General features: G+C 37.1%; 2 protein-coding genes across 3 annotated transcripts; one reads left to right on the forward strand and one right to left on the reverse strand.

The window, feature by feature from the left end:
• Positions 1 to 39,487: 39,487 nt before the first annotated feature.
• Positions 39,488 to 44,570, reverse strand: LOC133807587 (pentatricopeptide repeat-containing protein At5g67570, chloroplastic). 2 transcript variants are annotated; one of them, XM_062245815.1, is made up of 10 exons: positions 44,364 to 44,570; positions 43,701 to 44,259; positions 43,406 to 43,597; positions 42,905 to 42,986; positions 42,629 to 42,817; positions 42,430 to 42,543; positions 42,262 to 42,355; positions 42,024 to 42,181; positions 40,870 to 41,307; positions 39,488 to 40,582 (listed from the first exon to the last, which is right to left on the reverse strand). In XM_062245815.1, the coding sequence occupies exons 1-10, from the start codon at positions 44,479 to 44,481 to the stop codon at positions 39,764 to 39,766; spliced, it is 2,763 nt and encodes a 920-aa protein (XP_062101799.1). In that variant the 5' UTR covers positions 44,482 to 44,570; the 3' UTR covers positions 39,488 to 39,763. The 2 variants fall into 2 exon arrangements, with proteins under 2 accessions (XP_062101799.1, XP_062101800.1); XM_062245816.1 differs by having other exon boundaries at positions 44,360 to 44,498.
• A 4,262-nt stretch (positions 44,571 to 48,832) lies between these two features.
• Positions 48,833 to 53,638, forward strand: LOC133778296 (uncharacterized). Its single transcript, XM_062218182.1, has 3 exons — positions 48,833 to 49,173; positions 49,460 to 50,426; positions 53,330 to 53,638. Exons 1-3 carry the CDS (start codon positions 48,833 to 48,835, stop codon positions 53,636 to 53,638), a joined length of 1,617 nt encoding a protein of 538 aa, XP_062074166.1.
• Positions 53,639 to 72,089: the final 18,451 nt, after the last annotated feature.

Consider the following 72,089-nt stretch of genomic DNA (forward strand, 5'->3'; position numbering starts at 1 on the left):
GTTGAAACGCCCTAAACTCCAGGGACCATTACGGTGTGCATTTTAAACAGTGTTAAACTCGCTAATCGAGTCATTTGGCCATAATCGTGTAACTAAGTATCATTAGCGATTTAGGGTTAAAATTTTTGGTTAAGATATAACGTTTCACTAAAACGTTTACTGTATACATTAGGATCCCAAAATATATAATTTAAAGGTTAATTACAACAAATATTTACAACCAGCCGACCTAAGCGGCAAAATAGGGTTTAACCCTAGTTCCTCTTTCAACCCTCGACCGTGGCGGTCGAGCAGCCGCATATGTACACCTCGTCACCTAAGCTCTCCAACTCAAGGATGATCCAGCTTTCTTTTTCCTTTACCTGCACCACATAGCACCCGTGAGCCGAAGCCCAGCAAGAAAACTCAATATGCTCATGAATAGTAATAACATGTCATCAAATCATAATGTGCATGCCTAGCAATAATAGCCTTAATCACACATGCAAATAAGTTCAAGTAATGATGGTTGTGGGCCCTACCCTCCTGTATGGATGACTATCAAGTCAATCCTAAACAGATGAGTGATTTATACTTGAGGTTCTGATAACCATGCTGGGGCTTATAGCCCTAATAAAAGTCACTAACATGGGATCTGCACCCTTAGATGAGTGACTGATAAGCAAGTCACTAACATGGGATCTGCACCCTTAGATGAGTGACTGATAAGCAAGTCACTAACATGAACCAAATGAGTGACCATGGAGTCACTAGTATGGGTACCGTATACAAGCGCTTTTAGTTTTCATCGAACTTGAGGTCAGTTCGGCATTAGTGCTCATGATGAGTCATTCAATGCAGATGTCGATTAGATCTAATCTTTTCGGCTCTGCGTTCATGACGCTTATGCCATTCTTGACTCATAGGTCAATAACACACGACCAGTGCTTAGTACCTCTGTCGAACTTGACTAGTAAGTCACAGCTTCACAACCAGTTCTGACACCATTGTTGATTCTGACTAGTAAGTCAGTGCCACGCATAAGTAAGCAATGCTACCAGGCATATATCATATGTCAAATATCTGAATGTAGGGCATTCAACATGCTTACTTAACAATTGCTAGCATAATTAAGATCATGGACAAGCACAAAGACTCAAGCTCTGATCAATCTCATATTCAACATTCATGGTATGCCCTAATCACATGTTTCTCGTGCATCACATACTGGGTGCAGTTTTCTTACCTGTGGTCCAAGCACAGGTTACCAATAAACGAACCACAAGCATGATCCTGATTCTGATCCCCTAGCGATAACCTAGTCACAATCATAATATAAAACCTCATCAAAATGAGTAAATAAATACTTCCAAACCCAACCCAAGCCTCTGAGACGTCGAATCCCCCTCAACTGGGTAGTAGGATCGATCCCATACCCTTAGAGTTAAGTTCCCACGACCAAAAACCAAACCTGGCAAACTTTTCCCTTAAGCGTCACGGCCCTCCAAAAACCATGCTGCGACCCGCCTCCAGACAGAGCCCGCCTCCTCCTTCTTCAAGCTTGGGTCGCAGCGCCCTAGAACAGGGCTGCGGCCCAACCACGAACCAGCCTAAAAACCTCATTTTTAACAGTTTCAAACCTTCCAAAAACCTACCCAAACATCTCCAAATTCCAAAATCAATGTCCCAAACATCCTCATGATCCAAAACCAACAAAACCCAAGCTTCAATTCAATCAAAAACTCATCCAAACACAAAATCCAATTCAAGCTTAAAAACTTAGAACTTAAAACTTGAATTACCTCTGATTATGTTATTTCTGGCTAAATCCTCCGGCTAATAAGCTTCGAATCTTCCCTAGAATCACTATGCCTCGATCCTGGCTTGAATCTGAGTCCTAGAACTCAAGTTTTCTTAAAAAATGCGATAAAAAAAGCCTATGACACGATCAAATGGGACTTTTTGGAAGAAATGATTTCTGCTTTTAATTTTCCTGACAGTTTTATATGCCTGATCATGAAGTGTGTTAGGACTCCATGATATAGTCTCATGTTTAATGGGGTTTTAAATGGCTTTTCTGAAGCAAAAAGAGGGCTTAGGCAGGGGGATCCATTGTCCCCTTTGCTGTTTGTATTGGGGATGGAATACCTCTCTAGAATCATGATGAAAGTTGGCATGAAAGAGGGATTTAAATATTATGACAGATGTGAATCACTTAAACTTAATCACCTCTGTTTTGCAGATGATGTATTGCTTTTCTGCCATGGAGATTATAAATCAATACATATCATGCTTCAGGGACTTAAGTTGTTTTCTCTAACTTCTGGACTGTATCCGAATGAGGCCAAAACAAGCATATATTGCAGCAATATGGCAGAGGCAGAGATGAAAAGGGTCATAGCAGCTTCAGGATTTACTAGTAGCAAGGTTCCATTCTGTTATCTAGGGATTCCTATATGTCCAACAAGAATTATAGCAGCTGAGTGTGATAATCTAGTGGAGAAAATGGTTCAAAGGATTAAAGTTTGGAGTACCAAGAATTTATCATATGCAGGCAGAGCTACCCTGGTGAACTCAGTACTTATAGCAATTTACTCCTATTGGGCACAGGTACTAATTCTACCTCAAAAAGTTTTAAAACAAATTGCATCAATCTGTAGGAATTTCTTATGGAAAGGACTGGCTGAGTTTAGAAGTCCAGGACAAGTATCATGGGAAGATATCTGTAAAGCTAAGAAATCAGGAGGATTGGGATTTAGAAGGATAAAAGAATGGAATATAGCAGCAATGGGAAAATATGTGTGGGCAGTGGCAATAAAGAAAGATTCTTTATGGGTTAGATGGATTCATGCAGTCTACATTAAGGATACAGTTTGGTGGGCTTATACAGCCCCAAATACGAGCAGCTGGTATTGGAAACAGCTAGTTAAAATCAAGGAGAAAGTTAAGGCTCTACAGCTGATGTAGTTATTCTCAAGAGGAGATTATAAGATAAATGAGGGGTACCAAGCACTGGTTACTACACATCAGTCGGTGAAGTGGCACAGGGAGGTCTGGAGCAGGATTACAGTACCGAAACACAGATTTATACTATGGCTTGTGGTATTGGATAGGCTGCAACTGAAAGATAGACTTTTCAGATTTCATATAGCACGGGATGAGTATTGCCTTCTGTGTGGAACAAATAAGGAAACTAGAGAACATCTATTCTTTGAGTGCCATTTGAGTTCTCAAACACTGAATCAAATCAAAGAATGGTTGGGATGGCGTACAACAGCCAACACACTTCCGAAAGTACTGAGATGGATAGATAAGGCAAGGATGGCTAGATTCAGAAAGCAAGTGTTTTCAGCTACTATTGTAGCTTTGGTTTATCAACTTTGGTGGTGTAGAAATGAGGCATTGTGGAATCACAAAGTATATAGAGTAGGCATAGTTGTAAACAAAATTCAATATAATGTAAAAAGCAGAGTTAGAAATTACATGCCTAACAAAATACAACATATAGATCGAGAATGGTTTGAACAGTTGTAATAGAGATCATAGACAGGCCAAGTATGGTGCTGAGTAGGTTGTAATTGGTATGTTTTGCAATATACAGTTCTGAATTACCAAAAAAAAAAAAAAGCGATCAGGTGTCGAAATGGAACTTTTAGGAAGAGAGAACGTTATGAATGTTCTTTTATGATTCTAATAGGTTACTTGAACCTTAAGAAGCCTCAAACAAATCCTAACTCTCGGGGTCCCGAAAATGCCCCCGGGGGTAAAATAGTCAAAACTTCCAAAATTTCCTCTGATCTTACTGTTATCCCAAAATTTGAAAATGATGATGTGGCAATAAAATTGACAAGTGGCATGGATTAGTTGGGTGATCTGGCTTAGCAGTAGCCCAATACATCAGTGAAGAGTTTGGACTGCTTGAGAGATGTCATAACCAAGCCAAATGCACCCGAGGAGAATACTTGGGCTAAGGTGCGCCCGGTCGGACCTTAGTCCGAGGGATCCAAGTGGTGTGCTCGGACCTTGATCCGAGGAGTCCAAGTGATGTGCTCAGACTTTGGTCCGAGGAAGGCATTCCAAGAGGTCCGGTCAGACCATGTCCAAGGAGAAGCCCCATGCATGTGTTCGGACCTTGATCCGAGGAGAGCCAAGGAGGGTGGCTCGGACCTTAGTCCGAGGAGAGCCAAGGAAGGTGTGGCACAGACCTTAGTCCGAGGAGAACCAAGGGAGGTGTGGCTCGGACCTTAGTCCGAGGAGAGCCAAGGAAGGTGTGGCTCGGACCTTAGTCCGAGGAGAGCCAAAGTGTGGCTCGGACCTTGGTCCGAGGAGCACCCATGAGGGTGTGGTCGGAACTTGGTCCGAGGAGACCCCAAGGCTATGGTCCGGAGGTGAGCCCAAAAGGTGACTGGTCGAACTTTGGTCCGAAGAGAGTCTAATGGGTATGGTCCGTATGCAGGTGTCCAGCATGCATATGTCTGACCAGAAAAGATCTTCATCAAACAAATGGACCAGACTACGTCAAATTCCCAGAAACGGCTTCAGCAAGAATCGGTTTGGGCATCGCGGGAATCTTTCATTCCTCACTCAAATTGAGGAATCTGTTGTATTTTGAATATTTTGTGTAATTTAAATATAATATGAGTAATAAAATATCCCGATTTTAAGGGGATATCAGTTGCTAATCCCAGGCCTATAAATAGAGGGTTAATGGGATCAGAAAAAGACTTTTTGGCAATTTGAGATTTGGTCTGAGTTCTAGAGAGAGAAAGTGCGTTTTCCTTGAGAGAGAACCCTTTTTGTATTCCTGAAAATTTACACTAAAGAAACTCAGTTGACACTGGTTCATCTGATCTTGAGTGTAGATAAAGTAATAAAATCTCTATGTGGATTAGGCTATTACCGACTAACGGGGCTGAACCACTATAAAATCTTGCGTATTATTTACTTTTCTTGATTAAACTGTCTGTGACGTTTAAATTCTCTTGAAGGTTTGTCGTTATTGACGTTCTCACGTCGTTGGCTAAAAACACAGTCAACATTTTGGTGCTTTCATTGAGAGCCTGAAGAGAAGAACAGACAGTCCCTGAAGCAATATGGCGCCTAAGAACACCACTGCCGCCTCCAAGAAGACGGGCTCCTTTAAGGAGCATGCTAGATCAGAAGGTCCCAGCGTTCAAGATCGTGAAACTGAGCCTAGAGTCGTGCTCGAGGATGTAGCTCCAGAAGTTGAAGAGCTCCAGGAGGCCATGAGCGCATTCCAGGAGGAGATGGCTCAGTTCAACGCCAGGAAAGAGGTGTTTGCTGAGGAAATGGCTAGGCAGAATGCCGCATTCGAGCAGCAGAAATGGGAGATGGATGCTAGGAGTGAGGAGATCCGTCGACAGCAGGAGGAGGCCGACAGGCGACATCGCGAAGCTGCACTCACTCTGGAGGCAGATACGCAACTGACCCGAGCCAATGCCTAGGCGGCACCTGGAGTGGTAGCCACCCCGGAGGCAAGGACCACAGAAGCTGGTCGTAAGAAAACTGATAGACCAGGCAGGGGTGGTAATAACCCACCCGGTCATGAGGAGGATGGAGTTCGGTCGCACACTACCTCAACTCAAAGGGGGAACTCCAAAACCCCCTCAAAGAGCCACCGATCAGAGACTTCCAGGTCAGGGAGTCATAAGTCAGGCAGTAAGAAAACACCTTCTGAGCAGGAGCACAATAGAGCTCCTCGTGGCAATGAAACTTCCCACTTCAAAGATGGGCATGGGCGTGATGAACCTGACAGTCATCACACCAACCATTCAAAATAGAAGAATAATAACCAACGAGGAGGAGAGGATCGACCAGCTCAGACAGGAAAGCCACCACGGCATCCCAACCAGCGCAATGGCAAGGAGCACGCTCCACCCAGCAGACCATTCGAGAAGACTCTGAGTACGGTGTTCGATTGGTTGGGAAAGCACACTACTCAGAAGGACCAGAGGGACGTCATCGATAATAGAAGGAGGACCGGCCCAGTTGAAGGGCAAGAGCCAATCCGTCCTACCAGTCGAGTAGAAATACTCGATGATGGTTTGCCGGATAGGAGTGCCCGACCAGGCGGTCCCAAAAGTGAGTCCCTAGTAGTGGCCCCAGGCATCCAAGCCCAGCTTGATGCTTTGACAGTAGCAGTCCAGAGTTTGTCAAAACAACCAGCTGCGATTGATCCGGTAGACCACAAGAGTGGTAGCCCTTTTTGTGCTCGAATTAGAGCAGCTCAACCACCAAAGAAATATAAAGCACCGGTACTGCCAGTTTATACAGAAAAGGCAGACCTGGTAAGACACGTTGGGAAGTTTGAAGATCAGATGGAGCTGCTCGGTGTGAGTGATGACTACCGCTGCAGAGTCTTCCCCACCACGTTGTCAGACACTGCCCAGGAGTGGTACTGGAAATTCAAACCAGACTCCATCACCTCTTGGGAGAGTTTTAGGAAGGAGTTTTGTAGGCAGTTTAGTACTGCCTGAACCCCTCCTGTTTATGCCAATCACTTGGTGGATATTAGGCAGGGTAAAGATGAGTCCCTCAAGAACTACATTCAAAGGTTCATGAGAGAAGCTAACCGAGCTACCGCGGTTGGAGATGAGGGGAAGATGGTGGCAATCTCTTCCGGTATTATCTATCGAAGTCCTTTGTGGGACAACATCCATCGCCATCCAATTTCAACTTTATAGCAGTTTTTAGACCGGGCAGATAAGTATATGAAGTTGGACGATGCAATTGAGAAGGGAGAAAATGGATTGAACAATCCAAGCGGGTCGAATGACCCCCCCAAGAATGGTGGGAATGATTAGAATGGCGGTAAGAAACGTGGGAATAACGGGTCTGATCGCCACAATGAGAAGAAGGCTAAGTCGAGACCAAACGACAAGCCAACGAAGTATGATCCTTGATTTACCAACTACACCACTCTATCGGCGAGCCGAGCAGACATCTATTTGGCTAGTCATCAAGAGGTCCCTTACCGGAAACCCCCACCAATCAAGAAGGAGATGAGTAAAAGAGATATGAACAAATTTTGTCGCTTCCATGGAGACTATGGTCATGACACGAATGAATGTAATCATCTCAAAGATGAGATAGAGTTCCTCCTCCGGTCGGGGAAGCTTAAAAAGTACCGAGCGGAGAAGACCCAAGGAGAGGGGAGCAACAATAATCCTGGGTTCAAGCGGCAACGGTCCCCACCTTTGAAACCCGAACCTGTGGACATCACACTAGATACTATATGTGGAGGACCATATCTTGCTGGAGACAACAACAAGGCGAGGGAGAGGTATGCTCGCACCCTTCGTCATGAGTTGGGTGCGGCATCCACCTCCGAAGTTATGACGGTGGAGGAGTGACCAACAAAGAACCCAAGATATGAAAGTGAGTTCCTCACTTTCACTGAAGAAGATGCTAAACACGGGAGGTATCTTCACAATGACCCTCTTGTTGTGACAGTCCAAATTGCTAATATGAAGGTGAAGAGGTGTCTGGTCGATACAGGGAGCTCTGTAAACATTATCTATAAGTCCTCCTTCGAGAAAATGAAGCTATCTGTCAATGACTTGAAGCCGTGCTCTCAAGTCATTTATGGTTTTACTGGAGAAGGATTGTCACCAGCTGGGACAATCAAGTTACCAGTCACGACGGGGGAGGCTCCCAAGCATGAAACCTTAATGACTGAGTTTTTGATTGTTGACTGCCTGGCCGCCTACAATGTGGTTATTGGTCGACCACTACTCACCAACTTGCATGTGGTAGTTTCAATCTGGCACCTTTCCATGAAATTCCCGACCAGTGCTGGCATAGGCTGTGTCCAAGGGGACCAATGGGAGGCTAGGGAGTGCTATAATGCCTCGGTAGCCAAGGCGAAGAAAGGGGCCAAGGAGAACAACATGGTTGTATGTGTTGAGAGAGAGGAGGTGGACAAGATGGATGTCGACCAGAGTCTTGCAGTTGTAACCGATGAAGAGATGTTAGAGGAGTTTGGCCAGGAGAGCACTCTTGGTTTAGAAGAGCAGAAGACCCCATCCGGTGATGAAGTCACCAAATAGGGCGTTGCCCAAAGCGAGGGAAGGAACTTTGATCCTCTCTTTGGGGATTATGAAAGTGATGTAGGACCGTCCGAGGAGTTAGAGGAGGTCCTTATAGATGAAAATGACCCGATGAGAGGGGTCAAAATTGGGAAAAAGTTGAAAGCAGAGGTGAGAGCACATCTAATAGAATTCTTGCGAAGAAATCAAGATGTCTTCGCCTGGTCTCACTAGGATATGGTGGGTATCTCACCAACTGTGATCAGCCACGTGCTCAACGTGGATGAAAGCTATCCAGCAGTGCAGCAGAAGATGAGGATTCTTGACAAGGATCGAGCAAAGGCTCTTAAGGAGAAGGTAGAGCGATTAAAGGAGAATGGGTTTATCAAAGAGGCATACTACCCTGCTTGGGTGTCAAACCCAGTGTTGGTGCCCAAACCCAATGGAAAGTGGAGGACTTGTGTAGATTTTACTGATCTAAACAAAGTATGCCCGAAGGATTGCTTTCCTTTACCGAGAATAGACCAGTTGTTAGATGCAACCTCTGGTCATGAAACCTTGTCCTTTATGGATGCATATTCGGGGTACAACCAGATCAGCATGCATCCTCCTGAGGAAGAGCATACCAGCTTCCGAACAGATATAGGGCTATACTGCTATAGGGTCATGCCCTTCGGACTAAAGAATGCAGGGGCTACCTATCAGCGCTTGGTGAATGGTATGTTTCGTGACTTAATCGGCAAGAGCATGGAGGTGTACGTAGACGATATGCTGGTGAAGTCAAAGAAAGCTGAAGGGCATGTGCGAGACTTAGAGGAGTGCTTTGCAATACTGAGGAAGTATAACATGAAGTTAAACCCCCTCAAGTGTTCATTTGGAGTGAGTTTTGGAGAATTTCTTGGGTTTATTGTGAACTCCCGAGGAATAGAGGCAAACCCAGAGAAGATCAAGGCCCTCGTTGAAATGAAGTCTCCAGCTAAAATAAAGGATGTGCAAAGCTTGACTGGGTGGATTGCAGCTCTAAGCAGGTTCGTTTTGAAATCAACAGACAAGTGCGTCCCGTTTTTTAACCTGCTTAAGGGAGGCAAGAAGTTTGAGTGGACTGCAGAGTGTGAACAAGCTTTCCAGGCCATAAAGGAGCATTTGGCCCAACCTCCTGTTCTTTCCAAGCCAGTTGATGGAGAAGACCTATTTCTGTACCTAGCAGTTACAGAGCATGCTGTTAGTGTTGCCTTAGTGCGTGAGGAGGATAGAGTGCAGCACCCGGTGTATTATGTTAGCAAGCGATTGATAGGAGCGGAGTCCCGGTATCCCGTGATCGAAAAGTTGGCTTACTGCTTGGTACTTGCATCACTAAAATTGCGGCCATACTTCCAAGCACATCCCATTAAGGTCCTTACTAACCAGCCTCTACGCCAAGTCCTACAGAAGCCGGAGTCTTCTGGTCGACTACTTAAATGGGTGGTTGAGCTAGGCCAATTTGAAATCAAGTACCAGCCGAGGACTGCTATTAAAGGTCAAGCTTTGGCAGATTTCCTCGCTGAATGTACCGGAATCGCTGATGTTCCCGACCGGCAAGAGAGTGTAACTGGGCAGAAAGAAGAAATTCCTACTTGGAAACTTTTTGTTGATGGGTCGTCGAATGAGCATCATTCAGGAGCTGGGATTATATTAGTCACACCAGAGAAGCACCAAATTCATTGTGCACTGATATTTGGATTTAATGCTTCTAACAATGAGGCGGAATATGAGGCCCTCCTAGCAGGCTTGCGACTGGCTAGAGATGTACGTGCCCGGTCAGTGGAAGTAAATAACGATTCCCAATTGGTGGTCTACCAAGTATTGGGGGAATACCAGGCAAGGGGCCTACGCATGGTGGCATACTTAAACAAGACCAAAGATCTACTAGCACAGTTCGAGGAGTATACCATCAAGATAGTACCACGGGAGCAGAACTCTAATGCAGATGCTCTAGCAAAGCTTGCTAGTGCAAAAGATGCCGAAACTCTGAATATAGTACCGGTAGAATACTTGGCGGAGCCGAGCATTGATAAACAAGAGGTCATGCCGATCACGATAGCCGATCACGATAGCCGACACCTGGATGACTCCCATCATTGCTTACCTTGAGCAAGGACCCTCCCAGATGACCGTAATAAAGCAAGGAAGGTTGTGAGGCAAGCTGCTAGGTACACCATGATGGATGGGGTGTTGTATAGGAGAGGGTATTCCTTACCTCTACTCAGGTGCATAACACCCGACCAGTCAAAAAATCTATTAGCTGAGGTGCATGAAGGGTTTTGTGGAGATCATGCTGGGGGGCAGAGTCTATCTAAAAAGATCTTGAGGCAAGGATTTTTCTGGCCTACCATGAACGAGGACTCTATGGAATATGTGAAGAGGTGTGACAAATGCCAAAGATTTTCTAAAGTGCCCAGAGCGCCCCCAAATGTCTTGAAGCAAATGCAAAGTCCATGGCCTTTTGCAGTGTGGGGTATTGATCTGATCAGGAAGTTGCCCAAAGGAAAAGGAGGAGTACAGTTTGCGGTGGTTGCAGTAGATTATTTCACTAGGTGGACTGAGGCCGAACCATTAGCCACGATCACTTCGAAGAAAGTATTGGACTTTGTGGTTAAGAACATAATATGTCGCTATGGTCTGCCTAAGAAAATAGTGTCTGACAACGGCACCCAATTTGATAGCGAAATATTTACCGATTTTTGCACCCGGCATGGCATCACAAAAAGTTTCTCCTTGGTAGCCCATCCGCAAGCCAATGGGCAGGTTGAAGCAGTAAACAAGACATTGAAGGACACTCTGAAAAAGCGCCTGAAGCGAGCTAAGGGTGCTTGGGCGGAAGAATTACCAGAAGTCCTTTGGTCGTAGAGGACTACTGCTCAGACAGCAACTGGACATACCCCATTTTCTTTGGCATATGGGTATGAGGCCATGATACCTGTGGAGATAGATCCCCCATCTCATAGAAGGACCATGTACAACCAAGAGGAGAATCATCAGTTACTAGCCGAATCCTTGGACTTCCTCGAGGAGAGAAGAGAGGAGGCAAACCTGAGAGTTGCTGCTCACCAGCAAAAAGTGGCGCGCTACTTCAATTCCAAAGTGCGAGATCGAAAGTTCCAAGTTGGAGATTTGGTCCTCAGAAAGGTGTTTGTCAGAGACCCAGCAGCTGGTGTGCTAGGACCAAACTGGGAAGGACCGTATCAAATTGATCAAGTCTTGCCACCCGGCACCTACAAGCTTGCTCGGTTAAATGGAGAGCTAATCAGGAACTACTGGAATGGCGAGCACTTGAGGAAATATTATCAATAAATACTACTTGCAGAGTAGTAGCTTTGTATCAAGTGCTTAACTTGTTATTTAAGTTTTTTGTTTGTGAACTGGTTATTTGCTACCCAGTCACATTATTTTGAACAATGTTATTTTGTTTGGAACTCATTGTTAGACACGTTTTGTCATTTATTATTACGAGTAACAAAAGAGATCACGCGCAGCGTGGTTGAATCTTGCTACAAATTTTGCATATGTGTTGATTATTCTTGCTTGGCAGTGTTCAACTGTCATTATGATTTAAACAAAACAGGTCTTCTAAAAACTAAGTGTAAATATATACCGGACAGTGTTCAACTGGTCGGTATCATGAGATGAATGACCAACGTTTAAATAATGTTTTTGTAGTGGTCAACTATTGAAATATGTTTGTATATTTTATGTGTTTCACAAGTAGTAACTGCTCGGACAAATTCGGTCAAGTAGCAAGTGATCAAGGATTTGTCAACCCTCAATCACTTGGGGGGCACATAGGGTATACTGGTTTGTACTTCAACACAGGCAATAAGAGCATGAGCAAAGATATCTATTTTTGGGCTGACTTGTAAATTTGGAAGTCTAAAAAGGCCATTAAGCTAACTTGTTTGACAAAGCTTAAGTAACTTAGAATTTTTAAAAATTTTAAGTTAGAAATAGATATTCGTGTAATAATATAAGTTATGCTCATAAAAAGTTAGAGCAATAAGAGCATGAGGAAGTATATTTAGTATGGACTTATGAAATGTTTAGAATTTCTAAGTTAGAAAACTAAATACTCATGTGAAATTTAAGGCATATAGGAATTTTACTATTCACAATAAAGACTTAAAAGTTTATAGCTAGTCAAAAAAGAAAAGAAAAGTGCAAGTGTCAAAATGCTCATTCTCACGAGCAAAAGTATACAAAATAAAACAAACTATGATAAAAACTAGTAAGACTACAACTAGTCATGCAGGTGTGCTATAGCAGGATGAGGAGTCACTGGCGTGCTTCTCTGGTGGGTTGATCAACCCCCTCCTCGGCCTCAGCTGCTCCTCTTGCTCGGAATGATAATGTAGAGGAGGCTGGTGTAGGGCCAGGAGGATTGGCAGCTTCCTCAGCAGCCCTTGCTTCACATCTAGCAAGCTCCTCTGCCTGAACCTCCTCAGTGAAAAAATTGAGCTTGAGAGGTTTATTCAGTTTCCAGACTTGATAAAAGCAGTCGAAGCTAGCCTCTTTGTAGCGAGTTAAATCAGACTCCTTCTCTTGTTTCAACTCTTCATTCTCGCTGATTAGTCCCTCATTCTCACGAGCTAACTCCTTATTCTCAAGGGTCAACTTCTCCAGTTGAGCGGCCAAGGACTGGTTGGTTTGAACTTGCTGCTGATCCTCATCAGATAGTCTCCTAAGAGACTCATCCCGTTCAGCCACGGTCTTCTCTGCCTGCTCCAACTTGGATTTGGAGTCTTTTTCTGAGGCATTTAGAGTCTACACTTTAGCTTGGGCCTCCACCCGTTGATCATTTAGTACCTTGATCAACTCCTTGTAATCAACTGACCGCTGCTGGGCGTGACAAAAGGGCATAAGCGTCTGCATGAAAAACAAAAAGTCACTACAAAGCATTAACGTAAGTAACAATCTATCTTATGGTGGAGTACTTACGTGTGTCAGCTGAGCAATCCCTCTATCTAGGACAGCATCGACACTAAGCCGAGGAAGAGATTTAAATCTTTGAATCGTTGATGCATCGCGGAGGGTCTGATCAGCTGACCCCCTGAGCTTGGTATCAGCAACTCGAAGTGCCTCGCTCGGGCTTGACGGGCTTGGGGGAGTTAGGCTCGCTCATGGAGGAAGTGACGAAGGAGTTAACGGTGGGAGTTTAGTCGACCCCTCGGGTTGTCTCCCTCGGCTGGCGGCACTGCCTTCAGAATCTTCCTCGGGGGCGTGGAGCCACTTCCATCGTCAGCTTTCCTCTTTGGAGCAGAAGCAATGCACTGCCTGAACATATCTGGATCTTCAATAGAGGAAAACGCAAAGTTGTTAGAGATATAAACATAATAAAATGTAGATGAGTATATTACTACTACAATTTTGTTAGTCTCGAATCACCAAGTTATTAAACGTATTCCTATGGTTACTAGACCTGAGTTGAGAATCTGGTCAATGAACTCGTCCTTGTCGTCCGAAGATGAGCTGAGTTCTCTCTCAATCTGGATGGCCTTTCCTTTCCTAGACTGAGCGGGAATAACAGATCTGCGTTGAGGCTGAGGCTCCCTAATGACAAGGTCACCGGGCCTATGAGAAAGCAGAGAGGGTCCAGGAGAAAACTGGTCAGTCACTATCTCCGTGCCCGCATTGGACTGATCAGTTGTATTGTTCTCCCCGGTGGTACTTTCCACCGCCATATCTTGGTCACACGGTATCAGGCCCACCATCTGTAGGTAGTCTACAGTGACCAATTTTTTCACATCTTTCTCCTCAGGACTCATGCTAGCCAACTTCTCTGCTCAATCAAACATCCCTTCAGTAGGCAAGGGTCGCTGGAATGGACCCGCATGTGTAAAGGCCAAGTTATTGGCCTTAATGTCCGATGTAAGGAAATATTCTTTGTAATACTTACCAGGGTTCGATTTGTGAGAGATACCACTAAGGTATGTAGTCCCCCTTTGCCTGTGGTAAAGGTGGAAGAAGCCCGTGTTGTTGTGGGTGGGATTGGTCCTGAAGTCAAATAAGTAATGCACCTCGTGAGGGGTAGGCTCGTCCCAACCATGCAGGAAGTAGAGAATGTATAAGGTAGACAATGCCTGGATCCCATTCGGTGCAATCTGGAATGGGGAGACATTGAAATAGTCCGCTATAGATCAGAAGTAGGGATGTAATGGAAGTGTCGCTCCGGCGTGGACATGATGCCTAGACCAGGCGCAATATGCTCCACCAGGCCTATTGGCTCTCTGGTGAGGGCCCGGGCATATCACGTTCGCCCCACTCAAACCCAAAGCCTCAATGTGTTTGTGGAACGACCCGGGATTAAGCTTTGAAGCTTGGGCAGTGAACCAGGAAGGTTCTTCTTCTCTCCCTTTCTGTTGCTTTTGAGTGGCCAAGTTCTGAATCACGTTGGAAAACTTCTGAGAGGGTTCTCCTGAAGGAGTTGTAGTGCGGGCGTGACTGCGCTCCACCACCTTCTGCACCGCTCTGCGGGCAACTTGTGGATCTTGGTCCTGGGGAAGTCTGTTAGATTTCTTCACCCTCATCGTCGACTGGGAAGCTTGTTGAAGAAACTGTTCCTCGTGGAGAAGGTACAAGGCTGAGTGGGGAAGGATCCGCTTGAAGCAACGAAGGAGATCCTCGGGAGTGCAACTGGTGGAAGAGTGTGATGAGGAATCGTTGTTTAGAGGAGTCTCGATTGACTGCAGGATAGAAGTGTCGGAGTCTGTATGGTTGTCACCTCCCTTATAATCAGAGCGATTCATCTACAAAAATAAATAAAAAATGAGGAGGTGAGTAACCATACAGAGAAAATTCAACAAGAACAAAATTTATTTTTTACACTTAGAAAATTTTATCTAAGTGGAAAAAGTATAGCATGCATGGAAAAAAGATTTTTTGCTTAAAGGTGCTTAAGAAATGTTTAAAAAATATAGCATGAAGAATGCCATAATTGGTCTTAAAATTGTGCCTAAGTGCGAAGGCCAGACGTGTGTGTCGGATCGGGTACCAAAGGACCGAGGAAAGGTATGCCCCAACCGCACACTTCCAGGCGTAACTCCGAGCGGTTGCACTTGGGTATCCGAATGCTGATGCCAAAGCATCCGACCAGCAGCAACTCCATGCACGCGAAGGGCCGAGGCGTCCGACCGGAGAAGCATCCGAGGGGAGGAGCGTGCCCAACGGGCCGAGCGGGGTGGCGTCCGAGCGTCCGAGCGGTTGCGTTGCCTTGCACCTCCAACAGCCCAAGATGTCCGATCGGACATGTGTGTCCGAGGAGGTGGATCCGTGTGGATCGAGGAGTACATATGTGGTCCAATCGGACCACATTCTTACCCAGAAAATTCAGTGGCCGATCGGCCACTTTCCTTAACCTATCCATTTTTCATACCCCAAATCTAACCATAAAGCCCAAACCGTAAGAGCAAAGCCCTAGATTCCCTATCATAAACACCTTTCTTCATCCATACATACAAAAACAAGATCAAAACATGGAAGTGGAAAGGTTTTTTCATGTTCTTGAAAATTTCTATGCTATCAAAAACCCCAAAACCCATACTCATGATTTATATCAAATTAACCTATTTTTCTTGAAATTCCTATGAAATTCCAAAAAACCAACACATTATACAAGCATTCATATGAAATTCATGAACAAATTCAAGAAAAAAGCTATCAAAGGGGTTTCGGCCATGGCATGGGTTTTTCATGAAATTTAAAAAAAAAAAAAATAGCAAGCATGGAGAAGAAGACTTACTCAAGGTTGGAGAACCTTTGACTTGCTTGGAGATTGCTTGAAGAGATGGAGAGCTTCCCTTGAAGTCCTTGGAGATTCGGCCAAAGAGAAGAGAAACCTTGGAGTTTCGACCAAGAGAGAAGAAAGAAGAAGGGAGGTTTTTAAAAATGTGATTTGCTTGTGTGAAGAAAAATGTGTAAAAGTGGGGTTATTTAAAAGGAAAAAAAAGGTGGGCTTATTGTTTATTTTTAGACCCTTGGCATTCCGGGGCTATTTTTTCTCCCCACGATCATGGACAGTTTTTTGCAGTGATTGTGGCCTATAAGTTGTGGTCTACTGCATGGAGGGAAGATGAACAATTATTTTTTATATAATGCCGTCAACTGTGGAGAAAAAGTTTATTATGTGAATGTATCATATAATAAACTTGGGGGGCAAATGTTATCCCAAAATTTGAAAATGATGATGTGGCAATAAAATTGACAAGTGGCATGGATTAGTTGGGTGGTCTGGCTTAGTAGTAGCCTAATACATCAATGAAGAGTTTGGACTGCTTGAGAGATGTCATAACCAAGCCAAATGCACCCGAGGAGAATAATTGGGCTAAGGTGCGCCCGGTCGGACCTTAGTCCGAGGAATCCAAGTGGTGTGCTCGGACCTTGATCCGAGGAGTCCAAGTGATGGGCTCGGACCCTAGTCCGAGGAGTGCCCTAAGAGATGGGCTCAGACCCTAGTCCGAGGAGAGGCCACAAGAGTTCCGATTGAACCTTGATTCGAGGAGGGGCATAAGCAACATGCTCGGACCTTGGTCCAAGGAAATCATTCCAAGAGGTTCGGTCGGACCATGTCCGAGGAGAAGCCCCATGCATGTGTTCGGACCTTGATCCGAGGAGAGCCAAGGAGGTTGGCTCGGACCTTGATCCGAGGAGAGCCAAGGAGGTTGGCTCGGACCTTAGTCTAAGGAGAGCCAAGGAAGGTGTGGCTCGGACCTTAGTCCGAGGAGAGCCAAAGTGTGGCTCGGACCTTGGTCCGAGGAGCACCCATGAGGGTGTGGTCGGAACTTGGTCCGAGGAGACCCCGAGGCTATGGTCCGGAAGTGAGCAAAAGGTGACTGGTCAGACTTTGGTCCGAAGAGAGTCTAAGGGGTATGGTCCGTATGTAGGTGTCCATCATGCATATGTCCGACCAGAAGACGATCTTCATCAAACAAATGGACCAGACTACGTCAAATTCCCAGAAACGGCTTCAGCAAGAATCGGTCTGGGCATCGCGGGAATCTCTCATTCCTCACTCAAATTGAGGAATCTGTTGTATTTTGAATATTTTGTGTAATTTAAATATAATATGAGTAATAAAATATCCCGATTTTAAGGGGATATCAGTTGCTAATCCCAGGCCTATAAATAGAGGGTTGATGGGATCAGAAAATGACTTTTGGAAATTTGAGATTTGGTCTGAATTCTAGAGAGAGAAAGTGCGTTTTCCTTGAGAGAGAACCCTTTTTGTATTCCTGAAAATTTACAGTGAAGAAACTCAGTTGACACTGGTTCATCTTATCTTGAGTGTAGATAAAGTAATAAAATCTCTAAGTGGATTAGGCTATTACCGACTGAACGGGGCTGAACCACTATAAAATCTTGCGTGTTATTTACTTTTCTTGATTAAACTGTCTGTGTCGTTTAAATTCTCTTGAAGGTTTTTCGTTATTGACGTTCTCACGTCGTTGGCTAAAAACACAGTCAACACTTACTAACTCCCAATTTATCATCAAATATTTATTTCCATTACCCAATATCATGGTAATGTGCTAAATACCCCTTGACTCACTCCGGGTCAAGCATAAATCCCGTTGTGATTTTTCCACTAGCTTACCTCCTAGGATCGTCTTGTGTTGGGTAACCCTAACATAATCAAATAATAATGAAGCACTACACACACATGCCACATATATGCCAATATGCCCAAAATGGCCAAAATATGAAAACCACCCAATTAATCAGAAAGAGGTTCACATGCATATTTAATACACTTAAACATGCATATAATCATTTAATAACACAATAAGTCAATTATGGCCCTCCCGGCCTCCTAATCAAGGTCCTAAACCTTATTAGGAAATTTGGGGCTTTACATCGAGGGACCGAGCGATATGAATGTTGAAAGGTTTTGACGACCTCGAGGAACCGAGCAATATAAATGCTCAAAGGTTCTGAAGACCTCTAGGAAACTACCAAACTAAATGATCCAGGTTCCGGGGACCTCTATGAACCAAGAAAAATGAATGCTCAAAGGTTCTGAAGACCTCTAGGAACCAAGCAAGATGAATGCTTAAGGTTCTGAGTACCTCGAAAGACCGAGCAATATGAATGCCCAAAGGTTCCGAGGACCTCTAGGAACCAAGCAAGATGAATGCTCAACGTTTCGAGGAATCGAGCAATATGAATGCTCAAGGTTTTGAGGACCTCGAGGAACTGAGCAATATGAATGCTCAAAGGTTTCGCAGATCTCTAGGAACCAAGCAAAGTAAACGCGTCGGATTCTGATGACCTCTAGGAACCAAGCAAAATGAATGCTCAAAGGTTCGAGGACCTCAAGGAACCAAGAAAAATGGATGCCAAAGGTTCCAAGGACCTCTAGGAACCAAGAAAAATGAATTCTCAAAGGTTTAGAGGACCTCTAGGAACCCAACAATATGAATGCTCAAAGGTTCTGAGGAACTCTAGGAACCAAGCAGACTGAATGCTCTGGGTTCCAAGGACTTTGAGGAACCAAGAAAAATGAATGCTCAAAGGCTTCGAGGGCCTCTAGAAACCAAGCAAGATGAATGCTCAAGGTTTTGAGTGTTGGAAAAACAATCAGAGTGCGCAGGGAAAACGACGTGGTGGGCCCAATGTATATAACACAAAAAATTTCCATCTCTCTCATATAAATAGTTTATATGTTCAAGAAAACAACCAAAGAGAAACGTTAATATACAATATTATTAATCATGCAACATATATTTATATATATATGGGAATTCACCTATAGGGGCTTCACTTTAAGTCCTACCGGTAGAGCTCTCAGTGTCCTCAACCCGTGATCAGTTTTCGGCGCGATTTTTTTTATGACCATGTATATTGTAGCTGTTTAGAGTATCCTGCAAATTTTCAGAAAATTCCAAATAATTTAGAGTACCGAAAACTAAGTTCAAACATGTTATTGCACACGTGACTAATTTTTTTTATGTGAGTGGAAAACAACATGTTTGAACCTAGTTTTCGGTATTGTAAACTATTCGGAATTTTTTGAAAATTTTCAGGATGCTCTAAATAGCTACAATATACACGGTCATAAAAAAAAATTGCGCCGAAAACTGTTCACGGGTCGAGAAACACTGAGAGCCCTACTGGTAGGGCTTAAAGTGATGCCCCTATAGAAGAATTGTCCTATATATATATCATATAAACATATACACATATATTCAAGAACAAAAATATTTACCTCTTGAAGCCTATCAAGTGTCCTTGAGTGTAACATCCTGGGTAGCCAAGACCGTTACACTGTGTGTTTATAAAGGTATAAGACTTGCTAATCAAGTCGTTTAGTTGAAAACGTGTCACTAAGACCATTAATGAACTAGGGTTAAAAGGTTTTGGTCATAAAAGATACATTTCATATAGATAAACGTTTCATACACGGGATCCCAAAAGAAGTAAAGTTTAAATGCCAATTTACAAAATTTCCAAAGTATATACAACTACTGGCCACTCTAAGGGCAAAATAGACATTTAAGGTCCTCCTGTTCCTGTCCAACCCTCAACCGTGGCGGCCAAGCAGCTGGCCATGTACATTCTGCCTCTAGCGCTCTCCAATTCAAGGCTTAACAAGCTTACCCTTGCCTTTACCTGCACCACGTAGCACCCGTGAGCCAAGGCCCAGCAAGAAAACCATAATATCACAACATGATCAGCAACAATAATAAGATAACTCATAAAGCATAACTATATACTCAGCAATCCATAGCATTCACATAATCAGACATTCAGCATACCAAGTTCATCAAATCAACATCAATAACCAAGTCATTTAATAATCAGGGTCGACGCCCTTAGGTCGCACCCCCTGTTTACCCCACTGACTCCGGTCCGCTTAAACTGAGCTCAGTGAATACTAAGCTGTCATCAGCTACCAGTCGCTGAGCCGCGCCCTGTGCGCCAATATAAACTCCAGCACTCTTAGGCCATTTGTTTTATATTCACATGGCATAATACCACCTTACATAATGCATACAAGAATAGGGAACCCTTAGTCCCATCATAAACGCACAACCGGGTGTAGTTTTCTTACCTTTAACTCCGGACGCTTTGAATATGAGAATTGAACCTTGAGCACGATCCCTTTCCCAAGCCCTAGCGTACACCTAGTCACAACCAAGATATGGGATTCCATCAATAATAATTAAATAAAGGTTTTCGGTCCAAGTTCTAGCCTTTGGAACATCTAATTCCACCAAACACGGTAGTGGAATCGATCCCGAGCACCCTAGGTTAGGTCCCCGCACCTAAAACCTCCTCAAAGCCAAAAATTCCCTTAAGAGCCACGACCCTAAGCCCTCTATGCTGCGGCCCACCTCCAACCAGAGGCCCAGCCTCCCCAGACAGCAGAAACGGGCCACGGCCCAACACTCCCCATGCCGCGACCAGCCCTTCTCTTCAGCTCCCACCTGTTCTAGAGGGCCGCGGCACACCAAGAACAGAGTCGTGGCCTGACCCCTTCGAACCCAGAAAAATCACCATTTCTAGCAGCCAAACCTCACTCAATCCAACCCAAAACCATCCCAATGACATAAATTAATTATCACAAACACTCTAACATATTCCCAGCAGCAAAACCCAACAAAAACCTAACTTAGAAACTCATCAAAACCACACTTTAATCTTTGAAACTTGACAGCTCAAGAACACTAAAACACAGCCAAGAAAACACATAATTTAATGACCAAGAGTGTAATTCGAGACTTACCTCAATTCTTGATTGGATCCTCTAGCTAACGCTGAGGTAATCTCCAAAGTTCCAGCTCAAATCCTTGAGTCTCTAGCTAAATCCTCCTTTGGTTTCAATGGCTTTCGTGAGAGAGAGAGAGAGAGAGAGAGAGATAGAGAGAGAGTTTAGGAGAAAGGTGAGTAAGCTATGAAGAAAAGGTGGGTCGGTTTGGCAGAGTTCTAGCTATTTCCTTGTTTTGTTTTTGTCTTACTTAATTTAATCCCAAAGCTTAGGGTACCAAAACGTCCCCGAGGGAAAAATGGTAAATTTCCCCAGTATTCCCTCCTAAGCTTTCTAACCTCAAATATATCTCCAACTATTTATTTCCATAACCCGATAACCCAAATAATTGTCTAATACCCATAATACCCCTTGACTCGCCCCGAGTAAAGTATTGGGTCTCGTTGTGACTTTCCCCCTAACTGGCTCCTTATGATCGCCTCAAGTCGCATGCTGCAAATATATCCACATAATAATGTGGTTTCCACAATTATAACATATAATCACATTTATGCCCTCAACGGGCTAAAATTACAAATATGCCCCTTTAAGCTAAACAGGGCCTACATGCATACTAATACTCTTAGACATGCATTTCATATGCCCATATAATCATATAAGCATGCTTATCATGGAATCATGCATTAAATCATTTAAATCACACATAAACCATATATGCCCTCCCGACATACTAATTAAGGCCCTTAAGCCTTATTAGTGATTTTTTGGGTCGTTACATTGAGTCTTTTCGTATATATATATCGATCTTCCTGTCCAACGCTTTGATTACTCAAACCATGATCTTCCAGAGTGTTCTCAACACCTCAAGATGTGTGTGGGCATATAGAGAACTTGTGTTTGTAATTTAGGAATCACAAGTATAACTCAACATATGAGAACTTGGATTATGCCTTGAGAATGGTTAAAATAAAAGAAGAATATGACAATTTCTTGTTTAACAAAAATTCTGAAACTTTTTTGAATTACCACTGGCTTCTCTTTTATTCTTGTTATTCTATATATAGAGATTATGTATTACCTTATTATTTCTAATAATTATAGTAATATAATAATATCATAATGATGATAGGAATTGATTTAGGTAAATATCTAGCTTACCAAATTTGAAAATATATATTTTCAAATTATTATTTAATTAAATAAATAAAATAAAAACAACACTGATACATTATCTATGGACTGTTACACGCATGTCACAGTCCCTGGACTGTGTCATGTGTGAACAACATTATTCTCTTTTCAGGGATCTTACATTTTGAATAAATAGTATTTTTACCCCTTGAACTATGACTATTGTATGATCGTGCCACTCGAATGATTCACGAAGTTAAAAATTCCCCTCAAACTATGCACGTTACTGAAATATGAGACTTCTGTTAGATTTCGTCCTAGGTGGCTAACAGAATGATGATGTAGCACTTTGTCTCTTGATGTGGCAGTGTCATGTGTAGAATAATTAGAAATTTTGCCCCCCGAACTTTGACCACTACCAAATTGTGCCCTTTTAATTAAAACTAATTAAAAAAATTCTTTTTAAAAATGATAATTAAATCCTTAAAAATTAAAAAAAAAAAACATTTTAAAAGATTAAGAAAATAAACAATACTAAAAGTTTCAAATTAATTAAATAAAATTTAAATACTCAAAAATTAAAAATCTAATTAATAGCAAATAACTTTTTTTTCTTTCACAATATAAAAATGAAAAAATAAGTCCTTAAACAAAGTTTTTTCCCCTTTGTCCTCCTCCTCTTAAATTAAAATTTTTATTTATTTATTTAAGTCTTTCGTCCACCTCTTTAATTAATTTTTTTTTCTTTGTTTTAATATTTATTTTAAATGTTCATTCTAAAATAGTTTTAATTAATATTGTAAAAGAAAAAGTAAAAAAGAGTTATTTGTTGATAATCAAAATCTTTATTTATTAAGGATTTAATTATTATTTTTAAGAAAAAAATATATTTTTTTATAAAAGGGGTATAATTTGGTAGTGGTCAAAGTTTGGGGGGAAAAATTGATAATTAAACAATACATGACACTGCCACATCAACATACAAAATGTCACGTCATCAATTTGTTAGCCACATAGGACGAAATCTAACATAAGTCCCATATTTTAGTAATGTGCATAGTTCGGGGGGAATTTTTAACATCGCGAACATTCAGGGGGCACGATCATCATTGGTCATAGTTAGGGGGGCAAAAATGCTATTTATTCTTACATTTTTATTTTATTTATTTATTTAACTAAAACCAATCCTTCCACAAAATATGATATTATCTTTTTAAGGAAAAGATCACAACCTTATTTCAAAATTTAATTTTAAATTCAAAATTCAAAAGTCAAATTGATGATCATCATTATCATCATCTTTTAAAATTCAATAAATCAAAAACTATTTTTGACTTACCAATTTTATTTTCTCCCACTCAAATAAAATAATTAATTTAAAAAATTTATTTATTCATTTATATATATTTCAAATTTATATATTTAAATTAATAAACATATTTTTGAAAATTGAATAATTAATTATTCAAATTCAATTACCATATAATTGTATACTTGACCCGAATAATAAAATTCTTCTCAAATTTCCAAATTACAGTTTTACCCTTGTATCAACTCTTACCTGGATATGATGTTGATAGAGCCACCTTGGGGACATATAGACCTATAATACCAGGCTCCAATAAATATTAGATTATTAATCAAGGCTCTTTGATTAAATAATCATATTTATTAATCTCATGATTATTCCACTATAAATATGAGATTGAACTCTTGATAATTATAGATATATATATATTTACAGAGTACTTTATTAATGAATAAATTGTCCATTGATTTAATCATAACATACAGTGTTAATCCTCTATTAATGGTTCATAATTAAAAGGGTATAAAATTACTGTTTTACCATTTTAACTATATCTTGTTCCTAGAGTACCATTGACTTTACTAGTGAAGGTTGTGTCACAATAAGTTTGCGACGTGAGTGTTCATAACCTTTTCAGTTCTAAAAGTCAACCCAATAGGGAACCATTATTCAATCTATAAGAAGGTATAGATTCCATATTTGTTAAGTTATGTCCCCAACCATATATACATTGAGTCCCCAAAACAATTTTTCTTAGCCTGATCATTCTGACAAACCTTAACGCATGAATCAAATGATCAGATGACATATATAGGAGTTCATAGTAACCTCATGATTAAGATCATCGTGTATATGATCATCATTTGAAGTGTTTGATTAATACTACGAAACAGTGTTTAAACAAGTATTAACAAATCAGATTTGGTCCAGTTCTATATATCACTATATATAGAGTTCATTCACTAAAGTGTCCTACTACACTAGTGACCCGGATCTAGGTCACTTATATTCATATTACTAGCAAACTGTACTAGCAGTAATTAATCTAAAGATTCCATAACTTTATTTTATTGTGAACTGTTTCAAGTTTATTATCTTAATCTTGATCCTCTCATACCAATATGAGATTAAGACCACATAGATAAACTTTGGAATTTTCTGATAATTACTTATTATGATCAACATAATATCGGACATAGTCTATATATATAATATTCAATTCAATTATTTATTTCATTTAAAATATTTGTCAAGTACAATTTCTTTAAGGGCACTATTACCAACACCAAGGACATCGAGGAACCGAGCAATATGAATGCTCAAAGGTTTTGAGGACCTCTAGGAACCAAGCAAGATGAATGCTCAAAGTTCCGAGGACCTCGAGGAACCGAGCAATATGAATGCCTAAAGGTTTCAAGGACCTATAGAAACCAAGCAAGATGAATGCTCAAGGTTTCGAGGACCTCGAGGAACCGAGCAATATGAATGCTCAAAGGTTTCGAGGACCTCTAGGAACCAAGCAAACTGAATGCTCCAGGTTCTGAGGACGTCTAGGAACCAAGAAAAATGGATGCTCAAAGTTCCAAGGACCTCAAGGAACCAAGAAAAATGGATGCTCAAGGTTCCGAGGACCTTGAGGAACCGAGCAATATGAATGCTCAAAGGTTTCGAGGACCTCTAGGAACCAATAAATATGAATGCTCAAAGGTTCCGAGGACCTCTAGGAACCAAGCAAAATGGATGCTCAAGATTCCGAGGACCTCGAGGAATCGAACAATATGAATGATCAAAGGTTTTGAGGACCTCAAGGAACCGAGCAATATGAATGCTCAAAGGTTTCAAGAACCTCTAGGAACCAAGACAAATGAATGCTCCAGGTTCCGAGGACCTCGAGGAACTGAGCATAATGAATGCTCCAGGTTCCGAGGACCTGAAGGAACCAATCAAGATGAATGCTCTAGGTTCCGAGGACCTCCAGGAACCGAGAAAGGCTATTTCCCCAGGGCAACTTCTTCTTTCAGTCAATCCCAAGCGATCCTAGACATGTGGTAGCTCTTGGGAGTGACATTTTGCCTTAGGTAGGTTCTAGTATGTGAGCACACTTTTAGCAATGGGTTCCCATATCCGACCTACCTCAGATGTGCATATCTGAGGTTTTTTGCCAATGTAGGGGAGCTGACGAGCCAATCTGCCATCTACTGCAGCGATATGTCTGAGATATTGACCAACAAAAATGATTTGGGAAATCTAGTAGCTGGGGTGAATTTTAGTGACACAAATTTCTCTTTCCTTGTGTTCAGCTCTCAATAAAAGCACCAAAATGTTGTCTTGTTTTTTTGTTATCTCGTCTAACACCAAAAGAATAATATTGAGAAAAATTGTGAGAGCTAAATAAAGTATAAGAGATGATTCTAGTGCCCATAAATAATGGATAGAGAGATAATTCTATAGTGGTTCAGTCCAAAAAAGATGACCTACATCCACTTAGTCACTGTCATTGATCTTGCAAGCCATGGATTACATTTGTATATTCCGTCTTTTAGCTATTCGGCTCCATTGAAGATGGATAGCTCTCTGTAAAAAGCTACTGCCCTCCTCTCTTGGTCCTTACTCCTCTTATTTATATTGAAGAGTTAGGGTTATATTTGAGTGTGGACTTAAGTTATTGGGCCTGGCCCAATAATAAGACAAAGTAACAAGTGACTGGCCTTAAGCATGATCTAGGCCGACGGGTAGTGACACTCCAAAAATGGGTACAACAAAATCATTTATTCAAATTAACTAATTATAATTTGAACCTTGATTTAATATCATTTATCTATTTGACACCAATTTGTCATAATTAATAAATTTGCCGAAAATTCACTTTTTTTTCTCTAAATTCCACAACTAGGTAAAATTGTCCAAAATTGACACAAAACAATTTTGACAATCCTAATTGATAATTAAATATATTAATCGAGACTATCTAGATGATTTAATTAAAGGCATTGTGGGGACCATGGACCCATGAATTCTAGCTCCAGTAAGTTATCGTAGAATTATTATCGAATAATTTCACTACCTTATTAATTCATTGTGACTCCACTAAAGACTCGGAATTGCACTCTTGAACTCATAGAGCTCTTTACACTTGAAGTAAATACTTTATTCATTATTACAACCATAATTTGTCATTCAATACTCTATAGATGATCTACAACTAAGGCAGGTACAAATTACTGTTTTACCCTTTATTATATTTTATTCTTAAATACCACTAAGTTCCTTGTAAATGATATTTCAGTGAACTTTAATCACAGAAATGAGTACTCAACCATTTAACTCGTCGAACCAAGCTATAAGGTGATCATCATTTCACTTCTTTCTAGAAGCTATAGATGCTCATTTCTATGATTAACACTCCCACTCAATTATACTACCAAGTCCCCAAGATGTAAGTATGGGCTAGTCCGTAGGGTAAGCTAGTAATGAACAAATCAAAGGACTTGAATAATACAATTAGTTAGAACACTAACCACTCAGAATTGAGATTGAATTGACATATGATCAACTTTATGATATGACTATATTAGATAATAACGTATATTTAATTATCTATATAAAGTCAACATCGGTCCAGTCCGATGTAACAAATACATCCGATCTTACTTTGCTAATGTCTTGGAAATAACATAACGCTACAATGTGTAAGTAGATCATATTATAGATTGGCAAATCAATGTAAATCCTGTGCATTGACTAATCTTAGGACTAACTTATTTTAAACATATAATCATATTGATATTCCACTGTGATTACGTCACTATAAATACGATTATATATATGCTTAGGATTTAATAGAAGTTTATATTAAACAAATAATCATGAAAATAAATTATGTGCGCAAAGTGATTGACCAAGTCAAAAATGATTTATATTTTTTTATTGATAATAAAATGAGATTACAAAGAAATTAAGTTTTAATTAGAGCATAACACCCTAACAAACTCCCACTTGCACTAATTGAAACTAATGCCTTAATTCTACTAATCCCATTTCCTTGATATGCTTATCAAATGTCACTTCTGGCAGTGTCTTTGTAAACAGATCCGCAAGACTGTCTTTAGATGCAATCTTCATAACCTTCACATCTCCCCTAGCCACATATTCTCGAAATATGCGATACTCCCTTTCTATATGCTTACTCCTCTTGTAACTTCGAGGTTCCTTCGAGTTGGCTATCGCTCTTGCGTTGTCACAAAACAACACAAGTAGTTTATCCATATCTGGAATAACACCAAGGTCTGAATAGAACTTCTTTAGCCAGACTATTTCTTTAGCTGCTTCAAATGCAGTTATGTACTCAGCCTCCATGGTAGAATCTAAGATTGCAGACTGCTTTACGCTTCTCCATATCACAGCTCCACCAATAAGAGTAAACACCATTCCAGAAGTAGACTTCTTGTCATCGACATCAGTCTGGAAATCTGAATCGGTGTAGTCTACAGGGTTCAGAACACCACCCTTGTAGACTAACATATAATCCCTAGTCCGTCTTAAATATTTTAGGATATGCTTAAAAGATATCCAACGTTCCAGTCCTGGGTTTGACTGATACCTGCTCGCTACTCCCACTGCATAGCAGATATCTGGTCTAGTACACGACATAGCATACATCAGACTTCCAATTGCAGATGCGTAAGAAAATTTTTTCATTGCATCTTCCTCTTCAAGAGTCTGGGGAGACTTCTTTAAAAGATGAATTCCATGGCGGGACGATAGATGTCCTTTCTTGGAATTTTTCATTGAGAAGTGTTCAAACACTTTATCAATGTAAGATGCTTGAAATAGAGCTAAGAGTTTGTTCTTTCTATCCCTAATGATCTGGATACCTAGAACTTAACTCGCTTCACCCAAATCCTTCAGCTAGAATTGAGTGCTTATTCATCACATTTGATAATTTCTTAACATTTTTTCCAATGAGTAAGATGTCATCTACATAAAGAACCAGGAATACCACTATTTGATTTTCTCTTAGTTGGTAAACACAAGGCTCATCATTATTTTGTTCAAAGCCATAGGTTTTGATTATCTTATCAAACCTAAGATTCCAGGAACGAGAAGCTTGCTTAAGTCCATAAATGGACCTATTCAACTTGCAAACTTTTCCATCTTGTCCAGCTACTTTAAATCTTTCTGGTTAATCCATATAAATGACTTCGTCAAGCTTCCCGTTAAGAAAAGTTGTCTTCAAATCCATTTGCCAGATCTCATAGTCGAGAGCGACTGTTATGGATAGGAGGATGCGAATGGACTTGAGCATGGCTACCGCACTAAAAGTTTCCTCATAGTCCACGCTTTCTCTTTGGGTATAACCCTTTGCCACTAATTGAGCTTTATAAATTTCAATCTTTCCATCAAAACCTCATTTCTTCTTGTAGATCCACTTGCACCCAATGACCCTAAAGTCCCTAGGTGCTTCCACAAGATCCCAAACAGAATTTTAGTACATGGACTCCATTTCCTGTTTCCTGGCTACGAGCCATAGTTCATTTTCAGGGCTAGCCATTGCCTATTTGAAAGACAATGGATCATCGTCACCAGTTTTACCAACAACCCTATTGGTTTCACCATCCAAAGCATAGCGAACTGGGTTCCTAAAAACCATCCCTCTATGACGAGGCTCTGTGACTGTTTGCTTAGGAACAGTGGTACTTTCTTCATTTAAATTGACTTGCATCGGTTGGACATGAAGAGTGGGAATTTCACCATCAGCTTGCATTGACGATGATGGAACATTGGTTGGAGTCAATTCTTAAACCATCTCCTCTAAAACTACTTTGCTGCGTGGTTTGAAGTTTTAGACATAGTCGTTTTTTAGAAAAGTAGCATTCGTAGAAGTAAACACTTTCGTTTCTGAATGACTATAGAAAAGTCCACCCCGAGTTCCTTTAGGATAGCCAAAAAACATGCAAAATTCAGTTTGCAGTTCTAGCTTTCTTTCCTTTTTCCTCAGGATGTGGGCAAGACACCCCCAGTATCTATAATGGTGTAAACTAGGTTCACAACCATTCCAGCATTATAAATGTGTTTTGGGGATTTATTTGGACGACACAACATTTGGAATGTTGTTCACTAGTAACTCTAGGATATAGAGTTATTTTACCATGGTTAAACTAATATTTTGAGCAAAAATTGTGTTTCTCGAGTGATTTACAATTATTTTAAATGTAATTTTTGTTAATTTGCTAATTAGAGCTATTAAATGTTAATGCTTGTAAATTGATGAAAAGAGGCTCATAAATGCTATGTTTGTTTTTGAAGTTGGGCAAGAGATCTAGTGACAACTATAGAGAAGATTTGGAGTTTGAATGGAGAAGTAAATGATCAGATTTCTGCAGCATTTTCACAGAATTTCGATCAGGCAGCATTAAGGATTTTCACATGTATTGGTCTGCCACTTCATAAATTATTGAGGCCTTTGTATTTCATTAATATATATTTTGGGCTGAAGGTTGGGCTTTTATTAATTGGTGATCCAAAAAGCTGGAGAAAGAGACAAGAGAGGGCATGCACGTGAGGGAGGAGCCCTAGCTCATGTGACTCAAGATTATCATCATCTTCCTTTTTGGGAGGAGAGAGGAGACAGAAAAAAATATAGCAGCCAACTGGTGCAAAGAAAAAAAAACCCAATTTAGAAAGAAAAAAGAAGAAGGAGAGAGGATTCTAAGGAGGAAGACAAAAAGAGAAGGGCTATTTAGGGGACACTCCACAATATTCTTGGCTTGCTTTCTTCCCCTCCTCTCTTAGATCTTAATTCTTTCTTGCATTTTATTTTGAGTTATGGATGATTATAATTTGGGTTATTTTGTGTTTGAAGCTATGAACTAAGAACTATGCTATACATCACAACTGGAAATGCTTCACGATCCAGATGCTTTCAAAATATTGTTCCAAGTAATGGTTAAAAACATGAAATGTTTATTCAAAGGACAGTAAAAAATTTTAAGGCCCAATCATTTTAAGGCAAGTCAGATCGTCAAAAAAATTCAATCGTGATGATAAGCATTTTTCATGAACTAATTCTCTTAAAGTTAGGATAATTAAGAAACTTTAATATGCAATTGTGGAACTTTGCTATTGATGCTTAATGCTAATTGAGTTTTATTCATTCAAGTAATTTTCATGCTTAATATTTACTATTGCGTGATCACCTTTAGTAAATGATTGAAATAGTTGAGATTGCTGAAAATGATTATAATTATTGGACAAAAGACTTGAATGGTGCAAGATTAATTTCTTTGATTTTAATTTTGTAAGGGTATAGACATATATCTTTGCCTTGCCTAATCTAATAGAATTGGTGCTTGATAAGAAATTCTTGAAATTAAATTGGCTTAGACATAAGTAATTTAATTAGAGAATTAAACCCATTTGATTTCGATGGAAACTTATGAACTTGATTAAAATTCTTGATTAGTAAACTGTCAGTATGCCACAACATTTTCATAGCATTGTTTCCAGTAATTACATAATAAAGGGAATTAATTATCCTAGCTTACCATTTCATTATCAATTAATTTTCATATTGTATTCCATTAATTTAGATTTTAAATTCAGTTGTTAATTATTTTTAATTGCATTAAAAAAAAACAACTTCCAATTTAATTTGAGTTGGGTTCTTGTATTATAATCATTTTGCTAGATTTTAATTTCACAATTTTAAGCTTAAAAACAATCCTTGTGGATACGATATTGGGTTCTTATCACCTTATTACTTGTTGACAATGTACACTTGCACTTAGTATCTGTTTTACCTCAACATCCCCAGTTTCAATTGCACGTCCTCAGAATGAAGTTGGCAGAGTTGAGTAACTAAGCATGCATCTAACCATTTCCAATAAAGTTATGTTCCGCCGTTCCGCTACACCATTTTGTTTCAGAGTACCTGGGGCAGTAAGTTGAGATAAAATCCCAAGTTTAGTTAAATGATATTGGAACTGCATATCCAAATATTTTCCACCCCTATCATATCGCAAGATCTTTAACGTTTTGTCTAATTGGTTCTGAGCCATTGCTAGGAATTCTTGAAACTTTGAAAATATTTCTGATTTCCTATGCATTAGGTAAAGACATGAGTATTTATAGTAGGACTGATCATTGGTCGGGTTGGCCGGGTTACACGGCATTTTTACCCGTCCAATGTCATAATCGGGTTAGGAAAAGTGAACCCGTAACTTGCCCAAATAAGAAAAAAATTATTTTAACCCGTCCAATAGTTTGGGCGGGTTGGTCGGGTCAACCCGCCCAAATATAAGTGAGAAGATTTTTTTTTTTCCAAATTACATTTTTGTAGTTTTTTTTCCCTTTAAATACTAGTATTAATAGTGTGAAATTTATCTTTTTAAGCTTAAAACAATATTTTGAATTTATAGAAAAAAAACAAAACTTAATTAATTTAATTATGTAGATAATATATTAATATATTTAAATGTATTAAAAAAACAGTGAACTCTTAATTGGACGAGTTGGGTTATGTTGGGCGGGTTGATAATTATTTTCAACCCGCCCAATGTAACAATTAGACGGTTTAAATTTTTGTCGGTTTATTCGGGTTGCGTTTTTTGGTGGTTTTTTTGGGTTGGTTTGGGCGGATTATTCGGGTTGTAAAAATTTTTGCACAGCCCTAATTTATAGTAGTCGTCAATGAAAGTGACGAAATACTCAAAACCACCCCTGACTTTCACATTTAGAGGTCTATAAACATCTGAATGTACTATTCCAAGTGATTCTTTGGACTTATCTCCCTTTGCAGAGAATGGACGCTTGGTCAGTTTGTCTTCCAGACATGATTCACAGACAGGTAATTCTCCTAAGGTGAGTTCCCTCAAAGGCCCGTCATTTGTTAGTCTTTGAATCCTATCATAGCCAATGTGACTTAGTCTCAAATGCCATAAATACTTCATGTTATCGTCATCGGTCTTTTGATGTTTATCGGTTCTAGGTTTAGCTACTTTGAATAATTCATTATTAAACGTGAGGGGATCATCAGGTCACAGAATATAAAGCAAGTTTTCCAAACATGCAATACACAATTGTGATCCATTGAAATAAATAGATATATTCAAACTTGTAAAAGTCATAGCAAATTGTTCTGATTACAACATGGAAACTGAAATTAAATTTCTAATAAAATTTGGAATAAAAAAAACATCATTTAAAATTAAATATTTATTTCCGAACTTCAGGCGAGCTCTTCCTCTAGCTTGGACCGCAATGAACGCTCCGTTCCCATCTCTAACCTTTAAGCCCATTCGTCCACCTCTTCCCGCGATTCAAGAAGCTGTAAAGAATTACAAACATGGTTAGTAGATCCAGAATCGATAATCCAAACAGATTTATCGTTCTCTAAAACACATGTTTCTAAGATAAATGAACTATAATCATTTCATTTGTTTTTCACTGCTAGAAACTTGGGGCAATCCTGTTTCCAATGCCCCTTCTCATTGTAGTGAAAGCATTTACCTTCATCTTTACCTTTCTTGTTCTTCTTTTTCTTCCCTTTAGGCGTCTGTGCATCTGGTTGTGCACTCATCTTTGCAGCCTTTGCAGGCTTGGGGTTGGTGTTATGTCCACCCTTCTTCTTGTTTCTAGCTTCCGAAGATGAAGATAGGTTAGCAGCAGTACCAGTAGTCTTCTTTTCTCCTCCCTTACTCGATCCACCCATGATAGACTCGAAAGTCTCATGCTCGTTCATGAGTTGCGTCAGACCATAATCAAGTTTATTCAACACATAGTTGGCGGTGAACGGTAGGAAATTCAGAGAGAGACTATTGAGGATTAAGCTGACTTGAGTCTCCTCATCTATTGTAGCTCCATGTTGTTCAGCTTCCTGAAAGTAGTTCATCATCTTGATCAGGTGATCATGAACGTGCTGAGACGGTACCATCCGAGCATTGGCATACTTCTTGGTAGACTCAAAACGAGTCTACACAGACTTTGCCCCGAACATGTCTTGGAGCTGATCCATGATTTCGTAGGTCATCTCAACATTCTCCATCTTTGTCTTGAGAGTGTCAACCATACTAGTCAACATGTAGTACCGTGCCTTGTTGTTAGCCGCCTGCCAACACTTGTATTTGTCTCTTATAGACTTGGTAGCTCCTTCAGGTGGAACTTTTGTGGATTCCTCAGTCATAACGAACTTGGAGTTGTCACCAATCAACACAATGTTGATATTTTGCTTCCACTTATGGAAATTTTCTCCAATGAGTTTCTCCATTGATTATTGAGAAAAGATGGGAGTCGACACAAGCATAATTAAATACAAATTATCAATAAAATAGAAATCAATCACTTTTACTCAATAAAACTTCTATTCGCACAAATTTTAAGAAATAGCACAACATATGCCAAATATATGTAAGATATGAGAAAAAAATACAAAAAAAAATCATATTTCTATTTCTTGGGTTTTTAACTAATCTATGTTATCCTTGTCCCGGTTGACGAGAGTAAAAAAATACCACTAGTTAAATAGAGTTGTAAACTCATTTAATAATGGACACCATTATTAACAACCTACTATTCGATCAAAATAAGAAAACAAAATTTCTTATTTTATGAGCTAGACCCACGGTTTCGATAATCATAGATTTAGTCCTAGCAGTCACCGTTGGGGGTAAGTCTATTAGAATTTGACCTATAATTATCTATCTTTCGAAATCTAACATTATCAAAATTACTAATGAACACCTTCCGTAGGGGGACAAATCAAAGCGTCTCGAGACCCCATTAAGATATCGACCTTGTTAAATTAACAGTGGAGATCGAATATAATTCTTAAAACAAACTCATTATATAATTAAGTTAAGTATTTTTATTGTCATTTTGTTTCAAAAATTAATGACTAAGGTTCTTCAAAAATTAATTTGTGAAATAAATTTTAAAACCAAAGTCTCATAATTTTCTATTAATTATAAAGTGTCACATTGAAACAAACTCAATTAAATTAGAATTAATTTGTTGCTAATCAATTATTAGGTTCAACTATCTAGAAAAAATTAAAACCTAAGACAATTAAGTCCAACTCAGGTAAATGGGCCTTAACAATTGAGTTTGCATGGAGGAGGGTTGAGTTCAGTATGTCGTACCCATTACTAAGGCCCCCCTACTTCCACACAAGGCCCAAAATACATGAATTTAAACATTCGTTTTATTAATTGTTATTAATTGATTAGACCCATTATAATCATGCAAAGCAAATGAGCCTTCACAAGTGGAATTACCCCAAGAGAGGAATTTGAACTTTACATTTTTGAATGGACCCAAATAAAACCTATCACTTTATGAAAATTTTATTTGACAACCAAAACCACATATATATATCCAAACATATGGGCTACTATAAACATCTAAGCCCAACTGCAAAAAATCATATATAGTTCACAGATATGTCACATAATTGAATATCTTAATCATGTTACTAAATGAGCAATATCTGTGTGTTTATGCAAAAATATCACAGTTTATCACATTTGCAAAAACACCACAATTAATTAATCTAGAATTTATCTACACAAAATTCATAATTAATTACAATTTTGTAAAATAGTTAAGTCAATTTAAATAAAATCCACCAACAATTAACTAAGTTAATTTTGATTTTATTTATCAACAATTAACTCAATTATGTTATTTTAGGAAATATATTAAATTTAATATCTATGAGATATTTGATTTTATAGAATAATTGCACAAAAAATCTAATAGATATTAATAAAACTAATTTATATTTTTATGAAAAAATAATTAATTTTTTATTATTATGATAACCAAAATATCATAAAAATTTATATTTTCAAATTCAACCAAAATATCTAGATATTACCATAACTTTAAAAATCAATATCTAATTTCAAAATAAAAACAACCAATTTTATCATTATGGTTATAAAAGAAGATATTTTGACAATTTGAATTAATTTAACAAAATAAATTAATAAAAAGATAATAATTAAAATTAACATATTTTTGGAAAAAAATAATTTTTTTTTGTGTGGAAAAAGCTTGTGCCGCCGTACGAGCCCAGGGTCCCCGATGACTTTTTACTGTGTGCCCAGCACACAAACTGCCCAATCAGTCCCCGTTTTTTTTTTAAAATTCTATGTAGTTTTTCTATCCTCAAACCAACAAAAAAAATGCAACAAATACACATAAACACAATATGCTTCATCCTAAAACAAAATCCAATCAATTATGCTAAAAATATCTCAAAATTCATTAAACATATTCATGCATGAAAATATTGATTACCAAGACTCTGAGGTTAGTTGTTAGGAATATATTTTACAGAATCATAAATATTTTCATGTATGTGTCCTATATTAAAAAAATTAACATATAAAACAACCTAGAAACATATTTTTAATGAATTTCATAAAGTAAATCAAATAACAGAGTTTAAGAATCTTAATTTTTTGCAGTGGATATTGAGAATCCTTCATTCACTCTCTCTAACCCTCGTTCCTTTCTATTGCATAATAATAACAAGAGAGTGAACTGGATCTTCAATAACCTAGACTAGGGTGAATATTCTCAACATATGAGATGGGAAAATTATTGAGAAGAAGAGTGTAGTGCTGGGCAGCCACAATAGGTCTCTTTTGAGTCTAGGTTTTTGCTTTTTCACACTTACTTGACAACCCTAGACTTAAGTCCCTATTTATAGCAACATTTTAGGATTAATTTAATTTAATTAAATAATTAAAATAATAGCTTAAATATCCATATATGGCTTAATATTAGATGTTTTGCTAAGCCTTGAGATTTTTCCATTTTTAAATTCAAAGCATAAAAGTCTTTTAAATTTATACTATTATTTTCTATAATTATATAATAAAACAAAATATTTATTAATTAATTAAATAATATATATTATCAACAAATTTTGTTATATACGAAATTTGTTTTACTAAAACTTTATATATATAATTAAAATTATATTTAAACAATAATTAATTAATTAATTAAATCATTTATTCAAATTAACTAATTATAATTTGAACCTTGATTTAATACCATTTATCAATTTGACACAAATTTAATTAATAAATTTGCCCAAAATTCTCTTTTTTTTCTCTAAATTTCACATCTTAGTGAAATTGTTCAAAATTGACACAAAACAATTTTGACAATCCTAATTGATAATTAAATCAATTAATTGAGACTATATAGATAATTTAATCAAAGACATTGTGGGGACCATGACCCATGAATTTAAGCTCCAATAAGTTACCGTAAAATTATTATAGAATAATTTCACTACCTTATTAATTCCTCGTAACTCCATTAAAGACTCGGAATTGCACTCTTGAACTCATAGAACGCTTTACACTTAAAGTAAATATGTTATCCATTGTTACAACCATAATTTGCTATTCAATCCTCTATAAATGATTTATAACTAAGACAGGTACAAATTACAATTTTACTTTTTATTGTATTTTATCCTTAAATACCACTAAATTCCTTGTAAATAGGGGTGTTCATAAAACCGCCCACACTGCACAAACCGCCTACACCACACCCCACCACATTGCAATTTGTGATTTAGAACCCTTCGCGTTGCGGTTTGTATTTTTGCCAAACCGCGCGGTACGATGCGGTTTGCGGTTTTAAATTTTATAAATGTGGTTCAAACCACACCGCACCGCATCATTATATATATTAACTTTTTTATATTATTTTTTAAAATTTTACTACATTTAAAGTTAATGCATAAATATTTATATAGTATAATATAATATACACAATATCTAGAAAAAATATATAATGTTTCATAGGATGCTAACACATATTCTACTTCAATATAAATATATTCCTCCTTAATTAAAATAATAATTAATTTTATATTACATTTTTTATTTGTTATTAGTATGTTATATTTTTATTGTTTTGCTTAAAGTTTATTAGCTTGTTATACATTTAATTATTTTGTTAAACACTGTATGGTTATGAGATTTATTATGAATCTTTCTTAATTATAATATTTAATTGTTAAATTATTTCGCGATATGTATAAACCGCCCACACCGCACCGCACCACACTGCATTTTTGCGGTGCGGTTTATGCAGTTTGAGGTTTATGCGGTGCAGGTTGCGGTTTGAAAAATTGTTCAAAGCGCATATGCGGTGCGGTCCAAAAAATTAGAGAAAAACCGCACCACCCGCACCACGAATACTCCTACTTGTAAATGATATTTCTGTGAACTTTAATCACAGAAATGAGTACTCAATCATTTAACTCGTTGAACCAGGTTATAAGGTGATCATCATTTCACTTCTTGCTAGAAGCTATTGATGTTCATATCTAAGATTAACACTCCCACTCAATTATACTACCAAGTCCCCAAGATGTAAGTATGGGCTAGTCCGTAGGATAAGCTGGTAACGAACAAATCAAATGACTTGAATAATACAATCAATTAGAATACTAACCACTCCGAATTATGATTGAATTGACATATAGTCAACTTTATGATATGACTATATTAGATAATAACGGTACATTTACTTATCTATCTAAAGTCAATATTGGTCTAATCCAATGTAACAAATACATCCGATCTTATCTACTTTGCTAATGTTCTGGCAATAAATAGATCATATTGTAGATTGACAAGTCAGTGTAAATCTTGTCTACTGACTAATCTTAGGACTAACTTATTTTGAACATATAATCATATTTATATTCCACTATGATTACGTCACTATAAATATGATTAGCTAGATGCAATGGATTTAATAAAAGTTTATATTAAACAAATAATCATGAAAATAAAATATGTGAACAAAGGGATTGATCAAGTCAAAAATAATTTCTATTCTTTTATTGATAATAAAATGAGATTACAAATAAATTTAGTTTTAATTAGGGCATAAAACCCCAACAACCGCATCCTTGAAACAACAACCATTCAACTATAGTATCAAGTGAAATAATGTGAAATAATGCTATTTGCCACTGAAAATAGTAGATGACAACAATCTTTTTATTTACATGCAACTGAAATTGATACGCTGAAATGAAAAACTACAATTAAACAACATCAAAAAGCAAAAAAAAAAAAAAAAAGTCAACTAACACAAATGTAATATGCATAAAAACAACATTAAGACAACTAACAAACAACATAACATAAATTTAAAAGCAACAACATGAGAGTCAGAGCTTTATTTGTGAATGGAGAGTTAGAACTTGATCTTGACCGAGAAGTAACCGTTATGAAATGAAGAATATGAGATTAAAAAAAATATATTAATCTCTAAAAAAAAGATGGAGAATATGAATAGAAAAGAATATAGTGAAGATAAATAGAAACTAAAATGAGTATTGTGTATTGGTTAACATGTAAGAAAAAAAAAGACAATGATTAAAATGTGTAAAAACAAGTGGGTAGGGTGTCAAAAACTTATCACTTACCAACTATTGCATATTTATCATCTTTTATTTTTATTAAATTGTGGGGCTATCCTATTTCGGATGCTAGATAAAATGATATAAACATATTTTAGCTATTTGCATTTGTCTTTTGTGTGAGTGATTAGAAGAAGAAAAAAAGTGAGTCATTGGGAAAGGAAAAAAAATTATGAAAATGTGAGTTGAGAAATAAGTACACAGTGTTAGAAATGAGAAATAAATAAAAAAAAATCAAAAGGCTTAATAATGATGTTGACGTAAGCGAAGAGACTCGGGAGTGTACAAATAATATTTGTGGAATATTTAAACTTATATAAATGTGTACAAATTATTTGAGAATAGTAAAACAATTGAGAATACCGCCAATTTGTATTTTTGTAAGAATAGTGCTAATTTTAGCACTTTGTGGAAAATTCTCAATTTTTTATTTACATAATTTTTTTCATGTATATAACATAAATATAATCAAATTATATATATTTTTAAGCATAAGTTTATGTCATATAAAATTATAAATTATATACTAAATAGCAAACACACGTAAATTATTTAATTAAAAATGTATTAATTATCTTATTGAACTTTATATTCTACCTGTTACCAATCATACAAATCACATTATAGTGATTTTGTAACTTTTGTATTGTTTGGTTATGAGTATTAGATTAGAAAAAAAATTAATTTTTACTCCATCCCTTGGTAATATTTTAGAGTAATATAATATCATTTCAATAGAATAATTTTTCTATTATTTTACTAGAATTTCTATTCTATTTAAAAATATGAAAAAAAAATACTATTCCAAAATGCAAGATTAAAAAAAATTTAATAATCTTTTCATCATTTTTTTTATCCATATTAATTTTTATTCCTATTCCTCCACACCAACTAATTGTCACTTATATTTAACATTCTTCTCCAATGAGTATACTAGATTACTATAGAAACATTCTCTGATGCATACATATATATATATATATACATATATATATATACATATATATATATACATATATATATATATATATACAATCACACATCAGCAACAAGGGAAAGAAGAAAAAAGACCAAAAAAAAAAAAACGGACACCAAAAAACTACTCATTTCTGGCCAAGTCGAGTTGAGAACAAGACTCCATCCTTTCTCCTGCTTTCCTTCCAAGCCTCAAGAACTTCATATGAAGAGGGCAAATTAGATTTATCCGAATGATGAACCCCATTTAACAGTTTTTCAAGTTCAGTCTCATCCACATCCACCAAGCTTTCAATTACACCAATTGTTGAGGAACTACCATGTAAAGGATCACTAGAGTCATCAATTGACGCTTCATCCGTAGTTATGCCTGTTGTGCTGGTTGGAAGGTTGCTTTCCCCATAATTATCAAGATCAAACTCCATGCCAGTGAAATCTATGCTGGAGCTAGGTTCAACAACAGATGACACTTTGAATGAGACATCACTTCTGTTAAGAGGAAGATCATCATCCGAGTCGGAATCAGAGTTGGAGTCTTCACCAAAGATCAATCCTACATTATCATCCAATGATGATTTACCTACGTTTTCACTGCCATATGCAATGGAACTAGAAAACATTCCTGACATGCCAGATTCACAGAGATGGTGCAATGCTCTCGATAAGTTCACGACTGTGGGTTCTGATTTTATATTACCGTTATCCAAAGAATCTAGCAGTTTCTCTAAGTTATTCCGACTGATTTTGTCTTTGTATTTCTCAAAAAGTTCTTTCCATTGCTCTTCACTGATTGTAAACGGGGCTAGAGCCATTGCACTTACCAGGGTGACAGCTCTCATATAGTCTTCTTGAGCTACATTTTGGAGCACCATTTCGGTGAAGTACAAAGGATTAGGAATATCTTCAGCTTCTAAGATAGCATTGAATGCATTCTCCAGCAAATGCCACTGTATTAAGAACAAAAATTAGCTGAATTCCCATAACTAAGCTCAATCAGTAACTAGCATTACAAACGACAGTGAAAACTATAATGTAAAATTTTGCCGTTACAGCAATGTAATATCCATGTTTCACCGTGAAATTGAGTTATATTGCGAGTCCCATTTTTATTGGCAATAAGATCCTGGCATGAAGTATTTGTTTAAACATAAACATTGTAAAATATATTTGGAATTTGCTTTAGATATTAGATTGCATAAATATATTATCACTTTTATTAAGACAAAGGAATTACCTTCCCATTTCTGGATGCTTTCAGAAGTAGTGATGCATGTTTAGTTTGATCTAGCTGGTATCCAGAGATAACCATCTCCTTGAACACAAACTCAAAGTATTCCCATTGGAGAGCGCTAGCAGATGCCTCAAGCATTGAGCTGTACGTGTACTTATCTGGGACGAGGAGCGTCTTAGGACCATCCAAAGATGGATAAGAATCAGGATTAGCATTCTTTATCTCTTCAAACAACTCTTTAGCTTTAGAGAACATATCGTTACAGCCATAAACTTTCAACATGATATTTATGGCCCCAATGTTAGGGGAGCAGTGATTTTTCATATTTTCAAAAATAGATATGCAGTCATCAATATGTCCACTTCGCATAGAAGACATTATCATGCCGGTGAAGGTGACTGCCAAAGGTCTAGCATTAGACAATTTCTTCATCTTCTCAACCTGCGCAGTTATGTTGCAAGAAAAATAAAGTTTCTGGGCCAACCAAAATACAAATACAAATAAGCCTCAAAGGTGAGAAATCAAGAAAAAGAACATTCTAACTTCCAGGATCTGGTGTAAGCAAGAAACAAGGTGACTGCAAAATTCAGAAAATAAGGGCATTCTTAACATTTTACTATAATCATAAAAAAATCAATGAGGGGTAGGTCACATCAGATGGTCAAGTCCATTAAGTTTGTGATTTGCTCATGGGAGATGGGACGTGCTTAGCATTAGCAAAATGCTAAAGTTTCTAATCTCCCGAAGATTTTCAGGGTTCAGCGGGGCGGTAGGACCACTGGACCAGCCATATTTAAACAATAAACATCACTAAGTACCCTAAATAATGGTTTCATATTAGTTTTTCGAATGTTTAGGTCTTAAAGAAAATACTTTTTAACAAGTCTTTGCATGTTATAGAAGTAGAAACAACTGCTTAAATCACAAAATGATAAGTAATAAAAAGCTAGTCCACTGCTTCAAGGTTGAACTTGAGGACCAAAACAAATCCTCTGTTCTAGGTTTTTCATTTACTAGTAAGCATCTCCAGTATAAATATTTGGTAGTATCAATTATATGAGCAGCATCCACAGGCATCACACAACTCAAAGTTGCACGATAAATTATACTGAAAGCCTGCCACAATGGATCCAGAATTCACAAACAAACAAATTTACCTCTAACATTGCATCTTCCCACCTTCCTATGCTACAGAGGCAGCAAGCTAACTCATAATATACACTGCTTGCTCCAACCACGCCCCTTTGTTCCATATCCCTGACAGCTTCAACAGCTTCATTCACTTTCCCTTCACACCACAAAGCTCTAACAAGAACTGAAGAGACATGCATACAAATATGTATTATTCACTAAACATGCTTGAACAATTCCAGGAAAGGTACTAACAAAACTTACCTTTATACGTTAGAGCTTTTGGAGCCTCCCCACTTTTTCTCATTTTTCTAAAGTATCCGTGGACGAGGTCATACTTTCCAGATTGTAGCATTACCTTTCCAACAATAACAGTCAGCTTAAGACTCATGCATATATAACTAACAAATGAACAAATCATGCGATAGCTACCTCCATAGCAAGTCCATAAGTAGCTCCATTAGGTTTCAGACCACTCTTTCTTATCTCACTGAAAACCCAAGACACTGCCTTCCACTGCTGGGATGGCACACAAGCATTCAGTACCTGGTAAACAATTAGGAAATTTAAATGCCAACAAAATGTAGAGTAATCTATACCAGGCAATGTATAAATAAAAAGGCTGCCTTACAGCATTATATACAACAACATCAGGTTCAAGAACAGGATCCCAGTTCTTGAAGTGTATATTTTTAATTTTAGAAGGCTTCTTTCCCATACATTCCATAATGTTCAGCAATTCTTTCAGGTGACCAGCTTGACCAAGTGTGACAGCAATGCTATGATATGCAGCCATGTCAGGATATATATGACGATTTCCCTGGATGATCTAGTGTTAGAGAGTCCAACATTATCATATACAGAGTGGAATCTGAATTAAAAATTTCCAAAAGTTCTTGATCATTACACGCATCAGATTGAAAACATTAAGAACATGATCTGGCTTCCTTGCTTTCCCTAGAATTGCCATGAGTTTTGTGTAAACAAACCTACAAGATATATCAATATTTTAGCTTAACTTATTGGAAGTAAGAGTAAAAATTATAATAATATAGAGCCAGTAAATCTCATCTAAAGCAGTTCATCAGCCAGAAAAATTGCATATACTGACAACCAAGACTACCCCCATCATCATCAAGTCCTATCAAGAACTAACTTTATGTACCAAATTAATTTTTCAACTCACTATGAAGTACGAACAACTTCATGAGTTATGCAGTGGAACTGACAATGAGAAACCTTGTTTTTGTATCAAATCGTTTTAGACGAATATTTTACTGCGGCATTATGATCCAAGCTTCTGAACCTATAACTCTTCTAGAACAAAGTGACCATCTCACAATAAAATAACTCATAAGAACAAGCACAAACAACAATACAAAATCTTCATATGAGCAATCAAAATTACCTGCTTTTATTTCGTCCCCTTTCCTTATCTTCATATACCCACTCCACTACAGCCATTGCTGTCTGTGAACATCTCTTCGCACCAAGCCCTTCAATAATCCTAAGCAACTGGCCCTCAGTGAACGCCAGTCCCGACTGCTTCATAATCCTCGAAAGCTTCCAGTCCTTAATGGCAAGCTTAGTAGAACTGAGCCTGAATCAAAACAGAACTCACCATTAATCATCCTCGAGATATTAAAAAAACGAAATTTCCAAAACCCAATTAGCGTTGAAAAACAAAAAACTCCAATACAAACCTATCGACGAGAAACTGAATCACCTCAACCTCTCCTCGTCTCCGCTTCAATGGGTCCCAAACCTTTTTCTCGCCATTCAAAATCTCCTCACTAATCTCTAAGTCATCTTCCAGAACCCACCGCAACTCGTCGCGCTTCCGGGCCTCAAACACTTGGCCTAACTCCCTCAGCTCCTCTCTTCTCAGCTTCTCTCCATCGTACTCGGTGGTCGCTCCGGCCAGCTCCCTTAACCTGAGACTGTCCAGCCTCTCCCAAGGATTTCCAACCGTCTGAACACCCGTCTTCGAATTCACCGCTTTAGTAAAGTCCTTATACTCGCGTTTTAGCGTCTTGAAGTGGGATTCTTCGGAGACATGAGGTGGAGGCGGCGGGCCTCGGTCGGTTTGGGTGTTGAGTTTGCGATTGTGCTTTTGGATTTCTTTCTTGCGGAGGGTGTGGATGATCTTGGGAGTAGGGTCGACGCCCTTCTCGACGAGCTTCCGTTTGATTTTATTGGTATCTGGTTCGAACTTGCGGAGAGGGATTCGAGGAGCTCCTGACAGCGCTTCCATGGCTGAGTCTGAAACAGAGGAGTAGGATTACGTTAGGTTGTTGAGTTGAGGGGTTTAACTTTAGTACCAAAACCCCATGAAAATTGAAAACATGGGATGGGATGGTACCCACAAAAATCTTGTCTTTCAAAATTCAAATAAACCGAATGCTCTCTTCTTCTTCTTCTTGGTGTCACATAAGAATTAAGAACCACCACATCTGTAAGCTGTAACTGTGTTAATTTATACATTGATTGTTATTATACCCACATCCTCTAGCAATCCCCACGACGGCTTGCAACACTCGCTGAACAATAGTCAAACAAGAGGAAGTGGTGCAAAAATCTTGGCTTTTTCTTCCCTGCACATAAGTAGTTTGGTATATTTTTTAATAGTGTAGTAAGAAAAAAAAAATTATTATTTTTATTTAACTATATGATTTATTAATAAGTATATAATTTATCAACTACAATCTACATGAAATTGTTCAGTTAATTTGTTAGAGGAACTGATGGACATTTTATTTTCATCTTTAGGTTAGAGTTTTATGCTTTAATTAAAACTCAATTTTTTTTTAATCTCATTTTATTATCAATAAAATAATATAAATTATTTTCGACTTGCAATATTATTTTACTCACATATTTTATTTTTATGATTATTTATTTAATATAAATTTCTATTAAATCTCGATCATATAACTAATCATATTTATAGTGACGTAATCACAGTGTAATATAAATTTGATTATATGTTCAAAAATAAGTTAGTCCCAATATTAGTTAGTGTACATGATTTACACTGACTTGTCAATCTAGGATATGATCTACTTATACATTGTAGCGTTATGTTCTTTTCAGAACATTAACAAAGTAGATAAGATCGGATGTATTTATTACATTGTACTTGACTGATATTGACTGTAGAGAAGATAAAAAGACATACTGTTATTATCTATTCTAGTCATATCATATAATTGACCATATGTCAATTCAATCTCAATTCTGAGTAGTTAGTATTCTACAGATTGTGCTATTTGAGTTCTTTGACTTGTTCGTTACCAGCTTACCATACAGACTAGTCCATACTTACATTTTGGGAACTCCGTAATATAATTGAGTGGGAGTATTAATTATAGATATGAATATCTATAGCTTCTGATGAAGAAGTAAAACAACGATTTCTTTTTAGTTTAGTTCGAGGTCCTAAATGATAGAGATCTCATTTCAGTAATTAATATTAGTTTACTAAAATATCATTTCCAAGAAACTAAGTGTTTTAAGGATAAAATACAATGGGGGTAAAACAGTATTTTAGTCTCATCTCATTGTAGATCGTCTATAGAGGATTGAGTGATAATTATGGTTGTAACAATGAATAACTAATAACGTATCTATATTGCTTATAGAACGTTCTATGAATTTAATAGTGCAATTCTGAGTCTTTAGTAGAGTCACGATGAATTAATAAGTTAATAAATTTATTTGTTAAATTTATGATAACTTATTGGTAATTGATTTCATAGGTCCATGATCCCCACAACACCATGGATAAAATCATCTAAATAGTCTCAATTAATTGATAATCATCAATTGAAATTATTAAAGTTGACTATGTCAATTTTGGATAATATCACATAGTTATGCAATTTAGAGAATAAAAGAGATTTTAATGCAGATTTATTAATTAAGAAAAATTGGTGTCCAAATTAATAAATAAGTTTAAATCAAAGTTCAAATTATAAATAATTTGATAAATAATTTAAATAATTATTTAATTAATCAATCAATAGAAAATAATACGGGTTTTGAATTAAAGTTTAACGGGCTTATAATTAAATGAGAAATTTCACGGGCCTATTGCCCATGAGAATTTCGACCTAAGGGCTGATTTTACCTATTTTTTTATTGATTTTTTAATTAAATAAGTTACCTAATTGAACCTATAAAATGAATACTAAGTGAAAGTTGAAAAAAAAAAAAGAACAAAACATCTAGTTTTTTATACTTTAGGATTTTAGACTATCTCCACAATAAAAGTAATTTTCTAAGCCTCTATATTCTCTTATCTTATTCTCTTTGTATCTATCTCATGTGTTGAGAATTGTCCATTCTAGTCTAGGTGATTCTAAGAATATTGTGGAAGAATGTGAAGAAATTTGAATATTGGTTCAGTTTCTTGGTGATGCCCTGCGACATAAAGAATATAAAAGTTAGAGAAATTGAAGGAAGAACTTATTCATTCCGCTACATATAATGTAAGCGTTATTATTATTATCTCTGTTTAATTCAATTATAGAAACATCTTCTAGGTTTTTATATTAATTTGTTTAATATATGATTTACGTAAAAACAAATAAGATCATGTATATATATATATATGTAATTCCTAACACTTTATTCTTTTAATTTATTTTAGTTCTTTGCTTTTTACAAAATTAATGATTTATTTATATAAATATATATTTTTACATTAGTTAGGTATTAAATTATTTAGTTAGTTAGAATCATTAATTTATATCTTTATTCTTTTTATAAAATTCTTTGCTTAAAAAAATTAACAATGTATATATATGAGTAAACAAAATCACATTATTTATTGCATATCACCATAATTTAATATCTTTAAAAAAATAATAGTAATTATATTATCCCTAAGGTTAGTGTATACACTGTCTCTAGTGATAATATAATAATTATTATTTTTTAAAAATATTAAATTTTGGTGATATGCAATAAATAAGGTATTTTGTTTACCTAAACATATATATAATAGTTAAATAAGAGATGAATACACATATTTTCTTATTTTGCTGTTTATTTATTTTTTAATGAGAAATTGCTGATTTTAATTTCTCTAGTAATTAATTAAATAATATATATTTATATATATAAATTTTTGTTGGATTTAATTTTTTAATTAAATAATTAAAATTTGATCAATAAACTTTTTTATTTTTATATTAATTTAGAATTTTTTTAGTATTTTATTATATTAACATTCATAGACATTTTTTCTAAAAGAAAATTAGAAAAAGAAATAGTTAATTTTAAAACTATAATGGACCATATCATTATATATAAAAAGGGTGTATCTAAAAAATTATTGGTCTAACAGTTTTTCTATTTTAAAAAAAAAAAAATTATCATATTATATATATATTTTAAAAGGGTTTATACCTTTTAGGATCTAGTATTTTTTTCGATTACCTGTTTGGACCACATGTTTTAAAAAAATCATTTTTAGATCCTATATTTTGTAAAATTGTTCAAATAGACCCTTAAACTCAATTTTGATGAAGAAAAAATTGAATATAACAACACCGTTTTTAAGCAGAATGATTTTATATTTGTTTTGAATTGTTAGTTTGGTGAATTATTTGTGATTTCAGTTGAGAAAACTTTGATCAAAATCGGATTTAAGATTCTATTTGAACCATTTTATAAAACATATGATCCAAAAAGTAATTTGTCAAAACACATGGTCCAAACAGGTTATGAGACAAAACACAAGGTCTAAGAAGATATAAACTCATTTTAAAACTATAAATGCTTTGATTTAATATATCACATTGTTTATTTATTTAAATTTATATGATAATTGAAAAAACGTAATAAAATTAAATTAATACATTTTTTTAAATAAAACTAAAAATTACATGTTAGCTTTTACATAATATATATATATATATACTAAACATAAATAAATTATTTTCGTTCGTCTTTCATTTTTGAGATTAAGTCCTTCAATTTTGTCTTCTTCTTTTTTATTTATTTCTTAATAAAAATAAGTAATTTATTTATTTAACAAAAGACTAAATAATAATTTTGCTATATAGTTTAGTAATTTATATTTTCAATTAGGATAGAGTGATATTTTCACAACTTTTTACTATCTGTTTTCTTGTTCTATACATTCATTATTTCATTTAATTATTTCCCTTAATTATTTCCTACTTTTGTTTTGACCATTTAGTTTCTCCTCTTATCCCTTCTCCACCTCCTATTGGTGCATCAATTAGTACTCGTGATATTGGTATGAGTTCTTTTGTGGCTATGGGTTAGGCTAAGCTATTGGATGACTATCCACCTACTTATGATGGTATTTTTGGTATGGTTTTTTTTTTTGTCCCTTTTAATTCAGTATCTTTCCCTTGTTTTATCTTTCTACTTTTGACTCTAATTCTTTTTATTGTCTACTTTCTTTTGCTGCCAATTCCACACCAATGGATAACATACCAGTTAGTGTGGTGGTAATTGAACCAAATTCTTTGGTTTCCGCAAAGATTCAAGCCAAGTCTATGGACGACTTTCCTTCTGATTCTATTAGAGTATCACTAAGTCATTTAGCATACTTGTATTAGGTTATTGATTAGTTAGTGATATCTAATTTCTATTTTAGCCTAAGTGGTTCATTAGTTTCTGTTGTACCAGTTGCCTATATATATGACAACAGCCCCTTTTATACATATAAGTTTCATTAATAAAGAGATATTTCTTTTGTTCTTTTTCTCTGTTTTTCCTCTGATTCTCTTCTAAGTGCTCTTGCACTAATATGGTATCAATGCACATCTAAGATCTTCTTCTCCAAAGATCTGCATCAATGGCGCGCACACATCGCTCTTCAAACCCAAAAGCTACTTACAACATCCATGCTCGTGATCTCCCAGTCAATGGTGATCTCCAATCGACCATGGCAGACAGCTCCACAACTCTCTGGCAACCCAATCGACCAGTTCACGAAGACGTCTCCAACTCGTACTTTCTGAGCTCAGGAGATCACTCCAGACTTCTTCTCGTTTTCAAACTCCTTAATGGCCCTAACTTTCAGTCTTGGAAGAGAGTCATTTCCATGGCTCTTGCTGCCAAAAACAAGACAGTGTTTGTTGATAATACTCTCTCGAAACGTAATTCTTCTAATCCCCTTTTCAGTTCTTGGACCAGGTGTAATAACATGGTCATGTCCTAGCTGCTACACTCGGTCTCTTTCAACATTGCTCAAAGCATCATGTTCTTTGATCTTTCCTCTGATATGTGGAGTGACCTTGCTGACCGTTTCAACCAAGGGAATAGACCCATAATTTTTGAATTGAAGACCAATCTTCAAGGTCTTCATCAGGGTGATCACTCGATCACATCTTACTTCACCAAACTCAAATCCATGTGGGATGAATTGAAGGAATTTCAACTAGCTCCTCACTGTTCTTGTGGTGCTTTGAAAAAAATTCAGTGATTACTTCAACCAAGAACAAGTTCTCCAATTCTTGACTGGCCTAAATGAAAGCTACAACTCAGTAAGGGCTCAAATCCTTCTCCTCGATCCTCTTCAATCCCTTTCCAAGGTTTTTGCAATGGTTGTTCAAGAAGAAAGACAGAGAACCCTTGGTTCTTCACAAACCATAAGTATTGCTTCGACTGTCTCCAATCCATCATATCCTTCAAGAAACAAGAAACCAAGACCCACTTGTTCTCATTGCAACAATCCAGGTCACTTGGTGGACAAGTGTTTCTTTTTACCTGGATTTCCTCCTGGTTATGGTGACAAAAAGAAATCTGATAGATCAAACTCTGCTATCAATCACACAAGCACAAATCAGATTTGCTCTGCCCCTTCGGCCTCTACACTAAACCAAGCTTTGAACAATCACTGCCAGCAACTCATTTTATTACTCAATCAACAACTTCAGAGCAATGCTCCTCGGGTTGAACCCAATCGGGTCATAGAGACTCTCCAAGATGAAACCACTCCTGCACAAGTTGCATCAAACTTTTTTGGTAACCCTTCTCTAAATTTTGATGCTTATTGGGTTATTGACAGTGGTGCTACTCACCATATATGTCATGATTCATCATTATTTCACTCTTTTAGCAATTCTTCTTTTCCTCCAAATGTTGTTTTGCCTAATGGAGAAACCATTGCTGCCCATAATATTGGAATTGTTCATAACAAACATATCATTCTTACTAATGTTCTTTATGTTCCAAATTTCAGGCTTAATCTCTTTTCTGTCAATGATTTTCTCCAAGCCATATCTAACATCGTATCTTTTACTACTACATTATGTATAATCCAGGCACCAACCTGGAAATTGGAGATTGAGACTACTGAAAGACTTTACAATCTTTACATATTCAAGCAAGATGTTACCCATGTACCTTGCACAAAATTTTCTATTACTTGTACTACTTCTAATGGTGTAAACCTTTGGCGTACATGCCTAGAACACCCATCTTTGTACATTTCGAAATCAATCAATAAAAAGCTTGCTTTTTCTTTTCCAAAAGCTCACCATTCTCATTGTCAAATATGTCATTTGACAAAGCAAAAAAGATAACCTTTTCCATCAAATAATCATTTTGCTGAATTTTTTTTTGATTTAATACATTTGGATATTTGGGGACCTTTTCCCATCATAAGTATTGAAGGCTTCAAGTGCTTCTTAACTATTGTTGATGATAAATCAAGGTTTACTTGGACTTATTTTCTCAAAGCCAAATCTGATGTCAAAGACATTATTCCCTCTTTCTTCCAAATGGTTAACACTCAATTTTCTATCAACATCAAAGAAATAAGAACAGACAATGCAAAAGAGTTAAATTTAACATCTTTTTATGCAACTAAAGGGATCATGCACTATCATTCATGTGTTGATACCCCACAACAAAATTTAGTAGTTGAAAGAAAACACCAACACCTTTTAAATGTTGGTAGAGCACTATTATTTCAATCTCACATACCATTAGTTTATTGGTCATATATCATTAGAACATCAACATACCTCATTAATAGAACCCCTCCGGCTCTATTGAAAGGCCAAACCTCTTTTGAAATCCTTTATCAAAAGCAAACACTGTATGATCATATTCGAAATTTTAGCTGCCTTGCTTATGGATCCACACTCACTAGCTCAAGGCATAAATTCTCTCCTAGATGTCGGGCCTCTGTTTTTCTCGGGTACCCCGAAGGCATGAAAGCCTATTACTTATTAGATATAGAAACAAACTTAATATTCATCTCAAGGGACACTCAATTTCATGAAACCATATATCCTTTTCAAAGTCAACTACAACACACATACATTGATGATTTTTTTTTCACCAAATATCATCCCATCAATGATACTTCCTCAATCTACTCAACTGACTTTGATAAAAACCACAAAGTCCCCAACAAAACAAACTGTCACTCGCAAAGTACGCACTATAACCAAACTAGTCCATCTTAATGATTTTGTGTACCATTACTCTCATGCTTCCGCATCAACCTCACATCCTATATCTAATTTCGAGCTGCTGTCTTGAATACTCATACTATCCTTGATCCATAATCTTACAACACAAGCGTCACTTTATCCTGAATGGAAACAAGCCATGAAAGAAGAATTACAAGCTCTTGAGCATAATAATACATGGACTATTACTTCCTTACCTCCTGGACACAAGGCTATTGGTAGCAAATGGGTATATAAAATCAAATACAAACCCAATGGTACTATAGATCGATATAAGGCACACCTTGTTGCTAAAGGATATATCCAACAACAAGGGATCGATTATTTAGAAACTTATGCTCCAGTAGCTAAGTTCAATACCCTTAAACTCTTACTTGTCGTTGCTGCTTTAAAAAAATGGCATCTCCATCAAATGGATATTAACAATGCATTTCTTCATGGTGATTTGGAAGAAAAAATTTATGTAACGACCCAAAATGACTAATAAGGCTTAAGGGCCTTTATTAGTGTGCCGGGAGGGCATAATTGGAAGTTATGTGAATTAATGGTGAAAATGCATGATTATGTGATATGCATGATCTTATGATTATATGGATATGTGAAAAGCATGTTTATGAGTACTAGATAAGCATGCATGCCTTGTTTAGCTTGTAAGGTGTTGAACCCAAAAGAGGGTATTTTAATATTTATACTCGCATGTGCACGAATCGTTTCGGAATATAATGTTCATGTAAGTGCGAGGTCGAACCCATGGGAGTTGACTAACATCAAAAGAAACTATTTCAAACAAAGCAAGAAGACTCTAACCTAGTTCCAAATATTTGATGAGATTTTGTTTTAGAAAAATAAAAGACAAGTAATAAAAAGATTTACAATTAAATAGAAAAATGGTTTTCAAATGAGATATGTAAAATAAGATTATTAAGATATTAGAATCCACAAAATGCAAGTTCAATAATATTTATAAGTATATTGATTCCCAACTTTAGATATAGTTGAAATAAATCACACTATATTTTTTCAAAATACATTTTCTATTCAAGAACAAGTTACTTTCGAAAAGGTATGATTTTTCTTCACTTATATAAGATATAATTTCTAAGCATTAGTTGTGTTACAACCTAATGAAACTACAAAAAATCAAAGAGATTATGTTTAGGCAAAATATGATACTTATGCTCTAAGAATTAGATGTGAACAATTTAATGAAAAACATTTAATAAAAGAATATCATATTTTTTCATAATGAAGAACTAAGTATAATATGCTTTAACAATCAATAATAGATGAAAAATGCATATCTTTGATAGAAAAATCCATAAACAATGTTGTACAAATGAGAAATCAACATACAACAAAAAATACTATCTAGTTACATTTTGCTTCATCATCATCTTAATAATCTTGAAAAAGATTAGAAGCTCATAACTAGATTGAAATAAAAATTACAAAATAACATACTTGACATGCTCTTCAAAAGATGAAAATGGTAGAGAGAAAATAGTGAAAAGAAGAGAGAAAAATATGAAGTGTAGAAGATGTTGAAAAGATGAAGAAGAGCCATCCCAATGGTCTTACAAGACTCTATTTATAGGAAAAATATGAAGATTAAATTAATCAAATTAAAATAAATAAATTGATTAATTTAATTGTGTTGGGAAGTGGTAGGATAAATAGAGTAAGTGTAAGGGTATTGGAAAGATGAAATGTTTGGTTGGATGGAAGATTAGTGAAAGCCTAGGGTAAAAAGAATGAATTAGGAATGTTTATTTAGGTAAGAAAAAATAGGGAAAAGTGAATTGATATTTAAGTGAAAAGAAAAAAAACATTGGGAAGAAAAATGTGACTTTTGGCAATGTGGTTGGCAGATGGGAGGCAGTTGCATGGAGGCTACTGCTGAAGTGGATTTGGGCTGGCAGATGAGGGCAGGCCCACAGTGGGCTGATTGGAGCTGGGCCGAATGGAGGCAAGAGCAGCAGCTGGTGTTGGGGTTGGGCCGTGGGCCTAGAGGAAATGGGCTGGGGCAACTTGCTTCAGGTGCCAGGCGTGACTTTGGAGGACACGACTGGAGCTGTGCTGGCGGTTGTGAGGTGATGCTGGGCGCAGCTGGAGAAGCACCTGAAGGTGGAAGTTTGGTGTACGGCTGGGGTGAGCAAAGGGTTGTTGAAGGCTGCTAGCAGCAGAGAAGAGGGCCAGGCATTGGGCCTTTGAAAAATGCTATTTTTTCCCTTCTTTTCCTTGAAAATACCACATTTTCCTTCATTTTTCTTTCTTTTCAAGAGTAGAAATGATTCTTTACAAAATAAACATAAATTAAATTAAAACTAGATATTTTCAATAATAAAATATACAATAAAAGTTCCATGAAAATATTAATTAAAACTAAATTTACTTAAACATTTAAGCTCAAAATTGCATCTTTTTACTCCTAACTTAACAATGTTAATTTTAAATAATTAAACTATAACATTTTACAATAATATAACTATAAAAATACACAAAAATCTATAAAATCAAAATAAACCTAATAAATTCAAAATTACTTAAAAACTTAATAAATCAATTAAAAACTCAAGAATTAAGCAACAATTAGCACATAAAAAGTGGTAAAATAACTCTATTTTGTAGAGTTATCATAAGGGCATAATTGTAATTTTGGCCTGTTAGGGCATAAATGTGATAAACTGTTGAGACCACATTATTATGTGGATATATTTATATTGGCAGCGTTCGACATGAGACAATCCTAGGGAGCAAGTAGCGGGAAAAGTCACAACGGGACCCGATACTTGACTCGGGGTGAGTCAAGGGGGTATTTTGGCTATTAGACAGTTATTTGGATTATCGGGTTATGGAAATAAATAATTGGAGATATATTTGAGGTTAGGAAGCCTAGGTGGGAATACTGGGGAAATTTACCATTTTGCTCTCGGGGACATTTTTGGTACCTCGAGCCTAGAGATTAACTTAAGTAACTAAGACAGATAAAACAAATTAAGGAAAGCAGTAGAAGATATCCAAATCGACCCTTCTCTTTTCTCTCAAGGGAAACCACAGAATCAAGGAGAAGCTTGGTTGGAAACTCAGGGAATTGGGTTGAAACTTTGGGAGATTAGCTCATTTTTTAGCTAAGGAATTCAACAAAAATTGAGGTAAGTCTTGAATTACTTTCTTGGTCATTGAATTATGTAGATTTGGGCTAAGTTCTAAGTGTTTTGGGGTTCTTGATTTTGAAGATTAAATTGGAGCTAAAGCTTGGGAATTAACTCAGCAACTAGTTGGTGGTCTTACTCTTCAGCAAAGGTAAGCCTTTAATAATGCTTTAGCATATGAATTTTTGGGAATTACTGCCTGTTCTAAGGTGTTCATGAGCTTATGGCTTTCAAAATCAAAGTGTTATATCAGTGAGTTTCTAAGTTAGGTTCTTGTTGGGTTTTACTGTTGGAAACATGTTAGGATGTTTATGATAGTTGAATTACGTTATTAGGATGATTTTGGGTTAGTTTGGTTGAGATTTGATGGATGAAAGTGGAGTTTTTTCTGAGTTCGAAGGGATCGGGCCGCGGCATGGGAAGCTTAGAGCTGCGACCCATGTGTGTGTTCTGGGGAGGCTAGGCCTCTGGTTACGGGCGGACCGCGGCATGGAGGGCTAGGGTCGCGACTCTTAAGGGCATTTTTGGCCTTATGGAGATTTTAGGCACGGGAACCTAACCCAAGGTGCTCGGGATCAATTCCACTACCATGTTTGGTGGAATTCGATGTCTCGGAGGCTAGAACTTGGTCCGGAAACCTTTAATCATTTATTATTGATGGAATCCTTTATCATGGTTGTGATTAGGTGAACGCTTGGGCTCGGGGTAGGATCGTGCTTGGGGGTCGTCTTTCTTAATTAAAGCACTTGGAATTAAAGGTAAGAAAACTACACCCGTTTATGTGGATAGGTTGGGACTAAGTGTACCCTATATTTGTATGCACTGTTATATGATTGTGATAAACCATATGAATATGTTGGGACTAAGAGCTCCCTATAATTGTATGAATGTCATGAGGTGGTATTATGCCATGGGGACATGTGATAAACGACCTAAGAGTGCCAGAATCAATACTTGCGCACAGGGCGCGACTCAGCCACTAGTAGCTGAGGACAGCTTATTAATCACTGAGCTCGGTTAAGCTGGCTGGAGTCAGTGGGTATAATACTGGGGGCGGCCTAAGTGAGTCGAAGACAGTGGGTTAAATAGAGGGTGCGACCTAAGGGCGCTGACCCTAAATATTGTTTAATGGTTGCGATAAACTGTTGATTATGAACGTGATTATTGTCGTTAATCTGATGAATATGATATGTTGATTATCTGGATGACAAGTTGTTAATTTGTCGATTGTTATCACTGAACATGTGGACGTTATGAGTTGCTGAATACTTGGTTATACTTTGTGGAATAATTGGTTATTGAAATTGATCATGCTATGTTATTATGTTTTCTTGCTGGGCCTCGACTCACGGGTGATGCGTGGTGCAGGTAAATGCAAGGGTAAGATGAATTGACCATGGGTTGGAGAGCTCTGGGGGCGAGGTGTACGTTGTTAGCTGCTCGGCCGCCACGATCGAGGGATAGTACAGGGACGGAAACCTAAAATGTGTATCTTGCCATTAGAGTGGCTTGATTATTTATAACATTTGGAAATTCTGTAATTATGTCATTTAAACCTTGATTTGGGATCCCATGTACCAAACATTTATTTTAATGAAGATTATTTGTTTATAACCAAAATCTTTTAAAACCTAACTTGATCATGTCTTTAGATCACGTTTTTGTTTAAATGACTTGATTAGCAAGTCTCGCACTATTTCAAACACACATTGTAGTGGTCTTGGTTATCCAGGACGTTACAGTTTACATGGCCCTCCCAAAAGGTTATAATTTTTCATCTTCCTTTCCCAAAAATTCAGTTTACAAACTTCAAAAAAGCCTATATGGCTTAAAACAAACTTCACAACAATGGTATGACAAACTAAGTTCCACTTTACTTGATCATGGGTTCTTACAATCACCCTCCGATCATTCTCTTTTTACCAAAAATGAAAATGGCAATTTCCTAGCAATACTAGTCTATGTTGATGACATCCTAGTTGCTAGTAATGATTCCACTGCCATTTCTCAATTCACAACAACCCTTGATAGTAAATTTAAACTCAAGGACCTTAGACCACTTCGTTTCTTCCTCGGTCTTGAGATTGCCCGCACTACAAAGGGCATTTCAGTATCTCAACGTCCATTCACTCTTCAACTACTTTCGGATACTGGATTCCTAGGAGCCAAACCTGCTTCTACTCCTATGGAACCTAATATGAAATTAAGCACTAATAGTGGTGATCTCTTAGAAAATCCCACTTCATATCGCAGCTTGATTGGGAAGCTCATTTACCTCACTATCACTTGACCTGACATATCTTTTGCTGTCAATAAGCTAAGTCAATTCCTTAGTTCCCCTAGAATTCCTCATCAACAAGCTGCCTACCGAATATTACAATACTTAAAAGCTACCCCAGGCCAAGGCCCTTTTTTTCCTGCTAATTCTTCTTCTCAGGTGTCTGCCTATGCCGAGACCAGCCTCAGTGTACAAAACATTCAAGTCAAACTATTGCCGTTTCTATTGCAGATGTGTCCCTGAATTCAGATTTAAATTCGAAGGGTAAAGCAAAAGTGTTGCATGGTTCATCAACTCTTACGTCAACTGATTGTTCCATACTAGATGTTCCAGCAGTTCCTTCCGCAAGTGGAGGCAAAAGAACAAAAGTCAGTGAGGATAACCCCTAAGTACTCAAAATAGATTACTGGGACTGTCTGCTAGTATTGTATTTAATTTCTATTTTTAAATTCTCTGTTTCGAAAGACCTTGTGTTTTTAGATGGATGTTTAAACACTTTCTTGCTATCCTTTTTTTAATTTCTCAGTTTAAAGACTGCTATTGTTAGATTCATATATATAAAGTTTATGCTATGTTGGTTCTTGTGTGCGACATACTCTGCTTTTCCCATTTCAACACCATCTAAATTTACTCAGGTTGGATGCTCCTTAAATCTAGATATTACTTATTAAGAAACGTTGTAGTTTCTACCACTATTCAATTTAATTCCTCGACTCAGAAAGTAGTAATAAGTTATATTTGGTTGTGCTTTGTTTATTGTTTTTCAACTGTGTACTTCTTTTAAGAAATATTAGTGCGTGTATTAAGCATAGTTTATACCTCTATATTGACTTGCCATAATCATAATAGCTTTGGATGTACAATGATGATCAATCTTTTATTTAATATAAATGCAGTGATTTACTTAACAGTAGAAACATATTATTCAATATAATATTTGAATGATCAACATTCTCAAACTATATATTAGAATGTTTTATTTAGAAGTATACTTAATATAATGAGTCCATTTATACTGATTATACTCATTTTCTGTAGGGACGGCTTAGAATTTTAGCATTATACAACAAAAAAAAAAAGGTTTTTTTCATTGATAAAGAATTCGACATTCATTTTAAAATGACTTATTTAGTAAGTTTTCCATATAAACTATCTTCTCCATTCTTTAACAATTTATTCTTTACACCACGAGATACAATTTTCTTCTTTCCAATGATATCATTGGATAATTTTCTAATATAATAACATTTTATTATTATCCAAAAAAATGACTGATTATCAACTAACTGTTAATTCAAATTTGAAATTCAAAATATATATTTATTCAGCAATCATTCCGTTTCTGTTCAGTTATATTATATTTTTTATTTTATTCTATCATTATCTCATTTTCCTATTTTATTTTCGCTTTTCTAAAAATTTATTTTTTTGAATTATCTTTAAAAATCGAGATAAAGTTTAGATTTTAGGGAGAAGAATATTTGTTCACCACTTTATTCGCCCGGTGTTTCATTTATGTATATATATATATATAAACTATACAATTGACTTTCAGCCTTAGCTCTTTACATGTGTAGATAAGGACTCCTCAAAATCATAACACCTCAAAATCATAACAGACAAATTATTACAAATCAATTACAATAAATATTTCCTTTAATTAGGATAACTTAATATTCTAGACAATCACACAGCTGGACACCCTTTATTGTAGGAATAGCCGATATCATATCTTTTCACCACCCCTCAAACGAAGGGGTGATATTTGCACACCGAGTTTGCCTATCGGCATTTGAAAATTTGAGTGAGACAATCCTTTTGTTAGACCATCTGCTACTTGATCCGAAGATGGTATATATCTGACCTCCAATTCTTTCTTGAGCACTTTGTCCCTCACGAAGTGCACATCAATTTCAATATGTTTCGTTCTTGCATGATACACAGGATTAGACGCCAATGCACTAGCACTCACATTATCACACCATGTAATTGATTTGGCTGCTAGTGGGAACTTTAGTTCTTTCAGTAGAGACTCTATCCACGTAATTTCAGCTGCTACATGAGCTAAAGCTCTATACTCAGATTCTGTGCTTGATCTTGCTACTACTGCTTGCTTCTTCGATGACCATGATACAAGTGAGTCACCAAAATAGACACAATAACCAGCAATTGATTTTCTATCATCTGGGCAACATGCCCAATCCGCATCTGAATAACCTGTTATACTCAACCGATCACTAGGCACAATGTGTAGTCCATGTCCAACTGTCCCTTTTAAATATCTCAACACTCGCTTGACTCCACTCCAATGAACTGTTGAAGGTGCTTGTAGGAATTGGCTAAGTTTATTTACGGCATATGCTATATCCGGTTGAGTGTGGCACAAGTATTGCAAGGCACCCATTACACTTCTGTAGATGGACGAATTCATCAGTTTTTCTCCCTCATTAATAGACATTGGCTTGCCTGCTACAATGGGAGTCGGACACGACTTCAGATTTTTCATCCCATACTTGTCAAGTATCTCTTCAATGTATTTAGATTGTGTTAGATAGATCCCTGTTTCGTCTCTATATACTTCAATACCGAGGAAGAAGTGTAGTGGTCCCAAGTCCTTGAGTGTAAAGCTCTTGTTCAAGGTTGCTATAAACTCATTTAGTTTGCTGGTATTGTTCCCAGTAACTATGATATCATCCACGTAGATCAGTACTAGCAAAATCACATTGTCTTGATTATAAACAAACAAGGAATTGTCTGATCTTGAGTTTGTGAACTTCCAAGTCAGCAGAGTGTTTTTGAGTCTCTCGAACCAGGCTCGTGGTGCCTGTTTTAGACCATACAATGACTTGTGCAACTTGCATACATAGTCAGGTCTATCCTTGTCTTCAAAACCATGAGGTTGGACCATGAATACATCCTCTTTGAGATAACCATTTAGAAAAGCATTGGTGATGTCCAATTGTCTTATTTGCCAATTTCTAGAGACAGCTATGGTCAAGACAATTCTCATAGTGGAAGCCTTAATCATGGGGCTGAAGGTTTCACCAAAGTCTATCCCTGGACGTTGGTGAAATCCCTTGGCAACCAAGCGTGCTTTGAGTCATTGGAGAGAGCCATCTGCATTTTTCTTTATCTTAAACACCCATTTTTTACCAACAAGATTATAATGGGGAGAATTTGGGACAAGGGACCAGGTCTTGTTAGCTTGTAAAGCACTTAATTCTTCTTGCATTGCCTTACGCCACCCCTCAATTCCAAGGGCATCTTCAACACAAGAAGGTTCCTCGGAGATAGAAGACCATTTGGACTAATTGAGATACACTTTAGGCTTGTAGATACCATCTTTTGCCCGAGTAATCATTGGATGAGATGGTTTAGGAGCAGTCTTTGGTGGTAATTGCTCAGGAGTGCTGCTGGTGGTCGTGTCATCATGAGGTGAAGAAGCAACATCACGGTTGGAGGCTGTGCTAGATGGGCTGGACACAGCAGCATGATCAATAGTTTCAGTAATCAAAGGTGAGTGTTCAAGAGAAGATACCTGATCATTGTCAGGTGAAGAACTGGCGTGTATGGCTGGTGCTGCTGCAACAGACACATGAGTTGGGAAATTTGGTGAGCTGGAAGCGGAAGTAAGTGTGGTCAAAGTGAGTGGAGGCACATGAATTTGGAACCAAGTTGTGGGACTGAGAGTAACCTGTTTTGGGGGATGTTGAGTATTGAGGAATCCTGCTTTAAATGGAAAATCATGCTCATTAAAAGTCACATTTCGAGAAATATAAACACGACCAGTTGAGCTTAAACATTTATATCCCTTGAAAAAGTCACTGTAGCCTAAATTGACACATTTCATGGAGCGAAAATTGAACTTATGTTCTTGATATGGGCGAAGACACGGGAAACAAGTAGAGCCAAAAACACGATGTCGAGAATAATCTGGTTTTTTGTGGAAGAGAGTCTCAAAAGGTGAAACATGATGCAGAATAGGTGTTGGTAATCAATTGATTAAGTGTACTGAAGTTTGGAAAGCATCCACCTAATATTTGAGTGGCATGGCAGCTTGTGCTAAGAGTGTAAGTCCCATCTCCACTATGTGGCGATGTTTGCGTTCAGCACGCCCATTTTGGGCAGATGTGTGTGGATATGAGTGCTACAAGAGAATGCCACTTTCTTTGACAATGTTTGAGAAAGACTGATATTCACCTCCCCAATCACACCTTAGTGTTTTAATTTTCCTGTCAAATTGGTTTTCTACCAGTGTTTTGAATTGAGTGAAGGCAACAAGAGCATCAGATTTGAATTTGAGAGGGTAGAGCCATGTGTAGCGGCTGAAATCATCAATGAAGTGAATATGAAATCTATAGTTTGCATTTGACATAACGGGTGCTGGCCCCCAAAGATCTGTATGAATCAAATCTAGAACATGGGAGGTTTTGCTATTTGATGATGGGAAAGGTAAAGAATGAGATTTGCCGTATTGACATGCATCACAAAAAGGTTTCTTTTCACTTTTCAACAGTTTTACATTAGTGGCAGCTAGAATTTGATATAGAATTCTAGGAGATGGATGGCCTAGACGCCTATGCCATACATCATTCTTGGAAAGTGAAGACTCATCAGTCACTGACTGATCTACATTATTTTTGGAACTTGATAAAAAAGAGGCAGCAGTAAATGGACTCGAAGAAGAACCAAATTTTGCAGTAGACAATGGACGATTGAGTTGGTAAAGGCCATCTCTAAGTGTCCCTTGGAGCAGCACCCTCCTTGTGGCCTTGTCCTTCACAAAACAATAATTGGCATCAAACTCAATAAACACATTATTATCAGCGGTAAGCTTAGAAACGCTAATAAGATTTTTTGCAATTTTAGGGACATGTAGCAGGTCATTTAAAACAAGAGAGTGATCTGATTTAGTGTATAAACTTCCTGTGCCAATATGATAAATGGGAATGGTATTACCGTCGCCTACTGTGAGGCGTTCCTTACCATCATATCGAGCTTGTTGGTTCAAATTGTTCATATCAGAAGTAAGATGGTTGCTGGCTCCACTGTCAGCATACCATACATCGGAGTCGACCACTTCAGGAGAAGCAATGAAGGCAGATGGAGGTTTTTGTGATTGATTCGGATCAGTCCCCATGTAAGTCTCATCATATCTATTGTAGCAAGTAGTAGCTGAGTGCCCATATTTTCCACATATTTGACAAGTAGGTTGAGTGTTACCTCCTCTGCCACCACGACCTCGTGAACGGCCAGGTCCACCTCTGTCTGAACCATGTCTCCTTGGACTTTGCTGCGAGTAACCACGACCTCCTAGGGAGTTTGAATAAGAGGGATTGCGTTTGTGTGGTGGTTGAGAAGTAGTTTTGTGAGCAAGATTGGCTGATGGAGAACTCAAATCTTTGTTGATCTTACTGGTAAGACTGAGACGCTCGAGACGACTGTCAAAACTCAGTAAAGTATCCTGGAGCTCCTGCTAGGTGATATTTTTGTGGGCTTCAATTTGAACCATGATAGAAAGATACTTTGCATCCAGACCATTTAGAACATTAGTAATGAGTTGAGATTCAGGATATGGACTACCTGCTAAAGCAAGCACATCGGCCCAAGTACGCATTTATTGGAGATATTCGGTCATGTTCATGGTTCCCTTTCTGGTGGTTTGCAGCTTTGTACATGTTTCGTCCATTTTTGCCTTTGATTGAGCCCCATAGAGTGTCTCAAGAGACCTCCATAACTCTGCAGCCATATGACAACCCATTACTTCAGTGGCTATGGTCTCTGTCATAGAGCCATAGAGCCAACCCATAAGGAGTTGATCGTTAACGATCCATTGTTCATACGCTGGATTGCTCATGAGTTTTGTATTGTCGGCGGTGTCTTCTTGTGCATCGGAGCTGAGGCTGGAGGGAATGAACTCTGGTGGTGGGCCTCTGGTTCCTTTTAGAAACCCATCCAAGCGATGTCCTCTAATGATGGTAGAAACCATCGTACGCCATAGGGTGAAGTTATTTCTATCTAGTTTCAATACGAAAGGCTGACTGAGAGTGCTCCCGAAAGGATGCGAAAAGACTGGAGAAGTGATTGTGGTGGCTGTATTGGAGCTTGACCTTATTTGGGTGGTAGCAGAATGCGTATCCCCTGAAGAAATGACCGTTGGTGTGCTCCTGGGGCTGGGTGTGGTGGTCCCATCTTTGTCGGACATGGTGGCGTGGGCCTTTGTGGCTCTGGTACCAAGATAAATTTTAGATTTTAGGGAGAAGAATATTTGTTCACCACTTTATTCACCCGGTGTTTCATTTCTATATATATATATAAACTGTACAATTGACTTTCAGCCTTAGCTCTTTACACGTGTAGATAAGGACTCCTCAAAATCATAGCAGACAAATTATTACAAATCAATTACAATAAATATTTCCTTTAATTAGGATAACTTAATATTCTAGACAATCACACAGCTAGACACCCTTTATTGTAGGAATAGCCGATATCATATCTTTTCAAATCACATTTCTTTACTAGTTAGTTTTATTTTATTGGTCTCTATCGCGCTTCATTTTTCTTAATTCTTATTCCTTCCTATAGACTAATCTGGTTGCCAATTCTTACTAAATCGTGATATTTCTTTCATGGAATGTCTGAGGGATTAATGGTCAGAAAGGAAATGATATCTACGTCTCCTTATTACAGATTATCATCCTCCTCTTCTATTTCTTCAAGAAACTAGGCTTCCACATGGTTCTATACCTACTATATGTAAAAAATACTATTTTTCAAATGATTTTGAGGTCCCAAGTGATGGTCTAAGTGGAGGTCTAATACTGTTATGGGATTCAAACTTACAAGTTATGGTCCATTCTTCCAATCAACATCAACATAGATTAATAATGTCATCAACATATATTAATAGAACAATAAAGATATTATATGCTCTTAATAAACAAAGTGTGGTCAGATTGAGATTGACGAAAACCACTAGAGAGAAGAAATGTACTAAATTTGTGGTACCATTGTCTAGGAGCTTGTTTTAAGCCATATAGACTTTTGGTTAATTTACAAACTGCATTTTTTGGTAGGGGGCTATTGGGTTGATACCCTTTTGGAATTGTCATATAGACATTTTCGTTTAAGTCCCCATGAAGGAAAGCATTGTTGATATCTAATTGGCATACATACCAATTTTTAATGGCAGCTACAACAAGTAGTAATTTAAGAGTGTTAAACTTTGCAATAGGTGCAAAAGTGTTAGAATAATCAATACCTTACTTTTGGGTGTAGCCTTTGGCCACTAACCGAGCTTTGTAGCGATCAATAGCTCCACTTGGTTGGTATTTGATTTTTTAGAGCCATTTGCATCTTATAGCGTGTTGTCCAGGAGGAAGAGAGACAATTTTCCAAGTGTTGTATCGGTCAAGCGCATGAAATTCATCGTTCATCGCTTGCTGCCACTCTGGAATGTTTGAAGCTTGCTCATAACTGGACGGTTCTACCACCATATGTGCGGACAAAATGGCAGCTCAAAAGTGATCACTTAACCTATCATAAGATAGAACATTAGATAAAGGATAAGCAGTAGAAGACTCAGAAATAACAATGTTACAAGCATAGTCTTTAAGGTAAGAGGGGCAAGAAATAGGTCTGCCACTTTTTGAAGTGGTAACCGTAGGTAACATAGGAGAGGGATCCTCAAGAGCATCATTGGAAGAAGAGGGCACTTGAGGATGATGCGGTCCTACACTAAACACTTTTGACAGGAATAATGAATCAGTAGACACAATAGACTTGTCATGCTTTAAAGGGTAAATAGGCTCATAGAAGATGACATCTCTAGAATGAAATATCTGTTGACTTTCAATATCAAGCAAAGTATAGGCCTTCATTCCATGCGGGTAACCAATGAAAACACAAGCTTTAGATAGTGGAGAGAATTTATGTCTAGTCCTATCTAAAGTTGAGGCATAAGCAAGACAGCCAAAATTTCTAAGATGATCATATGAAGACAATTTATTATAAAGTAACTCAAATGAAGTCTTTTTCTTTAATAGTAATGACGAAGTTCTATTAATGAGATAAACAGCTGTATGAATGAAATAAGACCAATAAGGGAGAGAGAGATGAGATTGAAATAATAAAGACCGTGCTACATTGAGGATATGTTGATGCTTTCGTTCAACCACAGAATTTTGTTGAGGCCTATCAACACATGAGTGAAATTGTTCAATCCCTTCAGAAGCATAGAAAGAAGATATGTTAAGTTCTTTTGCATTATCACATCTAACAACTTTAATAGAAATAGAAAATTGAGTAGCAATTAAAGAGAAGAACTGAGGAATAATACTTTGCACATCAGATTTTGCTTTAAGTAAATATACCCATATAAAATGAGTGTGATCATCAACAATCGTAAGAAAATATTTGTACCCTTCTATGCTAAGAGCATGAAATGACTCCCAAATGGCAAAGTGAACAAGATCAAGCGGCTTGGAAGCCATATTATTATTAGACACAAAGGGAGGTCTTTTTTGTTTTGCTAAGAGACAATTAGAACAAGCATGATCATAAAATTTATTAGAAAAAACAAGAGTTTTATTGATGGAATTTGAAATTGACATAGAAGGATGGCCAAGGCGAAAATGCCATTGGTCCATTTTAGTACAAGCATTAAAAGTAATATCAGAATGTACAAATTGCAAGAACTGACGATCTTGTTCAAAGAAAAATAGCCTGCCCATTTTCTTAGCAAACCCAATCTTGGAAGTCCGAGTGGGTGCCTGAATAAAGCATTCAGAAGAAGTAAATATTAAAGAGTTGGGACTATGTTGTAGAAAAGCATTAACCGAGAATAAATTATGCTTAAATTCAGGTATGAATAAAATGTCAGTCAAGGTAATACAGCTAGAAAGTTGAACTGTGCCAGAATAAGAAATATGAATATTATGCCCATTAGGTAAAGTGACTAAGTTAGCAATATGATGTTTATCAACAGTTTTAAAACATTTAAGGGAGTAACACACATGGTGGGATGCTCCACTATCAACAATCCACAGACAAGATGGGAAGTCAACGAGATTACCAGAGACTTGTGAGGCAATCAGCAGAGGAGTGTCATTGGCAGCAGAATAGTGTTGGAGATTCTGACTTAGAAGGGAGATACGTTGCTGATTGAGCTCGGTTTGGGACAGCAGAGGCGGTTTGCCCAAAATCGAAGCAGAGATGGGAGATGTGGAAGCTTGATGAACCGAGGGTTTGAGAGCTTCATCTTGACGACGCTTGTCACCATACACAGGAGGAAATCCATGAAGAAAGAAGCATTTTTCTACCAGGTGACCCGGTTTGAGACAGTGAGAACAAGTGGGTCTCGGTTTCTTTGATCTTGTTGTAGGGGGCTTGGTTGAAGTGTTCGAAACCCCAGCAGCAGCAATGAAAGGTGAGGTGTGGCCGAGACTTCTTGCCACTCTTCTTGAGCCACCATGGAGAAGACCTTGGACAGAGATGGAAGATGATCGTAGAGGAGAATTTGAGTCCTCACAGGAGAGTAAGAGTCATTGAGCCCAGTAAGAAACTGCATAATTTGATGTCTATGATATCCGAAGTCTCTCAACAACACCACATTTGCAGCCACATGAGCAAGGAGCAATCGGTTGAAATTCTTTGAGTTCATCCCAAATAGCTTTTAGACGGGTAAAATAAGAATTGACATCAGAGTCTCCTTGTTTGATGGTGTGGACAAAAGTTTGGAGCTGAAAAATGCTAGGGCCATTGCCTTGATTAAACCGTTCATGAAGGTCATTCCACATAGCAGTGGCCGAATCTTGAAACATGATGCTGGCAACAATTTCACGGGAAACAGATTGCAATAACCATGCCATAACCATATTATTACATTGAACCCACGCATGGAAATATGGATCAGACGGAGGGGGTTGAGGCAGAGACCCATTTATGAACTGGGTTTTGTTCTTGGCAGCAATGGAAATGGAAGCAGCTCTCTTCCATGATTGGAAATTTTCTTGACCCGTTAGAATCTGAGGAGAAATCATAAAGTTTGGGTTGTCTCCAGTTCCGAAGTGGTAGGTGCGATCCAGTTGAGAAGGTTGACAGGAGGGAGCTGAAGAGGCAAACAGAATGCCGAGACCACCATGAACGCCGGTAGGAGGAGCAGAGCTTCTCGGGAAAGAGGCAGGCGGAGGAGGATGCTGATGACCCGGAGAGGAAGAAGAAGGGGCGGCTTGACCGAGACCTTCACGAGTAGGAGAGGAAGCAGCAATTTCAGGAGCCACAATTACACCAAGATTCGGAGAAGGGACGGACGCCATAGCCAGAGCCGAGGGAGAAGCAGGGGCAGCAGTCATCGGCGTAGGAGGCTGGCTGGACACAGAGGTATCACGAGGCTGAGAACCTCTCGTGCGAACCATGAAGGGCAAAGAAGAAAGGAAGAAACGAAGATAGGGTTTCAGGAGAGGGTGTTTCTTGAAAAAATGGGAATGGGCTGATTAGAAAAAAAATGGTAACATCTGATACCATATTACGAAGACAGAGGCCCAAAAACAATGGAAAAAACAACCTGCATTATAAAACCATATTGGGCAGAACCCAAAAACAGTTACAAAGTTAACAAGCCCAAAACAGAACAATAACCAACTCAGTTACAAAACTATATAACTCCTAATAGTTGCTCAATACTTCTACATGAGTACAATCTGTTCTTCAATTTCTGTGGGTTCTATGGAGATCCGGTTCAGTCTAATCGACACCTTTCATGAGAGTTTCTTCGAAGAGTGCTATCTCGAGCTTCTGGTCCTTGGTTGTGTATGGGTGATTTTAATGAGTTGTTCAGTTAGGCTGATAAAGTCGGTGGTCAATTAAGAAAAAGTTCTCAAATTTCTCAATTTTAGCAAGTAATTTCGGATTGTGAACTTACTGCATTAAACTATAATGGTGAACGTTTCACTTGGAAATATAATTCAACGAATGAAAATATTCTTGAACTTTTAGATTGGGTCTTTGTCAATCATTTTTGGACTGATTTGTTTCAATTGGCTATATAACTCATTTGGACTTTTATGGTTCTGAACATCCTCTACAGCTAAATCTGGGTATTTCTTCTGATGCTTTATGTCCTCCAACACGGAAACGTAAAAGATTTTGATATGAAGCTGTTTGGAAATATGATGTTGAGTGTGGTGCAATAATTTCTTCTAATTGGTTGAATAATTCCAAAAATTCTACTTTATCTTCTGTTCTTCATAACATATCTTCATGCTCTACTAAATTGTCTTCATGGCATATGACTAAGTATGGATCCTTGCCAAAAGAAATTAAAACAACACAGCGTCAACTTTCGCAAGCTCAAAATTTGATTGGAACTTCTATTGATCAATCCAAAGTAGAACAATTGGAAAAATCACTTTCATATTTACTAGAGAAAGAAAAAGTTTATTGGAAACAACGATCTCGTATCCAATGGTTAAGGGAAGGTGATCAAAATACCAAATTTTTTCACAAATATGCTAATACAAGATCTCAAAATAATACAATCCGAGGTTAGTTTTGCTCACGTTGTCTAAGTAATTGTTGTTTTTTTTATGTTATAATCTCATAATAATTAACTTACGGTAGTATTGTTTATTGCCTCTGTTATACTCATTACTAATATTCTCACTCTTATTATTATTAACGTTTCGTCTTTCTATGCTTCTCTTTTAGATTTTATGTAGCACTAGAATTGCATTTATCTCTTTTCTCTCATTTTAACAGCCTCTGATTACATATATTCAACTTTGATTTTATATATTTTCCTTTCTTTATTTGTCCACTTTACTTATCATTAATAATTTATTTTTTCTCAACAACTTTCTTAATCTTATACTTAGTCATTTTACATTCTTCTTTTTATACTATTGTCTTGTTTTTATAGGAGGTCTACCTTTGTTCTATTTTTCTACTATATTATAATTGTTAGTTACATATGTTTCCTACTCTTTTACCTACTAATTTATGCGGTATGTAATCAATTGTTGAACTGTTAAGCTTTTTAGATTTCAATTAATTACCTTAAAATTATATTGATCCTTTCATTTTTTATAATTGATACTTTTTTTTTTCATTTTTCTTCCATTTCTTATTGCGTCTGTCTATATATAATTTTTTTTATCTTATTACTCTTTTTTGTCAGTATCTGACTAACTTTACTAGAATTGGAATTATTTTATTTTCCTTCATTTTCGTTTGTCTATTTTCCTTCTCAATATTATTTGTATCTTGCTAGTTATTTTCATCTTGTACTCAGTCATCCTACATTCTTCTTTTTTGTACTTTTGTCTTGCTTTTTCGGTGGCTTGGCCTTGTTCTACTATTTTACTGTATTATAAATTTAAAATTACTTATGATTCCTATTCTATATTGTATCCTGACTTCTGCTTTGTTCTTAGGCCTTTATAATTCTGTTGGAGTTTGGTGCACGAGCTCTCAAGGTGTTTTAAGTATTATTGAGACTTATTACACTACTCTTTTTACTGTTGGGGGAGAGTGAGATAACTCCACCTCAAAAAATAGAATCTATACAAAAAATGAATTGATAGAGACTAAATAAAGATTGAGAAAGAACTTGCAAACCCTAGTAGATCAATGGTTTTCTTCAACTTGATGAAGCTTTAAAAACCCTAGGCAAAACCACCACCTTGAGCAAATCCTTTGAGCAAAACAAAAACACAAAACCAATGCTTATACTTGTTGCAAAACGCTGTCCTAATACTCTATTTCCTAGCCACCATGGATGCTTGAGGCATTCTCTTGAGGAAATGAGGATTGAGATTTAACAAGCCTTAAACTCTCAAAGTCAAGCACTTTCTTTGGGAGTTCTTGGAGAAAAACTAGAGATTCTTGGAGCTAGAGAGAGAGGGCAGAGAGAGATTGGAGAGAGTGATCAAGTCTTCCAAAACACTATTTTGACCCTTTTATAGAGTAGACACCGTCATTAGATCTAACCAATAGGATTAGAATTGTAAAACACATCATTGAGAGCATTTCACGTAACTTTTTCGTACTGTAGTAAGCGACAAGCGATGCATCACCTGTTAGGGTTTCTTGAAACCCTAAACATCAAGCGATGCTACACCACTTGGGTGGCGACATCTCGTCACCCTCTCTGTTTTTTTGACACTTCCAAAGGTCCTAAAAATGCTCTAAATGCTATCAATTTTTTCGGGAACTCTTAGATACTTTCATGCATCACTTTGGACCCAAAATTGTATTTTAAAAGTGCCTACACTTGAAGCTCAAATTTCACATAGTGGAGATGTGAAATTTACTAAGTGTTTATACCTTACTTGTATTTTAACACTTATCTTTTTATATTTAACCAATCATAACAATCCCCCACTTGGTTAAATACAAGCCTCATTCTCTAGCTTAAAACAGTTTTGGTGTATAAAATAAAGTCCTTTTCAGTTTGAACTTTACCTTAGTGAAAATACCACAAAGTCTTGTCGAGATCATTAGTTGCTTAAAGTTTGAACCAAGTATTCCATATGATAAAACTAGTGATATCCCATACACCTCCACCACATCTTTCGTTTTCCTTACTTTCTCGCTTAGCACTATCATGGCCCTGTGCTCATCTCTTCATGATCTTTCCAGGGAGAAACTCCAACTCCCATGAGAGGCGGCACCACCTCTAAGTTCACATAGGTGAAATTCTTACAACATCTTTGTTACCTTTATAGAAGCTTATTACATGAACTTCATTAAAAGCCCTTGGCTTAACCCTAACTCTGTAGCAACCAACACTAACCATCTCGGATGGAACTCATCATAAATTTTAGTGTTGAAACTATTCACTTATCAATGACTTGTTCTTACCCATTGAACTTTTTCCCTTTATTTGCACAAGTTGAGAGTTGGGTTTCCATCATTGGTGAATCTATTATTCTAGGAGTTTCAATCCCATCCCTTTTGAAGTAGAACTTACTAACCTTCTCACAAGAGGTTTTGTAAATGGATCCGCTAAGTTCTCACTTGTCTTAACATATGAGATCGATATGATTCCACCTTGAATCAATTGTCTCACATATTCATGTCTTAGACTAATGTGTCTAGACTTTCCATTATACACACTATTATATGCTCTAGCAAGTGCAGATTGGCTATCACAATGTATTGAAATTGTTGATGTAATGACCTAAATTTCCTAATAAGGTTTATGATCTTGATTAGGAGGCCAGGAGAGCCATAACTGATTTATTATGCCATTAAATGATTATATGCATGTTTATGTGAATTATATTATTATATGATGATAAATGCATGCATATGGGTCCACATTTTATTATAAGGGCATTTTGGTAATTTGACCCTTTGAGGGCGTAATTGTGTATTTTCATGCATGTTGGTGAATTATAAATAATACCACATTATAATGTGGATTTTTTTGAGCCATTCGACATGAGATGATCTTTGAATGCAAGTTATCGGTCTGGTCATAACAGGGTTAATTTCGGGGCTCGGGGTGATTCTCGAGGTAATTTGAGGATTAGAACATTACTGGGAATTAAAGGGTAATGGGATATGAATTATTAGCATTAGAGAATATTGAGAATAACGTGAATTGGAGGGTGTTAATTATGATTAATGAGATAGGCGGGAAATGACGATTTTGCCCTTGGTGGCTGTTAAGGCTTTTAATTAGGCATGAGGGCATTTTGGTCTTTTGACCTTAAGGATAGATATAAACCATTAAGCTGCAGCAAAACATAGCATCTTCATCTTCCTCTCCCGATCATATTTTTCTCCTCTTTTCTCTTTGATTTTCGAAGCTCTTTTTGAGGAACCAAGCTAGGGAACCAAGCCTCTAGGGTTTTGGGTTATGTTCTACCATTGAAGAGGGTGTGATACTGAGATTGAGGCGAGTTTTTAGCCATGGAAAACTCTTGTTCTTGCTCTGTTTTTCTATTTGAGTTTCAGCTGGATTTTGAGTTGGATAATGGGAATTTATGGGAGTTTTTGGCTAGGGTTACTTGGGTTATGATGCCTATGTCATGTGTAGATGCTTTTTAGGTTCAATTGGGGGTTTAAATGGAGTTTGGAAGCTTTTTTTTTTTTTTTTTTCAGGTTGGAAATGGAGGAATCGAAGGAGGCTAAAACCAGGGCTGATCAACCTGGTCCTAGTGCTACAGCGCCCAAGGGGGAGTGCTACAG

Source organism: Humulus lupulus, chromosome 1, assembly GCF_963169125.1.
Source record: "Humulus lupulus chromosome 1, drHumLupu1.1, whole genome shotgun sequence".
NCBI lineage: Eukaryota > Viridiplantae > Streptophyta > Magnoliopsida > Rosales > Cannabaceae > Humulus > Humulus lupulus.

Coding starts and splice junctions, on each gene's coding strand:
- LOC133807587 (XM_062245815.1), bottom strand. CDS start 44,481: ATGTATAAATTAACACAGTTACAGCTTACAGATGTGGTGGTTCTTAAT. Junction 42,544..42,628: donor ATGTTGTTGTATATAATGCT/GTAAGGCAGCCT, acceptor ATTGTTTACCAG/GTACTGAATGCTTGTGTGCC. Junction 41,308..42,023: donor GGGAAGATGCAATGTTAGAG/GTAAATTTGTTT, acceptor ATAACTGCGCAG/GTTGAGAAGATGAAGAAATT.
- LOC133778296 (XM_062218182.1), top strand. CDS start 48,833: ATGGCGCGCACACATCGCTCTTCAAACCCAAAAGCTACTTACAACATC. Junction 49,174..49,459: donor CTTTTCAGTTCTTGGACCAG/GTGTAATAACAT, acceptor AAAAAAATTCAG/TGATTACTTCAACCAAGAAC. Junction 50,427..53,329: donor CTTGTACTACTTCTAATGGT/GTAAACCTTTGG, acceptor TGTGGTTGGCAG/ATGGGAGGCAGTTGCATGGA.